The sequence below is a fragment of the Delphinapterus leucas genome, chromosome 2 (assembly GCF_059928025.1).
Source record: "Delphinapterus leucas isolate spDelLeu-1000000601 "Yukka" chromosome 2, BTC_Dleu_Yukka2, whole genome shotgun sequence".
In the NCBI taxonomy this organism is placed as follows: domain Eukaryota; kingdom Metazoa; phylum Chordata; class Mammalia; order Artiodactyla; family Monodontidae; genus Delphinapterus; species Delphinapterus leucas.
The window spans coordinates 149,509,973-149,581,660 of NC_143130.1; the positions used below are offsets into that span (position 1 = coordinate 149,509,973).

Sequence of the window (71,688 nt, forward strand, 5' to 3'; positions counted from 1 at the left end):
GGGTCCTTTGAGACAATTCCTAGGGGCTGAGAGCCCACATTTGGCTGCTGGGAATGGGCCCTGAGCTACCCCCTTTCACACCAGCTTCCTGCCGCAGGGCTGGCCAGATGCCTCCTGAGCTCTGCTTCCAGCCTGAGTCACAGCTTGGGGAGGCCGGGGGCAGGGAGGGGAGTGAGCTTGACTCTGCGGCCCGTAGCACCACAGCCTTCTGCCTTGGTCACTCCATCGTGGGTGAGATCTTGCAGGCTTGGGGGGAGAAGGAGTGGCCTGAACAGCCCCTCGCATCTCACACAGTGTGCCTGGACTTTCCCAGGTCACGAGGCTCACAGCCAGCCCTGTTTTCCATTTCTGCTTACTCACCGCAAAATTTAGAGTGATGCGTTCTTCTCTGTTCTGGGCCAAGTTTCCCAGTAGAGCAGAAGAAGACATCAATTCATTCAACAAACATTTATTGCACACCCCTGATGCGTCATGTTCCGGGTCTCTGGGCTCTGGGTCCCGGGGCCTCAGAGGTGAACAGGCTCCACCCTCTGTCCTCTGGGGCTCCCATCCTGGTGACAGTGCAACCTCCCCCTCTCTGGACTTGTCTGCGAGGTGGGTGAATGAAATCCCATGTCTGTCCAGGGCTTTGTATTCTGGGAAGGGAGACGGCTGACATAAATCCCAGGAGAATCTTATTAGTTTTCTGTTTCCAACGAAAGAGCATTCCCAGGGGCTGGGCTGGGGCCCTAACTTGGGTGGTCTCACTGCGTCGTCTAGCTGGAAAATGAACCAACGCTTCTCATGTGTTTCTTTCCTTTTATAAAACGCTCCGTCAGTCTTGAAGCCTCCAGTACTTTGTGGTGAAAACCAGAAACATCAGGCTAGGCATCAGAATGGGGAAAAATGGGGGCCGAGGGAAGAAGGCCTCCTCTCTCCCTCAGGATCCCTGAAGTGCCCCTGGTGAATTTGGCTGGTCGTGGTCATGGGATGCCCCACCAGGCATACTGCTCCTATCTGCCCCACCCTCTCCCTCCCGGGACCCAGTGCTCTGTTGCAGAATCAGGCAGTGCCCAGCGCAGAGCAACTCCATTAGCTCATCAGATGTCAGGACACAGAGTGCAGGCTTCCGGGTGGGACTCCCTTTGTACCGGCTGTGCTGTCCTGGATGAGTAATTTAACCTCTGCAGCTTTCTCGTTCGTAAGATATAAGGGCAAATACGACAAGCTGTACAAATAGACTGAAAAAGGCACTTCATGTCCTTCGCACGGGCCTGGCATAAAGTCAGCGAACTCGATTAACAGAGGTGGATGTGGCTACCTGCTTCTTTTACTCTTCCTATCATGCTTCAGGCTGTCAAGGTTCTGCGCATCACTATGTGTTCAGGCACTGTACGTGCTGTTGCTGGAAATGCTGGAGTAGGGCCCGGGGTTAGCTGAGCCCTGCCTGCTGCAGGAACAGGCTTTTCTGGGGGAAATCATGGCTCAGGTTGACCTCCTGCTGTTGCCTTGGATCCTTGCTGTTGGGTGTAATGTGTTCTCTACACCCTTGATGCGCAAAGCGTGGTCCCCAGCCAGCATCACTGACATCCCCTAGAGGCTTATTAGAAATGCAGCATTCTGGGTCCCCTCCAGACCCGCTCAATGAGAATCTGCATGTTTATTAGTTCCCAGGTGATGCATATACCTTAAAGGTTGAGAAGCACTGCTCGACATTGTTTCAGCTCATGGGCATAGAGGCCTCCTCACTCTGTTTTTGGTGTGTGGAGAGGGTTCCTCTGAGAAGAGGAGGGGAGTGGAATGAGCAGATGAGATAACTGAAAGCCAACAGAACTTGACCCATGACTTTCTGCATCCCATCAGTTGTCACACTGAACCTCACTTACTTGCTGACTCTCTCCTCCCCTAGGTGAGCTCCCGGGGCAGGGTGTGTAGTCTTTTTTTTTTTTTTTTTTTTTTTGCAGTACGCGGGCCTCTCACTGTTGTGGCCTCTCCCGTTGCGGAGCACAGGCTCTGGACGCGCAGGCTCAGCGGCCATGGCTCACGGGCCCAGCCAGTCCGCGGCACGTGGGATTCTCGCGGACCGGGGTACGAACCCGCGTCCCATGCATCGGCAGGCGGACTCTCCACCACTGTGCCACCAGGGAAGCCCAGGGTTTGTAGTCTTTACACCCGCCACACTGGCTCACTGCCTGGCTCACTGTGGGATCCAATAATGTTTGAGTGAACACAGCAATTCTATTTCCGCGGAAATGTAGTTTCCTCTCCTTGGTTCTGAAACCTGGGTGCAGATGGTGGGTGTGGTGGAAGCGTATGGGGACTTAGTGTGTACTAGAAGGAGCGAGAGACTTGCTGGCCCTCCTGTGATCTCGCTGGGTTTTCCTTGTCAGTCTCCGTGGCTGCCTCCTCCCACTCTGCCCCTTCTCGGTGTGGGGTTGCCCCAGGCCTTGGTCCTGGACCCTCTGTCTCCAGCTATATTCTTTCCCCCGATGATCTCATCGAAGCCCATGGCTTTACATCTGTGCCCTGATGACTCTCAAGTTTACATCTCTAGCCCTCACCCCCAGACTCCTATGGGACATCTTTGTTTAGGCCTTATCTTAGTTTGTGTTCCCTGGTTTCAGACAGAGCCTGAGACAGGGATTCTGGTGCAGGATTTATTGAGAACATGCTCTCCGAGGAAAGGGAGTAAGGGAAGCAGGATAGGGCGGGGAAGAGGCTAAGCAAGGATGTGGTGCCACTCCCTTACATGTGGAATCTGAGAAAGTCAAACTCATAGGAACAGAGAGAAGAATGGTGGTGGGGTTGGGGGAGGTGGGGGAGATGGGGAGATGTTGATCAAAGGGTACAGACTTCCAGCTATAGGAGGAATAAATTCTAGGGATCTAGTGTACAGCATGGTGACTATAGTTAATAATAATGTACTGCATACTCGAAAGCTGTTGGGAGAGTAGATCTTAAATGTTCTCACCACACAAAAAAGGTAACTATGTGAGGTGATGGATGTGTTAATTACCTTGATTGTAGTAATCATTCCACAATATATATCTTTTTCAAAACATCATGTAGTATACCTTAAATATATACAATTTTTGTCAATAATACTTCAATAAAGCTGGGAAAAAATGATATGGTGCCAGGAGATATCTGGCTTTGGCCTGAACTACTGGATGGGGGTGTGGGGACAGGCACATAACTTCCCTGGTGTCCCCGGGGGGAGTGGCTGCCTTCATTGAGGCAGTTCTGTAGAGAAGTTCTGCAGTACTTTGAGCAATTGAGGGATGGACACACCGGCCTGAAAGGGGATCTAACACTGATGTCCAATAAGCATCTATAAGTTCATAAGTCCCAAATTGCTCTTCCCTTGCAAACTTAATCCTTTCCAGACTGTCTGGTCTTAGTAAATGGCACCACCACTCACGCGTTTGCTCAAGCTAGAAGTCTAGAGATCACTCTTGGTCCTTCTTTTTTTTTTTTTCTTAACCACCCACATCTGGTTCATCAGTAAATCCTGTTGCACTACATCCCATCTGCAGTGACTACTTGCTCTCTCCACTGACACCATCCTGCTCTGAACTGATGTCCCCATCTCTTGGGCCTGGACACCCTCAATAACCTCACTATTTTTTTTGTGTGTGCGTGGTACACGGGCCTCTCACTGTTGTGGCCTCTCCCGTTGTGGAGCACAGGCTCCGGACGCGTAGGCTCAGTGGCCATGGCTCACGGGCCCAGCCGCTCCGCAGCACGTGGGGTCTTCCCGGACCGGGGCACAAACCCGTGTCCCCTGCATCGGCAGGTGGACTCTTAGCCACTGTGCCACCAGGGAAGCCCAATAACCTCACTATTGATCCCCTTGCTTCTTATCCTTCTTCACGTAGCAGCTGGGGTGAATCTTTTTAAAATTTTTTTAAAGACTATTTTTTAGAGCAGTTTTAGGTTTTCAGCAAAATTAAAAGGAAGATACAGAGATTTCCCATATACTCCCTGCCCTGACGTATGCACAGCCTCCCCTATTATCAGTTTCCCCCACCAGAGTGAGACATTTATTACAATTGATGAATGGACATTGATGCATCATTACTACCCAAGGTCTGTTGTCTATATCAAGGTTCACTCTTGGTGTTGTACTTTGGGTTTGGACAAATGTTTAATGGCATGTGTCCATTATCATATTCTGATACGAAGTATTTTCACTGCCCCAAAAATCCTCTCTCCTCTGCCCATTCATCCCTGTTCTGCAACTCCTGGCAACCACTGATCCTTTTTCTGTCTCCATCGTTTTGCCTTTTCCAGAATGTCCTGTAGTTGGAATCCTACAGTGTGTGGCCTTTTCAGATCGGCTTCTTTTACTCAGTAACATGCATTTATGTCTCTTCCATGTCTTTTCATGATGCCTCATTTCTCTTTAATGGTGAATAATATTCCATTCTCTGGATGTACCACAGTTTATTTGCCCATTCACCTACTGTTTCCAAGTTTGGGCAATGATGAATATAGCCGCTACAAACATCCATGTGCAGGTTTTTGTGTGGACATAAGTTTTCATCTCCTGTGGGTAAATACCAAGGAGCATGATTGCTGTATTGTATAGTAAGAATATACTTAGTTTTGTTAGAAATCACCAGAGTGTCTTCCAAAGTAACTGTACCATTTTGCATTCTCACCAGCAGCCAACAAGGGTTCCTGTTGCTCCACATCCTCACCAGCATTTGATGTCAGCGTTCCAAGTTTTGGCCATTCTAATGGCATATAGTGGTATCTCATTGTCGTTTTAATTTGCATTTTCCTGATGATGTGGAGCATCTTTTCATGTACATATTTGCCATCTGTATATCTTCTTTGGTGAGATGTCTGTTAAGGTCTTTGGTCTACTTTTTTTTTTCTTTTTTGCGGTACGCGGGCCTCTCACCGCTGTGGCCTCTCCTGTCGCGGAGCACAGGCTCAGGACGCGCAGGCTCAGCGGCCATGGCTCACGGGCCCAGCCGCTCCGCGGCATGTGGGATCTTCCCGGACCGGGGCACAGAACCCGTGTCCCCTGCATCGGCAGGCGGACTCTCAACCACTGCGCCACCAGGGAAAACCCTGGTCTACTTTTTAATTGGATTGCTTTCTTTTCTTATTAGGGGTGAATCTTTTGAAAAAAAGTTTATCAAATCACATCATCTCCTTGCGTAAAGCCTTTCAATGCCTTTCTACGGCACTTGGGATGAAATTCAAACTCCTCAACCTGGGCTGCGTTGAGTCCTACATAATCTGACTGTTGCCCCCCTCTCTCCTCCCCCACCATCTCCCACCTCCTGCATCAGCTAGGATATGGTAAGGTAGGTAAGGTGGGATGTGTCTCTTGTGTTTGTGCATCTTTTCTCCTCTACTAGATGGGGAGGCTCTTGAGGGGAGGAGCCATGATCTTCCCCGGATTTTGTGTGGGCAGCACATTCTTGACATATACATGTGCTCAATGTCTGTGCTCAAATGTCATCCACCCTCCAGTCTTGCCTTGACCACATGACCCAGACACTTGCTGTGCCATCAACTGTTTTATTTTCTTCAGAGAACAAATTCCTGGCTGAAAGAGTATGTCCGTTGCTTAGTGTATGTGTCTGTCTGTCTCAGCCCCCTAAGATGTGAAGCCCATGAGAGCAGGGGCCTGGTGTGTATTTTGCCCACCACCGTATCCTCAGCACTAACAACGGTGCTGGGCACACACTAGGTTCAAGTATGTGTTGACTGAATGACTGAACACTGGGAGGAGTGAACAAAGAGACATGAGGGCTGCGAGCTCTCTGGGAATCTATCTCCAGGGGCCCATTTAAGGTCAGGCAGCTCTATCCAGAAAGTTCATTGTAGGTTAGAAGCTGTTCTTTTTCCAGCTTTCTTCTTATCAAAATAAGCAGAGAAGGGAACGCAACCCAGTTTCCTGCTTATACCTCAGACCACCAGGAAAGACAGATGGATCTGGAAAGAATCTGAGCACACACAGAAAGGGTGTCCTGGCTCCTCCCAAGTGAAGACACACCTCCCCAGGGATGGCTCAAAGGGGCTTGTCTCAGGGACCCTCTGGCACCGAGGCCTAGGAGGTGGTTAACATCACAGCCTTTTTGAATTTTTTTTCCATCTCCCGACTTGATATTACCAAAACCCTGACAGAGTCTGGAAGTCGCACGTCCAGAGAACAAACACAAATGAACTACGTTCTCCAAATGCCAGCTTTGTTTGAAGAGCAAGAAACAGGACTTTTCTGATGGGAGAGCCTTAGGGTAGTAATGAAGCTAAGCCGGCCAGGCCTCTGAATTGTATCCTGAGGAGAAGTTCCAGAAGGAGAGGCCTCGGTCCTAGGACCAGTCAAGCCCCTGCAGACTAGGTTGGATTTCAGTATTGGATTTTGTGCCAGGGGGTCAGGGAGGACTGAGCCAGCCTCCCTGCTTCAAGCTGCGGGTCAGGCCATGGGGCAGGAAAGGTCCTTTTTCCTCTGAGAGCATGGGGAAGGGGAAGTGGAAAAAATAGGGCTCCAGTGGCCAGGCAGCGGACGCAGGAGAGATTTGGAGTCCTTCTCTTGCTGTATCTCTCTCTCGTGACCTCCAATCCTAGAGGCTCTGCCGAGGACAAATGGCTTTCTTTTGAGGCAGCTGAGCCCTGCTCTGTCCCACAGCCAGCACCTCTGACCAAGCCTGTCCAACTGCCCCCAAACCAGCTTGCTCTCTTCACACGTTCTGCTCCTCCAGGGGGCGTAGTCGGGGACCACGTTTGCCTTGCTAACTATTGTAGCTCCTTGAGCAGAATGGCGCATAGGCGTCAAGCATTCCTGGATGTTGAATGGTGGGAAATATGTTGGAGGAAGAAGACCTCACTGAAAGCTCTGTTCTAGCCCTTCTTTCCGTGGTGACCTTGAGGAAGTTGCTTGACCTCTCTGAACCTCCGTTAATCTCTGCCAGGTTGCTGTGAGAGCCTAAAGGTGGTTATGGTGGTGACAAGAACAATGGTGAACTTTTACTGAGAGCTGTCTGACGCCAGGCGTGATTTTACATGTCCTCACTCGCATTTTATTTTGCTTAAGAAGTATCCTGATGTGGTGGTTCTATTATCACGTGCATTTTACAGATGTGGACTACGGCACAGGTACCTTAAACACCATGTCCAAGGCCACAGACCAGAGCTAGGGATTGAACCCACGCCTGTATTTCACACGACCAGTTGAGGTAGTACGTGTAGGATGTGCTTTGGCAAGTGCTGGCCAACTTCCGGTTGCTTTGGTATTACATATCCGAGGAGGCCTCGCAGGGTCCAGGCCTTGGGTTCGGTCTTGGAGGTCATTGACAGCTGAGCATGTGCCGTGTGTGTGCTGGGCCTGATAAACGCCAGGCAGGAAGGGCTCTGCAATCACTTGAGAGTGAGAGGGGGCCGGCAGGATAAGGAGCTGGACTCAGTAAGGTGATAAGAGGAGGCCTCTTCCCCGTGCCAGGGAACCTCAGGGGAGGTACAGGATTGCTCGGGGCCAGGCTGCTTCTCCAGCCATTGCTCTGGTTTTCTGGACGGAGGCTGGAAGGGCCTGGTCCTTCTTCCCTGCTCACAGCTGAACCAAGCAGTTGGCAGGACTGCTCAGCCAGCAGGACCTCCAAGCCACCTCGGCCAGGGGGAGTGGAGCAGAGTTCCTTTCTGTCCTGTAACATGAGGTTAAGAGAGAGCCCTTGATGAAATGAGAAGGGGATTAAACAGAGGCAGGGGTGAGTGTGGGGAAGAGAAGGTGACCGGGAACTGGGCAATGAAGTCAAGGAGGGCTGCTGGGCTTGGTGCAGTGGGATTCCTGCCAAAGAGGAGAGATGCCTTGAGTAAATGCAGGAGGCTTCAGACCTGAGACCCAGATGGGAGAAGAGACTTACCCAGGGCCAGGCCTGGGGAAATGTCTGTGGCTGGCACCCAGGTTGGGAAGCAGGAGGTCAGGTTGACCTCGAATAGGCCTCCTCTCCGGGAAGCAGGCTTTGTCGTGCCCGTGTGCAGCCAGCGCTGATTCTTTTCGAGATTTTCCTCGTCTGTATCATCAAGAGATGATTTTTCTTGGCAAGCTGCAACTTTTTCAGAAAGCAAGACTGCAGTCTCCTCATAGCCTGGGTCAGGGTAATCCCCTGTTTGTTTCTGCAGGCTCAGTGTGTTTGAGGCCAGAGCCAGAGCCAGCCAGGGGTGAGGGTCCAGCCCAGGCCAGACAGCTTTGTAGCTGGATTTACAAACTCCAGGGCGGCTCCAGCTCTGGATCCTTCTGATCCTTGGTGCACGTAGTCTGGCTGGGTCTTGGGTTTTCTATGTGCCCTACTTTGTGGTGCTCCTTGGTGGGCCCTTTTTCTGCTTCCTGGGACCTTTATTTCAGAGTGCAAGTGAAATAAGAACCTGCCTCACGTAACACCTTGGGAGGAAAATCTAGATTAATTCATTTTGCCCAATTCAGGTGTGCATCTGGGTAGACTGATTTACATTACATATATTCAGAGCCCAAATAGTTAAACCACGCATATACATGCATCCTATGCTTGCATTTATTCTTGTTTTGCACCTTTATCATAAACTCTCCAAGAGCGAGTCAGGAAACATAGCTCTTGAACCAACAAGTGGTAGATGGTGTGAGTGCTGGGATACTTGACGAGGACAGAAGCGTTTCTGGACAGGGAACCATCCTCTGGAAGTCCCTCTATGCTGGAGCAACAACCCTCTGGAGGGTCTGGATCTCTCAGGAAGACCTCTTTCAGGGACGGGAGTCTCTTCAGGAGAGACAGGTTCTCAATGATCACAGGAAGAGACCTTTTTGGGGCCAGCATCTGCCACATCTGAGGTTCCTGGAGGCTCTATGCTGACCCTTAGCAGAGGAAGAGGAAGGAGCCAGCTGGAGCCACCCATGTGCTGAAGTCTTTCTTTTCCATTCCCTACTCCCTATGCCTCCCCGGTCCTGTTTTGGTCTGAGGGCAGTGGAGTGGTCCTAATAGACATAGCTACTGTTTATCAAGTGTCTACAGTGTGCCAGGCATGTGCTGAGTGCTTTATACGCATCATTTCACTGGTCCTTGTGACAAATCCATGGAAGGGTGTTATTCTTATTTTACAGATGAAGCAGCTGAGGCTCAGAGAGGTTAAGTGACTGTCCCAAGGTCACACAGCGAGTGAGTGGTGGAGCTGGGTTTTGAAATTCTGCTCTGCCTGATTCTAAAGGCCATGCTCTTAAATATTGTGCTGCACTGGCCACAGAAATGCCTGAGAAACTGAGTGCCTTCTGGGATGTTGGGGTGAGTGTCTTAGAGAGATGTTCTGGAAGCCATTTGAGAGTTAAGTCTGGGACACAGGGTACTGAATCTTGGAGGCTTCTTTAGGAACCTGAGCTCCCAGAGAGGGAGGGCTGAGAGAAGTGGTCTCCAGGGGAAACTACAAGCCAATCAAGAGCTTCTTGGGCCTGGATTAAACACAGGTGGGACTTCTTAGTAGTACTAATTGGGAATTTGGCTAGACTCTGTGGGGCTTGTTTCTCAGTGTGGACACGGAAGGCGACAGGCCCAGGGGTGCTGGGCGGGTGAAGGAGGAGAAAAGTCTTTTTACAAGGAAACCTCTTTGTGGTATCTGGACCGAGCTGGACACAGTCTGTCTTTTGGAGGTTCGACCAGGGTCTGGTGCAGAACTTGACAAGGGCCCACTCAGCTCCGCACCCACAGTGATCCTCCTCTAAGGAGGTCAGCGGGCGTGGGGTGGGTGGCCAGGGGATGTCACAGGCCCTGAGAGAGGAGCCCGACTCCCAAGTCCACCTCGGAGACTGGGCTGCAACATCCACACATGCTTCTGCTGCCCTTGCTTCTGGATCGTTCCTGGCTCTGTTCTATCTTCTCCCTCCCACCTCCCCTTGGCCCCTGGCGACCGACACCCCTGACGGAACCCTTCCCACCTCTGCAAGTCTCCAGTGGGTCCCGAGAGGCAGCTGCTGGGCCGCCTCACTCAAGAAGCGCGTGTCGCACTGGCCTTGTACCGAGGACATTTCTGAGGGCAGACGGATGTGTCCTTGGGGCGAGGGTCAGGGGATACCCAGTCGTCTTTTGTGGGACATTAAATTGCCTGAACCAAACTGTGGCTTTGGGGAAGGTGTCTTTTTCCCTTTGGTGGCCGACAGGGTGCAGAGTAACACCACCCAGCCACTTCCAAAGACTTTGGGGTGGGAGCCAGCAGCTGGGTCCCCGGGCTAGCGTTTGGAGGGCCTGAGGTCTGAAGAGGGTCCCCCAGGACACTAGAGAATGAGTCAAGGGCCGGAGTTGCTGGCCTCCGGGGTTGGGCTTTGGAACGGTAACTCTGGAGTTACCGTTCTGCGGTTTGGAGGAGGGGGTTAGGGTTTTTTTTTTGTTTCTTTTCTTTTCTTTTTTTTCTTTGCTTTGCGTTAGGATGCTCTGATCTGACTTTTTTTTTGTTTTTGTTTTTTTTGTTTTTTTTGCGATACGCGGGCCTCTCACTGTTGTGGCCTCTCCCATTGCGGGGCACAGGCTCCGGACGCGCAGGCTCAGCGGCCATGGCTCATGGGCCCAGCCGCTCTGCAGCATGCGGGATCTTCCCGGACCGGGGCACGAACCCGTGTCCCCATCGGCAGGCGGACTCTCAACCACTGCGCCACCAGGGAAGCCCTGATCTGACTTTTTTGATATGAACACAAAAGTGCTAGATGCTCTTGTTGAGTTCCAGCAAATGGGATGGGGGAAATATAGCAGTTCTTGGTAAATTCCTTTATAATAATGGTTTGATTTTTTTTATTTCGAGAGAATCTTCTTTTCCAATGTATGCTTTTTTCCTTTTTGCCCGGGAGGCCCTGGAGGGACCGTTCCAAGAGGAGCCTGGCTGGAGAGAGGGCACTCGTGAAGCTTGCTCCTGACAAGCTTACACATCCTCCAGCGCCTGAAGCAGCTCTTGGCCTGGAGCAGGGAAGGCAGGAGGTGACCCAGTTGCATCGCATTTACTGAAGCGGGCTGGAAGCAACAGATGGTGATAGCCATTTCCAGAATCTTGCTCTACACAATCTCCCGAACTGATTCTTTCTTTCCATCCCCCTTGCCACTGGGTAGCCCAGATCCCTGTCAGCACCTCGGGTCTGGTTTTCTGCCAGTGCCTCTTAACGGTCCATTTTGCATTTATTCTCTTTCCTCTTAAGTCTCTGCTACCCACAGTGGCCAGAATGACTAGCTGAAAATACCATTTTTATGAAGTGACTTTCCTGCCCAAGCCTCCCAGGGTTCCTTCTGGCCCGTAGGACCGAGGGACCCCACCCCGTCCTCACACAGACACTCTGCTGCAACCACTTTGGTCTCTCCTCTGTCCCCTGCACATGCCTGGTCATTTTGCTCAAGGCGCTCTGCCTTCCTTCTCTCAGCCGTGAGCACAAATCACATCTGCCCTCCAAGGAGGTGCCCACGTCCTCTGTTCTGTGTGCAGTCCCCTCAGCTGCCCCAGCTTGTACTTCTCCTCACCCTGTAGCCCGCTTGCCATCACTGGTCTTGGCAGTTAGGGGATGAGGCAGGCGGTGTCTGGTGCCTTCCTGTTTGTCCATCTTTTCTCCTCAACCAGAGCATTGGCTTCTGGAAGGAAGGAGCCAGATCAGGTTCTCTTGTAGCCTGGGGTGGCCCTGGGTCAGGCCTCTAAGGGGGTACTCGAGAAATAATTGTTGGATTAATCAATAAGAAATATTAACCAATAAGAAATATTGCAGTTTAAAAAGCTTAAACTGCAGTGTGAGGGATTTATTTATTTATTTTTAATATTTGTTTTTTAAAATTTATTTATCTATTTGGTTGCGCCAGGTCTTAGGTGCGACCGCGGGCTTCATAGTTGCGGCATGCATGCGGAATCTACTTCCCTGACCAGGGATCGAACCCAGGCCCCCTGCGTCAGGAGCGCAGAGTCTTAACCACTGTGCAACCAGGGGAGTCCTGTGAGGGATTTAGATTAGACTTAAGGAAGGCTTTCTAGACGGCAGTTAGATGTTTCAGATGTTTCGAAACGATGACTGGGGAAGGCTGTAGCAGTACTAGGTCTTATAACGTTTACGAAAAATAAGAGAAAATTCTCCTGCGAAATGTCGTCAGGGTATGTGGTGGCAGCAGTGGCAGCAGCAAAAGGGGATGAAGAAGAAAACGGCCATGTCCGGTCGTAGCCTCCTGTTTACAGAGGCTCTCTGCCTCTTCACTGCCGCTTCTTGTCATTGGCTCAGGGCTTTCTTGGCTTTTCCCTCTTGTTACCCAGCCTTGCTGTGGCCGTAAGTGAACTGGATTCAAGGGGTGGGGAGAGAAGGGGAGAGGAGGCCGGTGGGGGGCAAAGCCTGGCCAGGGCCAAAGCCTCAGAGCCATTTGCACGTTCTGGGCGTCCCCAACCAAACAGTGGCTTTGCCATCCTGTCCCCTGAAACGTGAGCTGTTCATCAGCCAGCAGCCAGGTGTGCGGCCGTTGGAAGGTGCTGGAAGGTGCTGGCATGCTCAAAGGAATGGAAACACCACTCTTCACCACTATCCCCGCATTTCCCCAAACTCAAGTTGGCCACCAGGGAAGTGGGAGGGCTTTGGTTTGCCAGAGATGTGTGGAACCACGGGTTTAGCTCCTCAACAGTCAAAGCCTCTCAAAGGGCCTATTTGAGGAGTAGGTGGGACGTATTTTGCAGTAGAATGCATGCCTGCCAAGCTAGAATAGGCTGTGCCCCAGGGGTGACCTTCCTCTGCTGTTCGGGCTGCTTTCGGAGCACACTTTCAGACTACTGCCTGCTCCCCCTGTCCCCAACCCCGTGCTCCCCTATCTCCCCACGGGTGGGCTGGGGGGCACTGAGGGAAGGGAGTGGGAGACGGGAAAAACAAAGGAGTCAGGAGGAAAGGGGTAGTGGGAGCCAGAGGAGCCTTTCGGTACCCATTTGGGTTATAGATGTAGCATTGTTCACATGGGTGCAGCCCTTTTTCCCTGCTCGCAATGGCCAGATTAGGTGCATCCAGTGGGCCTCTGCTGCTCTGTTCATTCAAGGGCCGTTCTGTAGGTCTGGGGACTGATCCTTCTGCTTTGGGAACCCCTGGGCCTGAAGATGAGAGATGCTGGCTGGCAGGGCCGTGTCGGTTGTCTCCTGGTGACCGCAGGAGCTGGGATGGGGAGGATGAAGGGAGGGGGCAAAGGTGCTCTGTCAGGTGGGGCTGAAAGATTTGGGGAGATGGGGATATTGGTTCTCCTACTGTCACCTTCTGTTCACCCCACAAGGAGTTCTGAGCGATTGTGAGATGAGCCACATAAGACCAGACCAGCCTAGGGCAGCAGTTCTGAGACTTCTTGAATACATGGCACTCTTACATTAAGTCAAACCATATTTTAGTGTGTGTAGGGGGACACACATATTATGATGTACAAAGCGAAACTTTAAAAGTGATATGCTTCTCTGACATTCATGTTGCAACAAAGCTGTACCCTCTGCGCAAGCAAAAAAGGGTACAGTTTTGTTGCAACATGAATGTTTAAGTTTTTATCGTACTCTTCAAGCCAGTGACCCTTACTGGAAAGAATGAGGTCTAAATAGAGTGTTTGGAGGAGGAGTATTTACTTATTGTGGGAGTCAGATGGCAATTGTGGGTTTGTAGTAATATTATTCTCCCATTGAAAAATATTCATTGTTGCCCTCTCCATAAAGACGTTTTGATTATAGTTATTAATTGTGGCACTGTTCTTTAATTTGAAACTTTTTGGAACTTAAATATTTTCCACTTCTTTTTGCCATGGCTCTGGATGATACTGCTGTGAGTTGAAAATCACTGTACTATAAAATTAGAAAGAAATGCACTCACACAAATGGAAAATACAAAGAAAATGGCCAATTTCACAAAATATCCAAAGTTTACCTTTTTTTGCCAAACAGTCCCCAAGGGTCTTTAGTGAGAACATGTGAAACTCAGAATGCAGTTTGAACAACCCTGATTTAGTTGATAATAGAAGTAATAATATAGTAGTAGCTAAGATTTATCAAGAACTTTTAAGATACCGACCTACTCTTTTATTCTCAGTTTTACTTTTGATAGTAGGACTGCTACATTTCCAGTCTTAACAGATGAGGAAACTGAGACTCATAGAGTATCTTGACCGAAGTCCACAGTCCAGGGACTGGATCCCAGGACTCAAAGTCTCTGCCTTTAACACCTGCATTTTCTGCCGGGTACAGAGCACTTTCCAGATAGAACCTTCTTTGCTGTGTCCTGTGAAAGGCTCAGATCTGGTTCCTATTACAAATGTCACAGCTGCCTGACAGTTGGGGTATTGAGTTAGTTTGTCATCCATCTTCCCCCGGACTCATAAAGAAGGACAACCCCCTTTCCCCACATCAGAAATAGAATGGCATTGACTCTGAACTTTACCCCCGTTATTTTCACCTGACTCTGTCAGAGAGCAGCTCCCCGAGAGAGACAGAGCAGCCCCCAATCCAGCTGGAGGAGCTGGGAAGATGGGACTGAGCTAGACCACAGGGGTGGGAAGTGTGGGGTACTGGGAAAAGTGCCTCTGGGGACCAGCTGTTGCGGCCTGTGAAGGATCCAGAGTCTTTGTTTAGTCCTACTCTTCCTCACTGCCCTCCTGTCCCATCCTTTTATAAGGGGGTGGGTGGGACGCAGTGAGACTGTGGTGACAGGGTATTAGAAGTCTACATCTTCTTTACTCAGTTATGTGTGAGGACATAGCCACGTCAGATTGCATTTTTCGGATTGCTGAGCATTTATGTAGGCCAAGGCTAGATCAGGTAACTCTTGTGGGTCCTCAAACGGTTCTCTGGTCCTTGCTGGCTGTGATATTATGCAGTCATAGCTCTGGGCTTGGATTCTGACTGTGTAACCTTGAGCAGTTGCTTAACTTCTCCGAGCCTCAGTTTCCTCACCTGCCAAGCAGGATGCGAAGTATTATCTCTTGGGTTGTCAGGGTCACTGAAAATAATTTATGCAAGACGCCTGGCACTGTACCTCGCACATAGAAGTCAATACAACAAATGAGAACCCCCTCTCTCTTTTTCCCTGCAATTTATTTCTGTTATGGCCCCATCCCCTCCAACTTTCCCTTAGAGTGCTTTGAAATTTTAGCTGTGCAATTAGGTGTTTTATAGCCTAGGTTAGATAAATATAGTCTTCTTTCTTGGAACTTCCACACTAAAATATAGGGTTTTTAGGCAGTTTTCTGGTGGATACTGAGACCCCAACAGATTTAGATCTGGCATGGAGAATCTATTTAAAGTAAAGATGCTTCTTCTTCAGAAATGTTTTTTAAATGCGTTAAGACTTGGGAGGACACACTCTATTCAGGTAAAAAGGGGCAGTTGGGAAATTGTCTTTTTCTGCTTTCCCTACGAAGAACAGTTTCCTCAAGCGCTCCAGCACATTACCTTAGCCCTGTCTTTTTGGAGGCCAGGCTGGGAGGCAGTCTCCCTGGATCTTGACACTGTCTGATCTTGACACTGAGCAACGTCAGGACTTGGTCTGGGGGCCTCATGAATCCCTCTAATAGCCAGTTTTCTGGGCTCTCTTTAGGCCCGATCTGTTTCTCTGGATAAGCTCAGGAATGGCACTGTCTTCTGTGTGTGGGATCAGCCGTGTTAGGGTTCAGACCAAGAAGAACCTTCCCCGAGGAGTCTGTTACGTATGGGTGGCATGTCCTACTTTGACTTATTCCGACTCTGAGATCTGTGCCTGGGTCTCGACTCTGTAGGGCTTGGGGGTACCTAGGATCTAGAAGAACATTATCTGTATGTGAAATATGAGCAGGAGGGTTGTAGAGACTCAGCACAGCCCTCGAGGGCAGGGACCATATCACTGTGGCCCTCACTGCGCCCAGTGCCCAGCACCAAGCCTGGTCCATAGGAAGGTTAGTAAATATTTATCCCATGAATGAATGCGGCAATTTGTGGAGCCAGGATACAGAACTACTTTGCAAGTTTTGATTCATTTTGCAAGGAAGGAAATGCAAGGACATTTTTGTTCTAAAAGGCATCTTGCAGGAATGATGGGAGAGCAGATGGCCCTCTCTTTCCCTCCCATACCTGAAGCCACAGCTGCTTGTCCCCCCAAGGCCTCATTTTTAGCCATGGATTTTCACTCCTCCCGCATCCCCACAGATGACAGCATACTCACCACCCGTCATCACCCTGCAGTGTGATGGTTGATGCCAGCTACATGTGTGCCTTTGGAAGGCTGCTGAAGGCTGTTGGAAAACCCTGTCACTGCATCGCTTTGGACTGGAAGATTAGAGTTCATTCCGATGGGTGAGATTCAGAGTTCCTTCAGTCGGGAAGGCTGGAGACTGGCTGGGCCACCTGAGCTGAAGCAGGAGATGACATGGTGACAAGGCTGTTGCCTGGATGGATGCTGCTCTGGGATCATCCGGCCCAGCATGACACCCCGTGGAAAGGATGCTGAGTTGTTCTGTGTCTTCTTTACGAGAGCTGTGTGTGTGGTGCAGAACAGGAAATCTGATCAGACGCCAGGAGATAAAGAAGCCCAGAGGAAGGCACCCTGCCCTCCCACTCCCAGCTAGAGCAAGTTCCTCCCAGTGCCTGGCCTGGGTGGACCTCTGGCTCTCAGGCTTTGATGATCCTGAGGTGACATCAGAGCTTGGGCTAGAGTTTTGAAGGCAACTTTGCTTAAGAGGCAGGTCTGGGTCAGTGGAGTTTTGTGTGTGCTTCCCTTTCAAACTCCCTTGAAGCAAGCATATTGTAGGAACCTTGGAAAATAAAGAAAAGTGAAAAGGAAAATACCAATCAAAGACATCTATATTCCCAGCATTCGGAGATAGCCACTGTTAACATTTTGGTGTATTTCCTTCTATCTTTTGTCCTCTCTCTCTGGAGTGGAAGGAAGATATACCTAAGTAAACATGTGTACATGTATGTATTATGTATATGCATGTATGTATGTGTGTGTATATATACGTGCACATTTATCTATCTCTCTAGTATTATCTATCTATCTGCACACACATATATATGTTTGATATTCTACTTTGGTTTTATTTCGCTTTATATTGTGAGCATTTCCTTGGCCTTGAGACCGCCCTTGAGGCCTGGATTAACAGTCTTTAGTGCGCAGTCTTTGTGGGCACTGCACCTCACAGCACAAAGGAGGAGTCCCCTTCCCTGGGAGTGGGCGGGCTTGCTCTGTGGGCCCTGCAGGCTCTGCTGAGTAAATCTAGCCTGCCCCTTGCTGCCTCGTTTCCACAGGATTGCTTACCTGATGGGATCTGCTAAGTGCAAAGGTAGATGTCCTCTCAATCAGGTCACCTCATCCAACATTTGAGGGAGATCTGAACTTAAGGGTTATAAATGTCTGGACTAAAAGAAAAAGGTCCTCACAAGTCAAATACAAGTTTTTATCCTTAAAAGAAAGACTTTCTCTGTGCCCGGGACCTAAAAGGGTTGGAAAACGGAAGAACCATTCTTTCGGTCTCTCTCTCTCAGGAATGGGCTTGTTCTGGGTTTCCACTCAAGACCATCCCTGCCTGTAGAATTTGACATGGTTTTATTGACTTTTCCTTGGCCCAGTTTGGGCAGGATTTCTCTCCTGCCCGGAACAGCCTCAGACTTGTGTGAAGTAAGATGTGAGCCCAGGCTCTGGACAGCAGTAATTAATCCTTGTCTGAGCTACGCAGTGGGGATTTTCAGCCCGAGACAATGTGACAGCATCAGGTTTCACGTGGCACATGGCAGTCCCACATGGGCCCACCTCTTTCTTCTCTTTTGTCTGTAAGTGACTTTAAAGGCATTGGGTGTATGTGTCTATGCTTGTGTGTTTGGTGTTTGGTGATCTGGAGCCCAGCATACTGCAGCAGGATCTCAAGATGACAGTGGAAAGAGCAATAAAAGGAAACACACAGTTTAAGCACACATAGCCCCGACATAATTCGATGACATAGCAAGACTGGGATTTCCTCTTCTGTTTGTTTTAGTCTGTACTTGCTCAGCTCTCATCCCCAGGGCTTAGTGCTGTAAGGGAGTGGATTTCCTCAAGTGCTGTGGATAAAACGTTTCTTCCTCTGTTATCTCCCTTGTCAATATAAATTGCTCCACTGTGTAAGTAGAGACGAAGATGCGCCTGTGTGTATATGCCATAGTATCTGGCCCAAGCGAAATGGGCATTAAAATGACATTTTCCTCCGCGATAATCCCGTGACATTGAAAGTATACCAGTTTCTCCATTTAGTTATCGTGGAGCCATGGAATAATTCCCAGGGGCTGGGAGTAATACTCCTGCCTCTCCTTCCCGTTATGTTTATACTTTGTGTGGAAGCCTTTTATCTTGGGTGGGCTGTGGTGAGGCTCTTTGGGGCCCTTTTGTGGTGATAAGGGGAGCAGTAAGTGGAAAAGGCTGGAGGGCTCACTGCAGAATAGGCAAGTGGACAAATATCTTCTAAGGGCAGAAAACTAACAGCAGCAGCATCAAGAATCCCAAGTGGCGGATGGTGAGGGCTAAAGGTGGCCCTCTAGCAAGATGAGGAAGGGGACGCGGCCAAGACGAGGGTCTGTTTTTCAGGTTAAGGGGTTCAGTCCCGAAGGGGGCTTTGGGGCCTCTCCACCACACAGGATGCTGCGGGCTCTCGGTGTGAGGGGTGTGGACAGGAAGCTGGTTGGGGATCTCACCTGCACAACTCACCCATTGTCAGGGGGAGGGGACCAGGAGTGTCTGATCGTGACCTCTCTGGGTACAGGAGTGTCTGATCGTGACCTCTCTAGGTGCTGTGGGGTTTACTAAACAGTGTCCATTCCCCTCCTATGGGGAACATTTGGTGGTGTTGAAGGACTTACAGCTGACAGCACAGAGCAAATCCACAAGGAGAGGAAAACAAAGACTTCCAGAGTCATTGTTTTTGCACGTAACTTAGCTAGCAGCTTTCTCCCCTAATGTTCTTCACTCTGCACTCTCGAACCAGAGGTGATAATTGCGCCCCGCAAAAGATTACTTGCTAAGGGCTCTTAGTAAGTGTGCGAATGTGTGCACACACATGTGCGTGTGTCCGTACAGTGGACACACTCAGGTCTCAGCTCACGAACAGGTTCAGCTGCCCAGCCCTTTCATTTGGGGGACTACCTGACTCCCACCCCTCTGTTCTGGGCTGCGTGTTAGTTGCTTTATTTTAGCCACATAATGAGGTACTGAGGCATTTTGTTGACCAGCCTGGGAGCCTGACAACCATATCAAGTGTGGCCATTTTGGAAAATGGATTTCTGGATGCTCAGTTGGCCTTTGCAAATTCTCCTTAAGTTCAGGCTGCTTCTTTTGACTTCTGCAGCCTGCTAAGTGGGCCTGCACTCCTTCTAGCGTCTTTCTTAGAACTGGTATTTCCAGGTCTCTTCTGTCTGTTGAGGACAAAATGGTGACACGTTGAGCTTTACTCCCAAATTGCAATGACTACAAGACCCTCATCTACTCAAACGGCAATTCCTCTCAGTCCCTTCTTTGGGGTGCTTTACATATTTCCACAAACTAGTCATAATTTTACCCTTTGCCCAGAGGAACCTCATTGCTGGCAGTGCCCATAATGAGAACATCCGAGTCTGTGCCAGTGCAGCTATCTCCAGCTGCTGCCAAAGCTGTTGATTCAGTTGCCAGAGCAGGGCTGGGTTTCAGGCAGAGATGGGGAAAGGTCCTGCCTCATTTCTGTGTCTCTTTGTCACCTAGGCCCTGAAATAGCTCTGTGTATGCCTAGAATCTCTCAAAGTGGTCTGGAACCTCTTGAACACACCCTTTTCAGATTCTGCATCTCCTACTTTTCCCAGAATCTCACCAAGCCTCCTGTGAAAACAGTTCTGTTTGGGGACCTTGTCCTTCCAGCCAGAGGGTCTCAGTCACTGCCCAGCACCCAGCTGGATCAGGACCAAGCCCAGTCATCTCTCACCGTAGTCATTACCCCCAATCCTGACCAGTCTCCTTACTCATTCCCCTGGTTATAAACCAAATGTCACACATCACAAGGCATAAAATGCTACTAGTGAGGGTGGGACTGAGTATGGTGGGGCAGGGCCAGGATGTGCAGGAGTCGTGTCTGGGCCCCATCGCCACTAGCCAGGATGCTCAGTGATGTGTGAGATAGTTCCGTTCTTAGTAATACCCACTGGAAACTTGAAGCATGTCCCTGGGCAGAGCCTGTGGGAGTGTCCAAGGATAACCTTGTAAGGAACCACTAGCCTTGGTGGAATAAATTGCTCTTGCCAGGTAGAGAGGTAGTGCTAATTTAGCAAACGCTGACTGCCAGACGTGTGTGTCATTGAGATGAATTGGCACTTAGAGCAAAACAGGTACTTAAGAACACCTTCACTGTCTTCTTTGCTTTGCATCCCAAGTCTGAGTTCTCTTGTAATCCACCATCTCTTGGATGCACCCTGAGTACAAGACCACTTTGTTGTTCCTTGTTAATATCATCAACATAACCTTTATTTTTTTCCGGGGCTAATGGGCTGAGAGAACTGAAAAAAAAAAAATCTGGGTCCTGCAGAGCACTCTGTTTATTTGATTTGGAGAACAAGGTGTTTTTATTTACACTGGTGGCAGAGTTTGAGGGATGCGGGGTGGGGGGATGGGCGAGTGACTTTCTCTATGCCCTCGCTTCCTGAGTTCCATTGGCTAGAATTTAGTGACTGGGGTCTTGCAAGCGGGAAACAAAAATAAATGCTTTGTGCCTCTGATCAGAAGGCTTGTCTCCCTGTCGGTGATCGAGGAGGGCTAAAACCTAAACGGTTTTTAAGCTAAGGGATTCCGCTCGTTCAAAGAAATATTTTCATCTCTACCTGTTCTCCGTGTCTCCTTCTTCCTTGCCGACACGCGTGCTTGTGGCATCCCCCTGCCCCGCGCCCCCGGCCTTTCCCTTCCTAGCCTCGCGGAAGTCCCTCCGGGCTGTGATGGAGAACACAGAGCATCTCCACCGGGCCGCAATCCCACTCCCCACAGACAGCAATTTGGTTCTTGGTGCTTTTATCTCACCCAGTTGTCTCACTCAGCCACTTCCTTGGCTCATGTATGCCCCCTCTTCTCGAAATTCCTCCTGCCTTTATGTTCAGCTATAGTAACCCCCTAATCAGTCTCTCTGTTGTCTTTCACATCCCTGCCAGAGGTTTCTAAAGCTCACGTCTGATCTTGTCTTTTACTTTTTTCACTGGCTTCCAATTCTTTAAGGAAACAAAAGGTAAATGGGAGTTTTAAGACCCTCCATGATCTCACCCCAAACCTGGCCGTAAAGCCTTATGTCTTCCATAAATGGTCATTTCAAAACTATCTTTCGAATTTGCTTCTATACTTTTGTGTACCTGTTGCTGTTGCTTAGAATGCCCTTAACAACCCTTCCTGCTTGTCAAAATCCTTTACCACCCAGTCACGGCCCCTTTTCTGAGAAATCCTCCTGCACCCTTGCAGCCTGCATTAACCTCTCGCTCTGACCCCTCAGAACATGGGGCCAGCTGCTCTGTCCCCAACACTCAGCATAGGTGCTCAGTTATTCTTTGCTGAATGGATGCCTCTTTTTCCTTCCTCTCCTCTCCTCTCCTCTCTCTCTTAAAGAGTTAGCCATCTCACATCTTGGACTTCCTGGCGTCCCGTTTTCAAATAGTCTGTCCTTTTGTCTGTTTGTGACTTAGGCTTTGATTCCTGGTTGCTGGTTTTGAAAATGATGTCCTGATGGAGTTAGCTGTACACATGTCCGTCTTGGCAACCGGATCCACTTTTGGGGGCAGGGCCTTTGTTCTTGTTTATTTTCATAACCCCCAATGCACCTAGCCTGACTCCTGATCATTGAAGGGTGTGGGAGGAGAAATCTCCAGAAACCTCTTTGTGTACCTATGGGAGGTCTGATGTTTTTCTTTAGTTTTGTGCTTTTCTCTTTTTTGTTTATTGAGATAGGATTTATACACAGTACACTTCACCTTTTTTTTTTTTTTTTTTTGCGGTACGTGGGCCTCTCACGGTTGTGGCCTCTCCCATTGCAGAGCACAGGCTCTGGACACGCAGGCTCAGCGGCCATGGCTCACGGACTCAGCTGCTCCGCGGCATGTGGGATCTTCCTGGACCGGGGCACGAGCCCGTGTCCCCTGCATCGGCAGGCGGACTCTCAACCACTGCGCCACCAGGGAAGACCAACTTCACCTTTTTAAGGTGTACACTTTGATGGTTTTTAACAAATTTATGTAGTTCCATCACCACCACCATAATCAAGATAGAGACTACTTCCACCTCTCCCATTCTCTCATACTTCTCCCCCTACCTCCAATCCCCGGCAATCACAGATCTGATTTCTATCCGTATAGTTTTGCCTTTTCCAGAATGTCACATAAATGGACCCAGACAGTATGTAGCTTTTTGAGTCTGGCTCCTTTCACTTGGAAGAATGCTTCATATTTTGGAAATCTGATGACCTGGGCCCTAACCCACACTTGATCTATGCCCACCTTTCTAATAGACTGACATGGGGCATGGTTTGGGGGCGTGGACAGGGTCTGTGTGAGTTAGAAGCTTTACCTTTGCAACCTTGTTAGTGCCTCTTTCCATCCAGGGTCCCAGCTGCTATGTCAAACCCACTGACCCTCCCCCACCCCTCCCCCACAACGGCACCTGGTGTAAGACAGCCTTGTCCCCTGGGTCCTGCTCCATCATCCCTGTACTGTGGGGGGCGCAGTGGAGGAGGGAAACTGGGTGGACAGGCTGGGGTGACCACGAAATTCCTCCCTTGGGGAGGGGGTGGGGCTGGGGTGACAGGGGTCAGGCCTCTCCTGGCTAAAGCAACAGAAGTGGTTCCAGCTGCCAAACAGCTGGAGGGGGACGTCTGCTTTCCCTCACCAGCGTGAAAAGCCCTTTAATCGGGCGTGCTGTTGTCAGGCCTCGCTCGTGGAGGTGTGGAGAAGAAGAGCAGACGCCGCTGACACTGCAGACCTCCCCTTCCCTTTGACCTCCCTTATCTCCCCTCCTCCATCTCCGGGAGCCGCACTCTGAGGCCGGCCCTGATCGAGGCCCTCCTTTGCACCTGTGTGAATGCCGTGGCTCTGGGGTCAGGGAAGGGTGAGAGCGAGCTGGCAGAGATGGGGATGTGGATTTTCAGGGCAGATGGTGGGTTAGGTAGAGGGTGGGTGAGTGATGGTCTCTCGTGAAACGGCTCCTTGTTCCCAAAGACGCGGTCCTCGGAGAAAAAGGCCAAAGTCTGGTTGTGAGGATGGTGAATCCGGTGACGGGAGGCGGACAGTGCCTGACTGGAGAGTGAGTGGCCGAGCTGCATGCAGCTAGACGTCCGGAACGTGGTTCTCGACTCTTTTTTTTCTTTTTTTTTTTTTGCGGTACGCGGGCCTCTCACTGTTGTGGCCTCTCCCGTTGCGGAGCACAGGCTCCGGACGCGCAGGCTCAGCGGCCATGGCTCACGGGCCCAGCCGCTCCGCGGCATGTGGGATCTTCCCGGACCGGGGCACGAACCCGTGTCCCCTGCATCGGCAGGCGGACTCTCAACCACTGCACCACCAGGGAAGCCCCTGGTTCTCGACTTTTTGTTCCAGGCACTGCTATTCCCCCTTTCAAGAGCAGACATACCTCCCAGAAATGCTCTTTAGTGCCTGAGGTCTAAAAACTTGAGCTGGACTTGGACTTACAAACATAACGGGGAAAAAAAAAATCCCTCCTTGCGGAAAGCTCCCTTTGCTTGCCGAGTCCTCCTCCTCTGCTGTCCACCAGAGGGGCCGCCGCCAAGACCCCAAGCCACTGATGCCAGAGCTAACAACAGACCGCCCCCAGCTCCACCCTCCGGGGCTCAGCGCTCGCCATCCTGCCTTGAAGGAGGCAGTGAGGTGTAGCAGAAAGAATCTGGGCCACTGAGTCAGACTGAGAGGCGTGGTCTACCACTTACTAGCTCAACCTGGCCGAGCCTCAGTTTACTCTTCATTCATTCACTCAATAGATATTTATTGCATCTATTGGGCGAGGCCCCTGCTGGGCACTGGGGATCCAGCAGGGTGACACCCAGCAGAGTGTGGTTCCTGCCTGCAGGGAGCTTTCAGCTTAGTGGGGAGGAGGGGCAAGGAACATATAATTAAATAGTTGGTTATTTAATTACAGTCGTGACCCAGGCCACAGTGGAGAGTGCAGGGTGTGTGGAGGCTTATCACAGGGTCCTGGCTTAGCAGAGAAGTCAGATGCCCTGAGGAGGCAGCAACTGCACTGAGACTGAAGGATGAACAGGAGTTTATGAGGTGGAAGCACAGTCCAGGGAAAAGGGCCCACACGCGCCAAATCCCGAGGCAGGAAGGAACAGCACAAGGGGGCCAAGGATTTCCGCCCAGTTCGGGGGGCTGGCACTGGGGGCCTTGACCGTGCCCGTTACCTACTCAGCAGGCACACGGGGTAGGGCTCCTCCTTCTCTTCCTTCCAAGTAGACATTAGCAGATTGGGTTGGGACGCTCACCATTATTTATAACATTGATTCTATGGAAAAAATACATTCAGGGTGTCAAAAATATGATTAATAAATGAATCTGGCTGTTGTTCTTACTCAAGTACGTGCATATGGTAGCTCAGAAAAACCAGAGTGCTAATCACATTGGCTGTTAAATTGTCAGAGTTTCCTGCCTTAACATAACTCACTTCAGGCTTAGCAACCTTGGGCATCTCAGATGACTGCCAGACTTATGGGTGACATGACTTATCTGCAGGGTGGTGGAAAGCCTTCCAAGGCCTTGTGAGGAAAATTCTCAGGCTAAGGCCAGTTTCACTGGGAATGAATTCTAGGGACAATTACTGATGATATCTTATTATGACACTGTGGGTATATGGATACTGTCTCAGCCGCTCAGCTACATTCTCTTCAGTGACTCAGGGATGTTTTTTTCCTTTCCTTAAATTCAAGGGGAAAATCCAATGGTTAATGTATGGCTTCCTTTATCTGATAGATTTTTCTTAAAAGAAAAAAAAAGGGACCCAACAGCTTCCATTATTCTATGCATTTGAGAGTGTTAAGCTTTTGGTGGTGGCTGGACAAAGAATATCTCTTTTTATAGTAAGTGATAGAAAAAGGGTATCTTTTAGGTAAGGTTTGATATTCACCCATTCATTCTTCAAACATGTATTGAACAACTGCATTGGATCAGGCACCGGGTTAGGCCCTGTGTATATAAAGAAGAATAAGACACAGTCTTTTCTAGACATGTACCTACATAAATGATAATGAAGTATATCAAGGGTTTTGATAGACATACGAACACAAGGCAGCAGGAGCTCCAAGGAAGTTAACAGTAGTGTTTAAAACATGAAAGCATTTGCTTCTTAGGATGGTGACTTCAGTGGCGGTGTGGAATTGGAACTTGGGAGAAAGTTTGGTGGCAAAAAGTCAAACATCTATACGTGAGATTTAGGATTGAAAGAAGTCATCATGGATAAAAGAAAACCTGCTGGAGAGAGAGGCCCAGCCAGGCTCCCTGCCACTTCAGGCACTCCAACTAGGCACCAGTGCCTGAAGTCACAGTGTATGCTCCAGGCCCCAGCCATGCTCCCAGATGAATGCAGCCTGCCTGTTATCTCAGCTGAAACCATGTGGATCAGAAGAACCTCCCAGCTGAGCCCAGCCAACGCATAGAATTGGGAGAAACGATGAATAGTTTGAAGCCACTAAGTATGGGAGTGGTTTGTTTTCCAGCAATTGATGAGTGAAACAAAAAAGTTAAAAGTGAGTAGCCGAAGCTGTGTTACGAATGAATTTATTTTAAAAAAACCCTCAAATTATTTGAGTTTGGCCTGTGATTTTTAGTCTGATATCATAAAGGGAATGCCACTTGCTCCTCCAACTTGTGGACCTCACACTTCCAAACCATTGCCCTGGTTGTAGAGTACAGTTCCTGCCCCCTCTTCTATACCTGGGAAAAATATAGATATAGGCATGTTTCCAGCAAGATGCCTTTTTAGAATTTTAGATGCTGGTGAAATCAGCATGGTACAGGTGGAAGTTAAGGCTGTGAAACCAACTCCGTATTATAAAGAATTGAACATCTCCTCCCAGATGGAACCTTAGGCTGCCTCTGTTGTTCCCTCTATTGTCATGGAAACTTGGCAGTCTGTCAAACCTAACACAGCTTGTGGTACTGGAGTGGTCTCCCTGAGCAAAAGCTGTGGCAGGGTTTACATTCTACTCTTCTGGAACCTGAGGGCAAGGATCAACGTGTGCGCATTTCAGACAGAAGGGACTGTAGGTCTAACATTGATTTCATTTATCCCCATCTCTTCTCTGGTGAACACAGCCCCCATCGGCAGCTTACTTTTCCAGTAGGAAGGATGGATTGTTTTTATGTATTTCAAGTGCTTGTCCTACTTTACAAATGTGAGCAGAACACAAAATGCTGTGTGTTTGCTTTGGAATCGCTCACTCCCCAAGGAGAGAGGGAGGGAATAGGAACCGTTTGCAAATACACAATTGTCCCGGCCCCTTTTGTTTGGTTTCTGTATTACACAATCATACTTAACATAATTATTTTGTTTTTGTTGTCTTTTGGTGAGGAAGAAGGAAGGGAATGGATGTGAGGATTTTTATGAAAATACTATTTCCTCCCCAGAGGGAAATGGTTTAGCGTCTGCCTCGTCGGGGAGACAGCTTGCCTCTGCCCAGCACCAAAAATTTCCACCAACTCTGATTGCTCTTGAGCCCACAACAGACTTCTGTGGCCCGGGGGTTCAGTTCCAGCAGGGTGACTCAGACTCTTCAAGCTTTGTCTGTGGGCCGAGAGAAATGACCCAGTCATGGGAGGTCCTGGGGACTTGCAGCCTGTCCCTCTTGTCTTCAGAAGAGAAGAAAAATCTGTCTTTGTGACTGCAGGTGGACTGTGTTGAACTACTGGGATGTTCTGCTGTTGAAACCCATAATAATGAATTCATGATTTCATGTCCAGTTTCCAAATGCAGATATTATCGCAGGATCTGCTTCTTGGTCCAGTCTGTCGTAGCTTGGCTCAACTAGGAGAAACTCCAGTGAGGGGGAGCCATTCTCTCCCCACCCCCCCGCCCTTCCCCACAATAGCTGTGCTCTTCAATCTGGCAGCCACTAGCCACATATGGCCATGCAAAGTTAAGTTAACTAAATGCAAATAAAGATTTAGTTCTTCAGTTGCCTCAGCTACGATTTAGTGCTTCATAGCCACACGTGGCTTGTGGCTTCCACACTGGATGGCACAGATATAGAACATGTCCATCACTGCAGAAAGTTCTTTTGGAGTCTGTGGCTTTGTAGCATTGCCGAGTCCCAAGAATGAAATCTTCTCTTGGTCCTGTGGTATCCTGTTCCCTTGCTGCACGATCAGTGTCATTGTTCTCTCCACCCTAGAGTGCAAGCTCGTTGAGGGCAGGACTATGCTGGCTGTGTTCTGCTTCCCATGTCTCGCATGCAGGGGGCATCATAGTGCTTGCTTGTTAAGTGTAAAAGTGGATCAGTGGATGGCTGAACAAGCAGTGTTTGTGGACCCAAGTAATGCCCTAGGGTCCCTGGAGGTTTGGGTGAACCTATTAGGGCATAGTCATTAATGGACAAAGAAGATGTGGGGTATATATATATATATATATATATATATATATAAATATAATGGAATACTACTCAGCCATAGAAAAGAATGAGATGTTGCCACTTGCAACAGCATGGATGGACTTGGAGGGTATTACACTTAGTGAAATAAGTCAGGCAGAGAAAGACAAATACTGTATGACATCACTTATATGTGGAATCTAAAAAATACAACAGACTAGTGAATATAACAAAAAAGAAACAGACTCACAGATATAGAGAACAAACTAGTGGTTTCCAGTGGGGAGAGGGTAAGATAGGGGTAAAGGATTAAGAGGTAAAGACAGCTATGTATAAAATAAATAAGCTGCACAATATAGCCTTATAAATAAGGCTATATTGTACAGCACAGGGAATATAGACAATATTTTATAATAACTATAAATGGAGTATAATCTTTAAAAATTGTGTATCACTGATTGTACACCAGAAGCTTATTCAAAATGGTAAATCAACTATACCTCAATAAAAAAAAAAAAACCTCCACTTTATAGAACTCATTGTCTTTTTTGGTTCCTAAAATAGATAAAAATTAGTCACCACAGATGATTGGAGATGGTCTTTAGCAATGGTCCTGGACTGTTTCAGAACTTTTTCCCTTGGCCTTGGGGGCAGTCATTTCTAGATGGACCGTTTTGGGAATGGTCCCAAAGCCCGGAAGGATCCCCGTGTGTGGAGACAGGTGGGGCTTCGTCTGAAGCTGCCTTTAACCTGTCTTTCTCCAGGCAGTGTTTCCCTAGTTATGAAGCTGGTCTCTGGCAGAGCTGCCATGGCATCTCTGTTGGCCCAGGGCAAACCATTTCCAAACCAAATTTATGGCCTGTTCTTCAACACCACAGGGATGCCTGCAGCTCCCCTCTCCCGTGAGCTGTGAAGAGACAACAGGGCAACCTCTTTGAGTTTGAAAAGAAACTGTGTCTTCCTCAATTCCTCTATTTTGAAGGTGAACAAAGCTGTATGAGGAGCTTCTCACAGTAGGTTTAAAGTGCCTGGAGGGCAGGGCTGTCTTATCTGGATCTTCAGCAGTTGGTGTCTCACATGGAGTAGGCTCTTGGTAAACAGTTTTTGACTTGGGAATCCAGTTGTTTGTTTGTTTGTTGTTTTTCCATTATAGTTTATTACAAGATATTGAATATAGTTCCCTGTGCTATACAGTAGGACCTTGTTTTTTTACTTTTTATATAGTAGTTTGTATCTGCTAATCCCAAACTGAATCCAATTTTGCAATTGGGTCAGAGTTTCTGTTTGCAGTGTTACTCTGTAATAATTCAAGGCAGTTCGGTGTAGTGGTTAGAAGCGTGGCTCTGGAGCCAGGCCCTGGGTGTCAAGTTCAGCACTGACGCACACTTAGCGTACCCTGCCTCATAGGGCTATTGGGAAGGTTAAATTAATTAACGTACCGTAAGTGATGTATAATTATCAGCACTTATTATTATCACTCTTCAGACTTAAGGTCTGGCAACCAGATCCCTCTGTGACCAAGGATGAGTTCCTTGATTTTCCCAGGTGTTAGAAGATACGGATATTTCTCTCCTTGTGTGATCATGAGAACAAAGGGCATGCTGTTCCCTGGCTCCTGGGGATTGACATGGCAAAATAACTAACAAATAGGTCTTAAAAGCAGGCTCTGACTTCATGTAAGTAGCCCTGACTTCCACGGACCAGGAGAGAGTAGCGTGACAGCAGTGTCTTGATCTGTTCTTGGACAGCTTTGAGGCTACTGGTTGGCCTGCAAGCCAGAGTGTGAGAGCACTGATCCCAGCCTCTGGCCGGCGCCTGCTGCTCACCAGGCAGAACTACAGAGCCAAGTCTGGCTGCATTTCCAGGCTGCAGACACATGAGGAATGAGTCTGAGGGAAAAAGAGAGACTTCTAGTCCAGCTTTGCTGGTTGCAGCCACCTGGGTCCTGTGCACATCCAGGTGCCCACAGCCAGGGCTTCCAAGCCTGCGTCATTCAGCTGGACCTTTGGGTCCCAAGTTTTCCCCGGTGCCCACTGGGTCGGAGGCTTAGAGGGCTGTAGTGGCAGAGGGGCCTGGCTTGGGGATGGAGAGAGAAGAGACCCACCTCTCAGCCTCGGAGATAACTTATGTTCTGAAGTGGAGCTAGGGCAAGAAGCTGTGGCCCACCTCTGCCCACCATGTAATGTGGGAGGGAGGGGGAAAGCTTAGAAAGGGAGATGGGGGGTGGGGTAGGGGAGTGGCCCAGTGATCCTCGGGGGTGGCAGGAGCCTGGGAGACCAGGCCTGTCACGTCACACCAGCTGGTTTGGAGGTAAATGCTGTGTGGGAAAGGCTGCTTCAGGGATGCGTTCATCCCACAAATAATCAAGTGCCCCAGCATTGTGCTGGATGCTGGAGGTGTATTCACAGACAGAAGAGACAGAATCCTTGTCTTCTTGGAGCTCAGAGTGGGGGATTCCATTGCTAATCAAATCACACAAATCAGTTCATCATCAAACTGTGTCAAGAGCCCTGAAGGAAAAGTGTGGGGTGAGAGGTTATTAGAGGGGGACCTGTCCTCACCTGTGAGAGTCAGGGAGAACCTCCCAGATGAACCCAAATCTGAGTAGGGGTGGGAGGAAAGGGAGAAGGAGCAGTGTGTCTAAAGGCCCAGGGGTAGGAGCAAATGTAGCCCATTTGGGAACTGGAAAGTAGGCCAGTGTGCCCGACCAGCAGCGAGCAAGGTGGGGACAGAACAGGAAGAGCTGAGGCCAGAGAAGGGGCCCCAGCGTCAGATCTGCCAGACCAGGAGACCATGGGAAGGTCCCCAGGGACAGAGGGGCATCACTCAAGGGTTTTAAGCAGGGGCAGCCTGAGGGAAGTTGATCCTGTGCAGGGGTGAGTTGTGGATTGTATTGTCCAGTTATTGTTTTCCAGCTGTATTCTGCAGTTGTTAACAGGGGTCCACTGGGAAAGGGGTTCATGGTCAAATAAGTTTGGGAGATACATAATCATATATGCTCTTGATCTGGTTATCTATTGCTGTGTAACAAACCACTCGAAACTTAATGGCTTGCTGTACGCCTGAAACATTATAAATCAACTGTACTTCAATAGGAAAAAATTTTTTTAACTTATTGGCTTAAAACAACAACTTATTAACTCTCACGGTTCTGGCGAGTTGACTGGGCTCAGCTGGGTGGGTCTTGCTCAGGGTCTCTCAAGCAGTTACTCCTTCTCATCTCTGTCGGTTGCAGTCAGATGATTGCTGAGGTTAGACTCATCTGAAGGCTTCCTCACTCACATGTCTCCATGCCCGTGTTGGTCGGGCATTTCTCTCTCCACTTGGTTTCGCCTCATGTTAGCTTGGGCTTCCTCCTAGCATGGCAGTCTCAGTGTTGTTGGGCTTCTTACGTGGTGGCTGGTTTCCCCCAGAGTGAGTGTTGCAAGAGGCCCGGGAAGAAACTGCAAGGCTTCATGTAACCTTGCTCAAAAGTCCCAGAACATCACTGCCACAGCATTTTATTGGTCAAGCAAGTTACTGAGGCTGGCCTAGATTCAAAGGAGGGGAATTAGACTCCACAGCTCAACAGGAAGAGTGGCAAATACTTTGCAGCTACGTATCTTTAATCTGCTGTACCTCTTGGAGATTCATAATGCGTACGAATGTACCAAAGGTGTCTGGGAAGTCCTGCAGTGAAGAAAACTGTTTAACTCAGCATTTCACAATCTGATGATGGTGATATATTGAATCAGGAAATTCCTTTCTCATAGAAAATTGCTTAACTTGTATTCTGCTAGAGAGCAGTGGGCAGAATGGAAAGGTGATAGATTTGGGGACTCAGTACTACTTTCTAATCAATAAAACTTTCCAAAGATGGAAAGTAGAGATTGCTAGTGAGTTCTTGGTTTGGGGAGGTACCCAAATAGAGCCAAGTACGGAGACCATCAGCGTGGACCAGGAGACCAACTGTCCCGATGGTGAAAGCTTGGATTTGACCTCTGACCAATCTAGGTTCAAATTCACCACTTAGAGCTGTGTAAAACCGGGCAAGTTACCTCTCTCTAGCCTTCAGTTTCCTTATCTACAAAATAGGTAGTTCCTATTCCATAGGGTTGTGAGGATTAATGAGATCCTGTAGGTGAATTACTGAGCACAGGATGCCTTCCTTGGTTAGAGTTTGTGGCTGCTTAGTTTCCTACCACTTCTAGGGTTTAATAACTTTGGGTTTATTCTGGACTTGCTTCCCAAGAGCAAACTAGTATTGTAAGTCATGGACTCATCCTTACTTTTCTTGCAAAAGTAACCTCTGTACCCTTTCACTTTTTTTCCAACCTAGTTTCTTATAAGTGACCGTGACCCCCAGTGCAACCTCCACTGCTCCAGGACTCAACCCAAACCTATCTGTGCCTCTGACGGCAGGTCCTACGAGTCCATGTGTGAGTACCAGAGAGCCAAGTGCCGAGACCCAACCCTGGGTGTGGTACATCGAGGTAGATGCAAAGGTGAGTGTGCACGTGCCCAGCAGAGGAGAGATACCTGAGCATCGCGCTCCCTGCGTGGGGCACTCCCCATAGGGAGAGCTCAGAATGAATCTGTTCATTTCACTTGCCAACCTCTCCCCATGTCCTTTCTACCGGGCAATGTGGGAAGGAGGACTGGCCCAGTGAAGGATGAGTACTTTTCTGGCTTTTAAACACTGCCACCAGGGCTTAGAGAGATATGCTATTTGGCTAGTGCTTTTATTTTTTATTATTATTATTTTTTTTGTAGAGGTGCTTAAAATGGCAAGACATTGTGGCTGGCTCCTAAATAGGAATTCCACATTGTTGGCCAACAGATGTATTTTGTTTGGTCTGCTCGCATGTTTAAAAATATTTAAAACATTTGAGACAGCATTTAAAAGTTGGGAAATTCAACCTAAAAGTCTGGATTTTTGTACTTCCCATAAAAAATTGGAAGCTCTGGTGATGTTACGTCTGAGTTCCCTCCTTCAAGGCAAACATGTGGCTGGAGCTGAGTAGTAGCTACGTCCTCCCGTTTTCCAGTTTGCCACAGTCCTCAGCACTCCCTATGGTGTTGCCAAGCTGAATGCCATTCTTCACACGCCCAGCCCCTTCTCTAATTTATATCACTTTCCTACGCCCTGTAGGTATTTGAGTTTGTGACCCCTGGACTGATCAGAGCTATTATAGGAATTGTGGGAGGCTAAGCCAGCTGCTCTGGAATTCTGATTTCCCAAAGAAAGTGCTTGCAGTTCTTGAACTACAAAACATCTTTGAGGCTCCTTGGGCTTGCGTGTTTTTGAATAAACCCAGTGAAAAATAATAGAAGTAGAACATTTTTTTCCCTAGGAGGGCCCGGGGATACTTGGGAGAAAAAGAATAAACAGACCTTCGTATAAATATGACCAGCCCCCACCCAACTTTTCTGAGTACCACGAAGAGGAAGGTGAGGCCACGTGGCACTCACCAGCCCCTGCCCTTGTGCCCTTGGGACAGCCAGCTGGCTGTGTGTGGGCCCCCTGCACGGCAGAGTGCTTTTCCCCGGCATTTCTAGAACCAGCAACTGCTTTGTCCATGGCTCCTGTGTGGGATCCAAGTGAATCTCAAATGCACTCCTCCCTCTTTTAGACGCTGGCCAGAGCAAGTGTCGCCTGGAGCGGGCTCAGGCCCTCGAGCAAGCCAAGAAGCCCCAGGAGGCGGTGTTTGTCCCAGAGTGCAACGAGGATGGCTCCTTTACCCAGGTAGGCCTTGGCCACGTCTCTCAGGCCTGGGTCCTGGGCTGAGGCTGGGGGGAAGGGCCTGGGAGCAGGAGGGCCCTGAGTGCCTCGCTTTCTGGAAACAGCTGAGGACTCTCTGACACCCTCCATGTTGCTTTCTGGGGCCGGCCTCCCCCTCCTGGGCCCCATGCCACCCCTTGCCAGCTGGCAGTGGGTCCTGAAAGGCTCATGCAGGTACGAGCCAGGAAACTGGCATTGCTTGGTCCCCATCCTCCCTGCTGGCCGTCTTCATTTTTCTCTTCTGTCAAATGTAGGCTGATTATTTTTTCTTATCCTCGCCAGTTTCCATGGGCAACCCCCATATTCCCTTCACTGTTTATTACTACCCATTTTATATGCCCCTCCTTCCCGCCCCCAAACCTCTAACAAAGCTCTGCTCCCTTTGAGTGTAAAGTGTCTGGGGGTTGTGGAGTGTGAGTGCATGTGTGGGTGTGTGGTATCTGTGTGTGTGTGTGGGGGGGTTGTCTGTGTGTGTGGGTATCTGTGTGTGCGTATGGTGTATGTTGTGTGGTGTGTGATATTGTGTGCATGTGTTGTGTGGTTTGTGTGTGTGTGTGAGGGTTGTCTGTGTGTGTGTGTCTGTGTGCGGTGTATGTGTGTGTTGTGTGGTATCTGTGCGTGTGTGTCTGTGTTGTGTGGTTTCCGTGTGTGGGCGGGGTTGTCTGTGTATGTGGGTGCCTGTGTATGTGTTTGTGGTATATGCGTGTGATGTGTGGTATGTGGTATCTGTGTGCGTGTGTGGTGTCTGCATGTGCGTGCATGTACATTCGTGTGTGTTTATACACTCAGATTCTAAAATTTCCTTTCAGGCAGTCCTACCTCTGATCCTGTATGATCTGCTGGCTAGAGCTTGTGTAAAAGTAATGCTGGCTATGTTGAAGTTGGCACAGACTGAAACACGGGCAGCATGGGACAACGGGGTGGTAAAGCTTTCAGGCTGCAGGTGGGGACACAGTCTAGAGGTGGAGGTGGCTCTAAGAAAGTGGGGAGGACCACTGGACAAGGGTGGGTCAGCACTTGCTTGGGACGGGCCTGGTGCCCAGACTCCCTCTGTGGAGTGGAGTAGCGTCCGGGGACTACTACCTGAGGGCTGGAAGCAGAGGCCTCAGGACTTACACAGCTTCCCAGTAATCCTGAGTCTTGGGGCAAAGGCTGTAGGCTGGCCTCTGGTCCACTGGGTTTCAGGTTTCATTTTGGGGCTGGGCCCAGGGGATTGCTGATTTCAGACCGACGGCAGGTGGAAGTGGAAATGGGAGGGGTGGTGAGGTCGGGACTCCGTGTTTTTTAAAGTTTCCCCGCTGATTCAAGTGTTCAGCCAGTTAGCCATAAAAAGAAACGAAACTGAGTTATTTGTAGTGAGGTGGATGGACCTAGAGTCTGTCATACAGAGTGAAGTAAGTCAGAAAGAGAAAAACAAATACCGTATGCTAACACATATATATGGAATCTAAAAAAGAAGTCATGAAGAACCTAGGGGCAGGATGGGAATAAAGACGCAGACCTACTGGGGAATGGACTTGAGGATATGGGGAGGGGGAAGGTGTAAGCTGGCACAAAGTGAGAGAGTGGCATGGACATATATACACTACCAAACGTAAAATAGATAGCTAGTGGGAAGCAGCCGCATAGCACAGGGAGATCAGCTCCGTGCTTTGTGACCACCTGGAGGGGTGGGATAGGGAGGGTGGGAGGGAGGGAGACGCAAGAGGGAAGAGATATGAAAACATATGTATGTGTATAACTGATTCACTTTGTTATAAAGCAGAAACTAACACACCATTGTAAAGCAATTATGCTCCAATAAAGATGTTTAAAAATAATAATAATCCATAAATAAAATTAAAAGACAACCAATAAAGTAGAGTTTTAAAAAAGAAAAAAAAAAAAAGTGTTCAGCCAGGATCGAGAACCACAGGGTTAAGCTGACCTTGGCTGCCCACCCTGTGAGAGGTGCTTTTATTCATTCTCTTGCTTAAGTCTCACCACAAGCCTGCCAGGTAGGTGTTAGTGTCCTCATTTACAGGAGATGCAACCACAGCGGGTCGCAGAGTGGCCAGGGAGCTGGGAGTCCAACTCAGATCCCTCCACCTCCAAAGCCCTCAAAGCTGAACTGGCAGCTTTAAAGGAGGCTCTGAGTGCTCGCTTCGGCCACACGTGTACTAAAATTGGAACGATACAGAGAAGATGAGCATGGCCAGGGGTGACATGCAAATTCGTGAAGCGTCCCATGTTTTATCGTGACTTCACCCCGTCTCAAAATTCTCCCAGAAATGTGACTCTTTAATGTGTCGCTATCATAATACATAAAATAAACGTATGGTGCAAAATTTTAGATGAAATGTATAGAAATATTAAAATTCATATCTATATAAAAAACAAATATGTACTAAAATTCCATTCTGAGAGGTTTAATCAGGTTCTCTCCTTTAACTTGAATATTATACTGTTTTGTTTCTTTTCTATAGAAATAAAAATGCCTATTAAAAAAAAAAACAAAGGAGGCTCTGAGGTGGAGACTGGAGGAAGGCAGTCTAGTGCGGTAGTTAGCACACTGCTCCTGGAGCTAGATGGCCTGGGCATGAATGCACGCACCACCTCAGGCGCGTCGCTGAACTTCCCTGGGTCACAGTACCCTTATGTGAAAAATGGAGACTGCGATCTCCATTATCGTGCTATGTGGTAATAATTATTATTATATTATACGTGTTCCATGTTACTATTATTATTACTGTTATTGAGTATTACCGTAGCTTACCTCATAGGGTTGGGATGAGGATTAAATGAGTTAACACATAAAATCTTTGGAACACATAACTGCTATATGGATGTCTGTCATTATCGTCATCATTGTCCCCATCTCTACTCTGGTTCTACTGCTCAAATCTTCCCAAATGATGTCACCTAAGGAAAAGAAAGTCTTTTGTCGAACCTTCCCCCCCATCAATTCTTCATCATTTTTTCTAGTGAAAAGAGTGCAGGTGATCTTTGTGCTGAGAATTCATGTATGCGGGAGAAAATCAAACCCCTCACAGCTGAGTTTGGGGCTGAGACGGGGCTAATAAGGAGGAGGCGGGATCCTTTTTTCCCCCTTTCTCTAGACCTCTGTAATTCTGAGTGTGTTACTTATGAGAACGGTTGACCCCTGCCCCCTTGGTTCTGAAGCGTTTGCTGCCTCGTGACAGACAGCCGCTGGCCAGCTTTTGTTTCGGTGAGGCCAGGCTGGACCAGGTGGTGTTTGCCGGGGAGGGGAACTTCCAGATTAGTCCAGGCAGAATTGCTAAGTGAGGGGGCCCCTGAAGTGCAGCAAAGGGTGGATAGACAGTCAAGAGCCCCCTCATTTGTTTGACACACTAAGCACTGCCATGTGTCTGCAGGCTCGAGGCTGGATCACCCCGGTGGGCAGCCAGGAAGCCAGACAGCTGGTCAGTCCCCGTTACAGGGACTGAAATGGATGTGCCTTTTCCCTTGATCAAAGACACTGCAATAACTTCACAAAATGAGTCTGCCTCTTTGAGTGTGCTTCAGTTGTACTGACAGGCTGCCAAAAGGCTAGGAGAAAAAAATGCTTTTCTCCCTCCTCCAGCCTCCACTGTCTCTTAGCTGGACTTCTTTGTTTTTGTTTCTTTTTTAAGACCAAAACCCAGAGAGCAGATACATTGTTTTAATATTGTTTAGAATATTGACATGCATGCATCCTGGTGTTAATAACATATTTTAGTCCTGTGAATTATTACTCAGTAACATGCTCTTGAAGTTTATGGAGGGAGTGAGAGGACCCTAATGGGACTGGGTTTGTCTGGCATGGGACACAGCTTGGGACCACATGACTGGGTTGCCTTTAATGGGGTTCATGTGGGATGCAATGGTCTCTGTTCTCTAATTTGTTTCCCCTTGACTGCTTCCCTCGATACCCTCCAGCCCAACTCACACAGCAGAGTGGTAAACATTACAACATTAGGTTTTTAAAAACCTTGGTATCTAGTCCACATCTCAGACCATTAAGTCAAATTCTGGGAGAGGCACCCAGACATTGTTATTATTTCAAGCTCCCAGGTGATGCCAGGGTTCGGTCCAAGTTGTGAATGACCTGCTGTTGTAAGGGCTTCATCACTCCTGTTCTTGGTTGCGTCACTGGAATGTGGAGTTAAGGCTTTTTGCTGACCTGTTGAGTAAGGTTGGGAGCTACTGGTTTTGTCCTTTGGTGTGGTCCTATCTGTTTTCCCTTCTGGGTATCAGGAATGTAACTCCTGACATCTGGTCTACCGAGTCCTCTGCCAAGCTGTTTTCTGCTGCCCAATATAACTGAAGTCAGAGCCGTAGTAGCGATTTCAGCAGTGAAGGGTATGGGATCACCACCACCAGGATGTTGGCTAGAGCTTGTCAAGCTTACGCAGCACTGAATAATAATGATGGCAACTCTTTATTGAGTGCTATTTGGTACCAGGCACTGAGTTTTACACCCATTAATCTTTACTAGGACCTTTTGAGGTAGTTATTAATACCCTTATTTATACTGGAAAACTGAGTTTCAGAGGGGTTGAATAACATGTTCAAGGTCACTAAGGATTTGTGCCTAATTTCAAGGCCTGTGCTCTTGACTTTTTTATGCTACAGAAGTGTCCTTGATGCATATGTAATTCATTTTCATTACCATTGTTATTCCAGAAGTCCCCTCTCTGATGCTGTTGACCAATCAATCAAGCAAACATAAAAAAAAACTCCTTTTGCTTATGGAAATGTTCAAACATACAAAAAAGTAGAAATAATAGTATAATGAACTCCATGTACCTACCTGTCACCCAGATTCAACAATGATTAACATGTGGCTGATTCTGTTTCATCTTTACCCTATTTTCATCTCCCAACCCAAACTGGATTGCTTCAAAGCAGGTCCCAGACACAATATTTTTTCATCTCAGACATTTTGGAGCTCTGCTACGTTCTGGGTTGTGAGCTGGTTGGCTATGGTGGAGTCAAGAAATGTCACGGTCTGTGCCTTCAAGGAGCTTACATGCAGAAAAGATATGAGAACATACATTGAAGTAGCTAGTTACTATACAAGACCCTATATGTACAACGGGGTATATTTCAAATGCCCACTTACAGGTCAGTAATTTGGAATTCGGAGTGATTTTATTGCTGAGAAAATATATACAAATTAAAAATTTCTGAACATAAAAAATGCCTTAAACAAAGCAAAAAGGCAAGTGATGTATATTAGCCTTAATGACAAAAGGCTAATATTAGACAAAAAACTCTTACAAACCAGGAAGAAAGAGATCCTAGTAGAAAAGTGGGCAAGAGATATCAATAAGCAGGTCACACAATAATAACAAATAGACAATAAGTGACTATGAATGATATTTTCCTTAGTAATTAAAGAAATACAAATAAAAATAACGATGTGTCATTTTGCTTACCAAATTGTTCACACTTGGAAAAGAGATAGTAATATTCAGGCCTGGGTGAAGGGAAAAGGCTACCTCCACACTGTACTTGAAAAGGTAAATTGGCACTGACATTTTATGAGATAATTTTGCAATATGGGTCAAAAGTCCTTAATTGTGCCCACATCTTGAGCCTGAAATTTCACTTCTAGGAATATATTCTAAAGAAATAATTAAAGATACGTGCAAATATTTAGCCACAAGGATTTCCATCTAAGTTCTGCTTATAGTTGCAAAAATTTGGAAACAATCTAAGTATCCACAATAGAGAAGCGCTTAAACAAATCATGGCATAGCCATACTTTGTAGCTAGTAGAATGACGTGTTGTAGTTGCTTATTTTACACAGTGTGTGTATATATATGTATATTAGATACTTAAATAATCAAAAGAGAAATATTTTCATTTTTTTCTAAATAGAAAAGCTATATACACTTTGTAAAAAAAATTCTGACAATACAGAAGTACGTAGGTAGAAAGGTAAAGTCAGTGATTTCATCTCTTTGAAGTAATAACAATTAAGTCTATAACCCACTAGTTTTTTTTTCTTTATGTACTTATCATTATTTAGGACAAAAATGATAAAATGTCATATATCATTTTCTAATGCTTTCTTATACTAATTATATTGTGGACTTATTTCCAGGTTAATTACACATAACTCTACCTCATTTTTTTAAATGGCTGCTTTATATTCCATTGTATGAATGTACCATGAATTCTGGAAATTTGGGAATTAAATTTATGGAAGTTGAGTACGGGGTCAAAAGGACATGCACTTTTTAAGGCATTTGATACATACTCCCAAATTGCCTTCTAGTGTTGAGCAATAATGTGGTCGATTAGCGGTTGTTACCAAATACATTCCCAATCCATTTTAATTTTTTTGTGTAGATGGATTGTAGTTCTAATAATACTATACAATATAAAACACCATTCATAATGTTACTGCTACATGAAAAAATGTACTATGTTTCCCACTTTGAGCCCCATGTTCCAGGAACAGCCTTTCTTGATATAGCTCTGTTTGGCACCCACGCTTTCCCCATTTTTCCTCATTCTTTTTTTTTTTTTTAAACATCTTTATTGGAGTATAATTGCTTTACAGTGGTGTGTTAGTTTCTGCTTTATAACAAAGTGAATCATTTATACATATACATATGTTTCCATATCTCTTCCCTCTTGCGTCTCCCTCCCTCCCACCCTCCCTATCCCACTCCTCCAGGCAGTCACAAAGCACCGAGCTGATCTCCCTGTGCTATGCGGCTGCTTCCCACTAGCTATCTATTTTACGTTTGGTAGTGTATATATGTCCATGCCTCTCTCTCGCTTTGTCACAGCTTACCCTTCCTTCTCCCCATGTCCTCAAGTCCATTCTCTAGTAGGTCTGTGTCTTTTTTCTTGTCTTACCCCTAGGTTCTTCATGACATTTTTTTTTTTCCATATATATGTGTTAGCATATGGTATTTGTCTTTCTCTTTCTGACTTACTTCACTCTGTATGACAGACTCTAGGTCTATCCACCTCATTACAAATAGCTCAATTTCGTTTCTTTTTATGGCTGAGTAATATTCCATTGTATATATGTGCCACATCTTCTTTATCCATTCATCCGATGATGGACACTTAGGTTGTTTCCATCTCCGGGCTATTGTAAATAGAGCTGCAATGAACATTTTGGTACATGACTCTTTTTGAATTATGGTTTTCTCAGGGTATATGCCCAGTAGTGGGATTGCTGGGTCATATGGTCGTTCTATTTGTAGTTTTTAAGGAACCTCCATACTGTTCTCCATAGTGGCTGTACCAATTCACATTCCCACCAGCAGTGCAAGAGTGTTCCCTTTTCTCCACACCCTCTCCAGCATTTATTGTTTCTAGATTTTTTGACGATGGCCATTCTGACTGGTGTGAGATGATATCTCATTGTAGGTTTGATTTGCATTTCTCTAATGATTAATGATGTTGAGCATCCTTTCATGTGTTTGTTGGCAGTCTGTATATCTTCTTTGGAGAAATGTCTATTTAGGTCTTCTGCCCATTTTTGGATTGGGTTGTTTGTTTTTTTGTTATTGAGCTGCATGAGCTGCTTATAAATTTTGGAGATTAATCCTTTGTCAGTTGCTTCATTTGCAAATATTTTCTCCCATTCTGAGGGTTGTCTTTTGGTCTTGTTTATGGTTTCCTTTGCTGTGCAAAAGCTTTGAAGTTTCATTAGGTCCCATTTGTTTATTTTTTTTTTTTATTTCCATTTCTCTAGGAGGTGGGTCAAAAAGGATCTTGCTGTGATTTATGTCATAGAGTGTTCTGCCTATGTTTTCCTCTAAGAGTTTGATAGTTTCTGGCCTTACATTTAGGTCATTAATCCATTTTGAGCTTATTTTTGTGTATGGTGTTAGGGAGTGATCTAATCTCATACTTTTACATGTAACTGTCCAGTGTTCCCAGAACCACTTATTGAAGAGGCTGTCCTTTCTCCACTGTACATTCCTGCCTCCTTTATCAAAGATAAGGTGACCATATGTGCGTGGGTTTATCTCTGGGCTTTCTATCCTGTTCCATTTATCTATCTTTCTGTTTTTGTGCCAGTACCATACTGTCTTGATTACTGTAACTTTGTAGTATAGTCTAAAGTCAGGGAGCATGATTCCTCCAGCTCCGTTTTTCATTCTCAAGATTGCTTTGGCTATTCGGGGTCTGATCATCTCAATAGATGCAGAGAAAGCTTTCGACAAAATTCAACACCCATTTATGATAAAAACCCTGCAGAAAGTAGGTATAGAGGGAACTTTCCTCAACATAATAAAGGCCATATAGGACAAACCCACAGCCAACATCGTTCTCAATGGTGAAAAACTGAAACCATTTCCACTAAGATCAGGAACAAGACAAGGTTGCCCACTCTCACCAATCTTATTCAACATAGTTTTGGAATTTTTAGCCACAGCAATCAGAGAAGGAAAGGAAATAAAAGGAATCCAAATCGGAAAAGAAGAAGTAAAGCTGTCACTGTTTGCAGATGACATGATACTATACATAGAGAATCCTAAAGATGCTACTAGAAAACTACTAGAGCTAATCAATGAATTTGGTAAAGTAGCAGGATACAAAATTAATGCACAGAAATCTCTGGCATTTCTATACACTAATGATGAAAAATCTGAAAGTGAAATCAAGAAAACACTCCCATTTACCATTGCAACAAAAAGAATAAAATATCTAGGAATAAACCTACCTAAGGAGACAAAAGACCTGTATGCAGAAAATTATAAGACACTGATGAAAGAAATTAAAGATGATACAAATAGATGGAGAGATATGCCATGTTCTTGGGTTGGAAGAATCAACATTGTGAAAATGACTATACTACCCAAAGCAATCTACAGATTCAATGCAATCCCTATCAAACTACCACTGGCACTTTTCACAGAACTAGAACAAAAAATTTCACAATTTGTATGGAAACACAGTTTTCCTCATTCTAATCACTCTTCCCCACACCAACACACATGTATATAGGCCTTTTCATTTCCCGAGGTCTTTTTTTTTTTTTTTTTGCCATAGGGATCTGGGGAGCTGTATTTTCTTCTTGATGATGCTTTGTTCAGAAGTTGGAAGTGCAAAGAGAAAGTTCTGTGGTTTTTTGGCAAAGACAGTGGGTCCCCCTCGTCAGCATTTTTATAGCTCTTACTGTTGCATTTTCTAAAACCTGGGGAACTGCAGCTTGTTTCCTAAGTGCTGGTGCCTGAGCTGTGAAGCAGGTCTTGAGGTTCCTTTTTAGCGCTTCTCCCCACCCCCATAGTACAGAATTGCACGTCCTGAAATCACCCCCGCGGGCTGAGTTGTGTGATTAGCTTGCCTTGGAAACACCTGGGTTTACCATCTGGGTCTCCCTCTTCCAGGTTCTCAGCGAGTACTGAAGGTAGGGATGTTTTTCATCAATAGTGAACCTTTGCTGACCTCAGCTGATGAAACGTTGGTAGGCTGGAGCGCTGAGCATCGTCTTAGGGGAAAGGATTTGTCCTATCTTTGATGAGTCCAAGGGCTACGTCTTTTTGTCACGTGGAACTATCTTACCTAGAGCAATAGTGTGGATGTCTCTTCAGACAGTGCAGAGGGCTCTCTAGGTAAAGTACTAAGAGCCTGCCTGTGTCCGTAGCTGGAATGTTCTGAGCTTCTCCAGCCATAACCAGTTCCTTTGGATGTCTCCAAACACAGCCAGTTCTGTATGTCTTAGTGGACTGTGCCAACTTTTTTTTTTCTTTTTTTCAAAGGAGTCACACTGTTAAATATTTAAGTCCATCCTTTATGTACAGATGGCATAATGGCCAAGAGACCCACTGTTGGGTCAGCTGTTGCTTTTCTTTGTCCTTTTCTGTTAAAGGACAATTTGAACATCTACTGTGCCCAGGGCATCTTACTACTTGTTTTACATGTGTTTTTCATTGCATTGCTTTTGTTCCAAACAACCAGATGTTGCGTATGATAATTTACATGAAAATGCCCATAACACAGCACATACTTGCTGTTCAGCAAGTGTTAGTTTTCTTCCTCTTTGGTCTCATTTTGCTCAACCGTAAAATGGGAGAGCTAGTTGGGCTCTGCCAGAGGTCGGCAAACGGTGGCCTGTGGGCTGGCCACCTGGTTTTGTTATTTAAAATAGCAACTCTATTAAGATAGAATTCACGTGCCATAAAATTTATCCCTTTAAATGTATGATTCAGTGGTTTTTAGTGTATTTACAGAGTTGTGTAACCATCACCACTGTCTAATGACAGAATATTTTCATCACCCAAGAACAAATCCTTGTACCCACTGGGAGTCATATGAAAGTAAATGTTTAATTTTGTAAATGAGGGCAGGGACAGGGCCTGATGCCTCCACGTGCAGGAAGGACTTGTCTAGTAAGTGACTCATCTGATCTCTCACACATGGTGAGAGCCACCACTGTCAACTTTTCAGTGAGAGAACTGGCACCCCCTGGGTCACCCACAGGTGCAGAGGAGGGCAAGATGAGGGTGGATGGAGCTCCAACACTGTACCCATTGTGTTCTGTGGTGACTTGCCTACCCTAACCACTGCTCCAATGGCCTATGGCCACTGAGCATCTTCTCCCAGATTGGCTGGCATCATTTGCTTTGGAGCAAGTTGCAGGATCTGGGTGCTCCCAGCTGAGCATCGGACCTCTGCGTAGCCTCTGGTGAGTCTGTCCCTGCAGTCTATTGTGGAAATGAAAGGAGCAAGCTCTGGATGGTATCTGCAGCTGCTCTTCTGCAGAGGGTTGTACTTGGGAGGGAGGGAGGGAAGGATGGAGGCCTGCTTCTCTGGCCTTCCTGCTGCTTATGGAAAAGGGGAGACTCAGTGAAGGAGGTTTCAATCACCCTCTCTGCTGTTCTTTTCTTTTTCAGATAATAACACCACCACCTGTATAGCACTTACTATGTGCAAAGGTGTTTTATAAGTGGCTGACACACATTAACTTATTCAATCCTCACTATGACCTATGAGTAGACACTATTATATTCTTATTTTATAGCTAAGGAATCTGAGCCACAGAGAAGTTGAGTAGCTTGCCCGGGGTCATGCAGCTTGCAAGTGGCAGAGTCAGGATTCAAACCCAAGCAGCCTGGCACCAGGGTTCTTGGTCCTAACCACTACTCTATACTGCCTCTTAAAGGAGATTGCCATAAAGGAGATTGCCAACTTTCATAATGATATTGCCAAACTGGAGCATATCCAGGAGGATAACTAAGGTGAGAAGGTTAGGAAATTATGTCACATGAGGAATATTCAAAGGAGCCAGAGGTTGGTTTCAAGATAAGAAGAACCAAAGGGTGAATGGGAAAGAGGTGACCACAGGGCTGCATGAGAGTTGTTTCAAACTTTGTCTGTGGATGACAATAGCTTTTTCTTGAACAGTCCCACAGAGCCAACCCAGGATCACTGAGTAAAATATTTGATGACTCAGATTCTGACTCAAACTACGGAACTATTTTCAAGAGGAGGAAACCATAGATGGACTATTTTACTCAAACAGAACTTAACTTTCCATCCCAGGAAGACGGCAGGCAGGACTGAATGGGCATCCAGCAGGGCTGCTGTGGGGCGAGGGGGTTAAACTGATGACCTCTGGGAATAACCTCCACACTTTTTAGAGTTTATGTTATGAGACTAATGTTCAACCCGGTGGTTAGGCACATAGTAGGCCCACAGCAAACACTTATTCGGGAACCTTTTCAGGCAGAGCCATGAATACACACATTCAGGGATATTGCCACTCCGCTATGGATGCATATGACATGCTAGGAGGTGACCCTGCAGGTCAGTCTACTAAACTCTTCTCAAAAATGAACAGGATCAGAATTTTTTTTTTTCCCTATCAAAGTAGGGAAAAGTAAAAGGAACATGGAAGGGAGGTATGAAGGCAGAAAATTTTAACTAAAAGTGAAGTCAGATATGGGAAACAAGAAAGAACCCCCACTCCTGTAGGCCACTTTTGTCCCACCACTGGCCAGATTGTCACAGTTCTGATGTGAACAAAGCTCCTACACAAGAGGGACTTTTTAATTGGATATATTTTTAAACATCTTTATTGGAGTATAATTGCTTTACAATGGCGTGTTAGTTTCTGCTGTATAACAAAGTGAATCAGCTATACATATACACATATCCCCATATCTCCTCCCTCTTGCGTCTCCCTCCCACCCTCCCTATCCCACCCCTCTAGGTGGTCACAAAGCACCGAGCTGATCTCCCTGTGCTATGCGGCTGCTTCCCACTAGCTATCTATTTTACGTTTGGTAGTGTATATATGTCCATGCCACTCTCTCACTTTGTCACAGCTTACCCTTCCCCCTCCCTGTGTCCTCAAGTCCATTGTCTAGTAGGTCTGTGCCTTTATTCCTGTCTTACCCCTAGGTTCTTCATGACATTTTTTTCCCTTAGATTCCATATATATGTATTAGCATATGGTATTTGTTTTTCTCCTTCTGACTTACTTCACTCTGTATGACAGACTCTAGGTCTATCCACCTCACTACAAATAACTCCATTTCATTTCTTTTTATGGCCGAGTAATATTCCATTGTATATATGTGCCACATGTTCTTTATCCATTCATCTGTTGATGGACACTTAGGTTGTTTCCATGTCCTGGCTATTGTAGATAGAGCTGCAATGAACATTTTGGTACATGACTCTTTTTGAATTATGGTTTTCTCAGTGTATGTGCCCAGTAGTGGGATTGCTGGGTCATATGGTAGTTCTATTTGTAGTTTTCTAAGGAAGCTCCATACTGTTTTCCATAGTGGCTGTATCAATTTACATTCCCACCAGCAGTGCAAGAGTGTTCCGTTTTCTCCACACCCTCTCCAGCATTTATTATTTGTAGATTTTTTTTGATGGTGGCCATTCTGACTGGTGTGAAATGATATCTCATTGTAGGTTTGTTTGCATTTCTCTAATGATTAATGATGTTGAGCATTCTTTCATGTGTTTGTTGGCAATCTGTATATCTTCTTTGGAGAAATGTCTATTTAGGTCTTCTGCCCATTTTTGGATTGGGTTGTTTGTTTTTTTGATATTGAGCTGCCTGAACTGCTTGTAAATTTTGGAGATTTATCCTTTGTCAGTTGCTTCGTTTGCAAATATTTTCTCCCATTCTGAGGGTTGTCCTTTCGTCTTGTTTATGGTTTCCTTTGCTGTGCAAAAGCTTTTAAGTGACATTAGGTCCCATTTGTTTATTTTTATTTCCATTTCTCTAGGAGGTGGGTCAAAAAGGATCTTGCTGTGATTTATGTTATAGAGTGTTCTTCCTATGTTTTCCTCTAAGAGTTTTATGGTGTCTGACCTTACATTTAGGTCTTTAATCCATTTTGAGTTTATTTTTGTGTATGGTGTTAGGGAGTGTTCTAACTTCATTCTTTTACATGTAGCTGTCCAGCTTTCCTAGCACCACTTATTGAAGAGGCTGTCTTTTCTCCATTGTATATTCTTGCCCCCTTTATCAAAGGTAAGGTGACCATATGTGCGTGGGTTTATATCTGGGCTTTCTATCCTCTTCCATTTATCTATCTTTCTGTTTTTGTGCCAGTACTATACTGTCTTGATTACTGTAGCTTTGTAATACAATCTGAAGTCAGGGAGCATGATTCCTCCAGCTCCGTTTTTCTTTCTCAAGATTGCTTTGGCTATTCGGGTTTTTTTGTGTTTCCATACAAATTGTGAAATTTTTTGTTCCAGTTCTGTGAAAAATGCCATTGGTAGTTTGATAGGGATTGCATTGAATCTGTAGTTTGCTTTGGGTAGTATAGTCGTTTTCACAATGTTCATCCTTTCAACCCAAGAACATGGTATATCTCTCCATCTGTTTGTATCATCTTTAATTTCTTTCATCAGTGTCTTTTAATTTTCTGCATACAGGTCTTTTGTCTTCTTAGGTAGGTTTATTCCTAGGTATTTTATTCCCTTTGTTGCAGTGGTAAATGGGAGTGTTTCCTTAATTCCACTTTCATATTTTTCATCATTAGTGTATAGGAATGCAAGAGATTTCTGTGCATTAATTTTGTATCCTGCTACTACTTTACCAAATTCATTCATTAGCTCTAGTAGTTTTCTGGTGGCATCTTTAGGATTCTTTATGTATAGTATCATATCATCTGCAAACAGTGACAGTTTACCTCTTCTTCTGGTTTGGATTCATTTTATTTCTTTTTCATCTGTAATTGCTGTAGCTAAAACTTCCAAAACTATGTTGAATAATAGTGGTGAGAGTGGGCAACCTTGTCTTGTTCCTGATCTTAGTGGAAATGGTTTCAGTTTTTCACCATTGAGAATGATGTTGGCTGTGGGTTTGTCATATATGGCCTTTATTATGTTGAGGTAAGTTCCCTTTATGCCCACTTCTGGAGGGTTTTTATCATAAATGGGTGTTGAATTTTGTCAAAACCTTTTTCTGCATCTATTGAGATGATCATATGGTTTTTATCATTCAATTTGTTAATATGGTGTATCACACTGATTGATTTGCATATATTGCAGAATCCCTGCATTCCTGGAATAAACCCCACTTGATCATGGTGTATGATCCTTTTAATGTGCTGTTGGATTCTGTTTGCTAGTATTTTCTTGAGGATTTTGCATAGATGTTCATCAGTGATAATGGCCTGTAGTTTTCTTTTTTTCTGACATCTTTGTCTTCTTTTGGTATCAGGGTGATGGTGGCCTCATAGAATGAATTTGGGAGTGTTAACCCCTCTGCTATATTTTGGAAGAGTTTGACAAGGATAGGTGTTAGCTCTTCTCTAAATGTTTGATAGAAGTCGCTTGTGAAGCCATCTGGTCCTGGGCTTTTGTTTGTTGGAAGATTTTTAATCATAGTTTCAATTTCAGTGCTTGTGATTGGTCTGTTTATATTTTCTATTTCTTCCTGGTTCAGTCTCAGAAGGTTGTGCTTTTTTAAGAATTTGTCCATCTCCTCCAGGTTGTCCATTTTATTGGCATATAGTTGCTTATAGTATAATCTCTCATGACCCTTTGTATTTCTGCAGTGTCAGTTGTTACTTCTCCTTTTTCATTTCTAATTCTATTGATTTGAGCCTTCTCCCTTTTTTTCTTGATGAGTCTGGCTAATGGTCTATCAATTTTGTTTATCTTCTCAAAGAACCAACTTTTAGTTTTATTGATCTTTGCTATCATTTCCTGCATTTCTTTTCCATTTATTTGTTGTTTTTTTTTTGTGTGTGTGGTACGCGGGCCTCTCACTGCCGTGGCCCCTCCCATTGTCAAGCACAGGCTCCGGACGCGCAGGCTCAGCAGCCATGGCCCACTGGCCCAGCCGCTCCGCGGCACGTGGAATCCCCCCGGACCGGGGCACGAACCCACTTCCCCCACATCGTCAGGCGGACTCTCAACCACTGCGCCACCAGGGAAGCCCTCCATTTATTTCTGATCTGATCTTTATGGTGTCTTTCCTTCTGCTACCTTTGGGTTTTTTTGTTCTTCTTTCTCTAATTGCTTTAGGTGTAAGGTTAGGTTGTTTATTTGAGATGTTTCTTGTTTCATAAGGAAGGGTTGTATTGCTATAAACTTACCTCTTAGAGCTACTTGTGTTGCATCCCATAGGTTTTGGGTCATCGTCTTTTCATTGTCATTTGTTTCTAGGTATTTTTTGATTTCCTCTTTGATTTCTTCAGTGATCTCTTGGTTATTTAGTAGTGTATTGTTTAGTTTCTATGTGTTTGTATTTTTTTACAGATTTTTTCCTGTAACTGATATCTAGTCTCATAGCGATATCTAGTCTCATAGCATTGTGGTCAGAAAAGATACTTGATACGATTTCAATTTTCTTAAATTTACCAAGGCTTGATTTGTGACCCAGGATATGATCTATCCTGGAGAATGTTCCATGAATGAGCACTTGAGAATGTTCCTGGAGAACGTTCCAAGAATGAGCACTTGAGAAGAAAGTGTATTCTGTTGTTTTTGGATGGAATGTCCTACAAATATCAATTAAGTCTATCTCGTTTAATGTATCATTTAAAGCTTGTGTTTCCTTATTTATTTTCATTTTGGATGATCTGTCCATTGGTGAAAGTGTGGTGTTAAAGTCCCCTACTATGATTGTGTTACTGTCGATTTCCCCTTTTATGGCTGTTAGTATTTGCCTTATGTATTGAGGTGCTCCTATGTTGGGTGCATCAATATTTACAATTGTTATATCTTCTTCTTGGATTGATCCCTTGATCATTATGTAGTGTTCTTCTTTATCTCTTGTAATAGTCTTTGTTTTAAAATCTATTTTGTCTGATACAAGAATTTCTACTCCAGCATTATTTTGATTTCCATTTGCATGGAATATCTTTTTCCATCCCCTCACTTTCAGTTTGTATGTGTCCCGAGGTGTGAGGTGGGTCTCTTGTAGACAGCATACATACGGGTCTTGTTTTTGTATCCATTCAGCCAGTCTATGTCTTTTGGTTGGAGCATTTAATCCATTTACATTCAAGGTAGTTATCGATATGTATGTTCCTATTACCATTTTGTTAATTGTTTTGGGATTGTTATTGTAGGTGTTTTCCTTTTCTTGTGTTTCCTGCCTAGAGAAGTTCCTTTAGCATTTGTTGTAAAGCTGGTTTGGTGGTGCTGAATTCTCTTAGCTTTCGCTTGTCTGTAAAGGTTTTAACTTCTCTGTCGAATCTGAATGAGGTTCTTGCTGGGTAGAGTAATCTTGGTTGTAGGTTTTTCCCTTTCATCACTTTAAATATGTCCTGCCACTGCCTTCTGGCTCGTAGAGTTTCTGCTGAAAGATCAGCTGTTAACCTTATGGGGATTCCCTTGTGTGTTATTTGTTGTTTTTCCCTTGCTGCTTTTAATATGTTTTCTTTGTATTTAATTTTTGATAGTTTGATTAAAATGTGTCTTGGTTTGTTTCTCCTTGGATTTATCCTGTATGGGACTCTCTGCGCTTCCTAGACTTGATTGACTATTTCCTTTCCCATATTAGGGAAGTTTTCAAGTATAATCACTTCAAATATTTTCTCAGTCCCTTTCTCTTTCTCTTCTTCTTCTGCTACCCCTATAATTCAAATATTGGTGTGTTTAATGCTGTCCTAGAGGTCTCTGAGACGGTTCTCAATTCTTTTCATTCTTTTTTGTTGTTGTTTTTTGCCATTTAATATAATGTGTTTTATTTAATATAATGTGTTTTATTTATTTTATTTTATAATAAAAAGTTTGGTTTTTCTTTTTAAACCACCATAAGCAAAGTTAAAAGAGAAACTGGGAAAAACAATTTACATCTCGTATTATGAACAGAAAACTAACATCCACCAAATGTAACAATTAGCTCCTAGAAACTGCTAAAATTATCAAGAAGCCAGTAGGAAAATGAATTGCCACAGAGTTCCTGGCCCTTCAACAAATTAAAAGACTCACTCTTGGAAAGATAATGGCAGGTTTTATAAACCTGAATGGTCTCTTGAAAGATTTCCCTTGAAAATCTAGGTCCTATCCTTTTTACTTTCTGGCTTAAAACCTGCCAAGTGCTGCCCATCTACTCAGGTGTGTGTGTGTGTTTTATCGATGAGTTATCATTCTGTCCTGATCTGTTAGCGGTGTATGGTTTTTTCCTCCATCAAAATCACTTGTAAGGATACAGTGAAACTGAAGCACCTACCTCTTGTCCTTCCCTGCCACTAGCTGTGCAATATTTCATCCTTTAATGAAAAACCGCAGCTGATTTATGCATCAGGTTGTTACAGTTGTTCAGTGATATGAGCTAACCTAACAGGTTTGTGCCTGCCTGACATGAATACATCCTGAGACAACACAACTCTAGAAGTGGTTTCATAGTAGTGACTTTCAACATTACTCACTTTGCCTCTTCAAACTTCCCCACCTAACAAAGTTGGAAACATGCAGACCAGAGAAGTATTAAGGAGGGAGGAACAGCTTGGGTGGGGGGCAATCTGTGAAGGAAGAAGGCCTGAGATAATGCAGCCACATCAAAGAACAGCTGTGCTCACTGCCTTGCTTCTGTGGTGGCAGGTCAGGGAGCCCCGGGCTCCACTGCTTGAGTTTCTCCTGCAGCCCCTGGAGCTGGCTTCGACCCCAGTCGATGCGGATCTGAAGGCTGGCCATGTCTGCAGCCAGCTGCAGACCCTCCCGGAAGCTGGCTTGAGCTTGCTGTAGACTGTGAGGAGCCAGGATTCTAAACCAGTTCAGAGGGTCCTGGGGAGCTGGGGAGCGGTCTGGCTCTGGGGCCCTCGTGAGGCCCTTACGCCTGTGCAGAACTGCCTTGTGGGGTCCCACGTCCTCTGGAGTCTGGGTGCCGGCTCTCATATTCAGAACCTCTGGAGTCCGTCCTGGGCCTCGCTGGTGCAGACGTGGAGCTGGGGCTCCATGTGGGAGGCATACTGCAGAGGCCCTACCGACTTGGCACCCATGGCGCAGCGAGCTTTGGAGAGTGAGAGCCAGCCCTCCACCCGGGCATTCAGCGCCGCCCGCTTTGCCTCCAGTTCCTCCAGGTCCCTGAGCAGCTGCAGGAGAAGCGAGTCCAGCTCGGCTCTCAGATACCGCGCCACCATGGGCTCCGCACACGTTCCTCTTTTCATTCTTTTTTCTTTATTCTGCTCTGTGGTAGTTATTTCCACTATTTTATCTTCCAGGTCACTTATCTGTTCTTCTGTCTCAGTTATTCTGCTATTAATTCCTTCTAGAGAATTTTTAATTTCATTTATTGTGTTGTTCATCATTTTTTGTTTCCTCTTTAGTTCTTCTAGGTCCTTATTAAACGTTTCTTGTTTTTTCTCCATTCTATTTCTGAGATTTTGGATCATCTTGACTATCATTACTCTGAATTCTTTTTCAGGTAAACTGCCTATTTCCCCCTCATTTGTTTGGTCTGATGGGTTTTACCTTGCTCCTTCATCTGCTGTGTGTTTCTGTCTTTGTATTTTGCTTAACTTACTGTGTTTGGGGTCTCCTTTTCACAGACTGCAGGTTCGTTGTTCCTGTTGTTTTTGGTGTCTGCCCCCAGTGGGTAAGATTGGTTCAGTGGATTATGTAGGCTTCCTGGTGGAGGGGACTGCTGCCTGTGTTCTGGTGGATGAGGCTGGATTTTGTCTTTCTGGTGGGCAGGACCGAGTCCAGTGGTGTATTTTGGGGTGTCTGTGACCTTACTATGATTTTAGGCAGCCTCTCTGCTAATGGGTGGGGTTGTGTTCCTGTCTTGCTAGTTGTTTGGCATAGGGTGTCCAGCACTATAGCCTGCTGGTTGTTGAGTCAAGCTGGGTCTTAGCGTTGAGATGGAGATCTCTGGGAAAGCTTTTGCCATTTGATATTACGTGGAGCTGGAAGGTCTCTGGTGGACCAATGTCCTGATCTCGGCTCTCCCACCTCAGAGGCTCAGGCCTGACACCCAGCTGGAGCACCAAGACCCTGTCAGCCACACGGCTCAGAAGAAAAGGGAGAAAAAGAAAAAGAAAGAAAGAAAGAAAAAATAAATACATAAATAAAATAAAGTTATTAAAATAAAAAATTATTATTAAAAATTAAAAAGTAATACAAAAAAAAAGAAAAAACAAAAAAGAAAGAAAACAATCAAACCAAAAAACCAATCCACCAATAATAACAAGCGCTAAAAACTATACTGAAAAAAAAGGAAGCTGCCGCTTCTTGGTGGCGGCAGCAGCAGCCTTAGCATTTCATGCCTGTCTCTGGGGTCTTTGCTGATAGCCGCAGCTCGCACTCGTCTCTGGAGCTTTTTAGGCGATGCTCTGAATCCCCTCTCCTCGCTCACCGCAAAACAAGGGTCTCTTGCCTCTTAGGCAGTTCCAGACTTTTTCCTGGACGCCCTCCCAGCTAGCTGTGGTGCACTAGCCCCCTTCAGGCTGTGTTCACGCAGCCAACCCCAGTCCTCTCCCTGGGATCCGACCAAAGCTCGAGCCTCAGCTCCCAGCCCCGACCTGTCCCGGCGGGTGAGCAGACAAGCCTCTCGGGCTGGTGAGTGCTGGTCGGCACCGATCCTCTGTGCGGGAATCTCTCCGCTTTGCCCTCCGCACCCCTGTTGCTGTGCTCTCCTCCGCGGCTCCGAGGCTCCCCGCCTCCGCCACCCGCAGTCTCCACCCGCGAAGGGGCTTCTAGTGTGTGGGAACCTTTCCTCCTTCACAGCTCCCTCCCAGAGGTGCAGGTCCCGTCCCTATTCTTCTGTCTCTGTTTATTCTTTTTTCTTTTGCCCTACCCAGGTACGTGGGGAGTTTCTTGCCTTTTGGGAAGTCTGAGGTCTTCTGCCAGCGTTCAGTAGGTGTTCTGTAGGAGTTGTTCTACGTGTAGATGTATTTCTGATGTATTTGTGGGGAGGAAGGTGATCTTCACATCTTACTCCTCCGCCATCTTGAGGGTACCCCCATTGGATATTTTTAAAAAGTAAAAACGTATTTGATATCTTTCCCCTGAAATGGAAATAGAAGTGAATGAACAAGAGGTGTCATATTTGCTGTTTACAAAACCTGGGCCATTTTAGGCACCAAATCGGAGGGCAGAAGTCAAGAAAGTAAAGTTTTTTGTGTCCCTGAAGCCCTAACACTAAGATTTAAAAAAATACCTTTATGTGTGTGGTGGAGGGGATGGTGTTCACACTTTTTGGAAAATACAAAAAATGTTTTTCATCGTGTATTTGGAAAAATGGTCCTAACACTGACAATTAGGTACCAGTTCTTAAATTTCCACCTTACTCTTAACCAGCGAAAGTTCAACTTAGGGCACAGTTGTAAAATCACAGAACTTTTGGGTCACAGGGGACCTCAGATGTATCTGGTTCATCTCCTTCCTCTCCCTGACCCACCACATCCAGGGACAATCTCTCACCAAGCAGTCAGCTATCTTCTGCTTGATTGCCACCAAAGACAGGAAACTTATTACCACCAATGACAACATAATGCATTTTGGGACAATTTAGTTGGAAATTCCTTCCCTACATTGACTTGAAAGTTGTAATTTCCAACAGATGACCCCCATTCTAGCTAAGGAACTTACAGATTCCATAGAAATCACACTTTCCACAGAAAGACCTGAAGACAGGCACCATTATGTCCTTGTGAAATCCTGTCTTATAGCCAACAAATATTTCTTTTCACCCTGGCAAAGATCTTTAGTTCTATCGCTCATTCCCATATCACAGGGTTTTATGTCTCTCTTTCCTCCTGGCCTCTTTCCTCTTAATTCAGTTTGCTAAGGTGCCCCTTATAGAGTGTCCTTCCCCAAACTGGACACAGTATTTCAGATGTGGTCATAAACAGCTTGGGGAAGAATGGGATTATCTCTTGTTCTAAACACACTACTGCTTGACTAATATCACGTTGGCAACCACATTATACCATCGACTCATAAAAAACATAGTCAACAAGGACTCCCACATTTAGGAGGATTTGAAATTGAGGGATTATCTTCCTTCCTTGCATCTTCTCCATTAAAATCTGGAGGACGAGGCAAATACTCTAAAAGGAAAATTCCTCATTCCCCAGCAGACAGTCCTCCCTAGACTTGGCATAGAGCAGGAGACAGTGTCTACAGCCAGCAAGAATAGCAGTGCTTTTAAGTTACAACCTACATCCTCTCTGTAAAACGGAAGGGGAAAGGGATGAAATCTGCTTGTGCTGAGTACATACTCTACACATGACACTATTTTAGATGCTTTATATATCTTGCCTCATTTTGTCTTCTCAGTAACCTTCAAGGTAGGCACCATTAGCCTTATTTCATAAATAGGCTCAGAGAGGTTAAGTGACTTTGCCCAAGTTACACAGAGATGGTATTTAAACCCAGCTAATTTTGACTCCAAAGCCATGTTTTTTTTCTTCTGCATCCTGTTGCTTCTCAGCCAGACCTGACTAAAGATGAGGGGGAAGTTTGTGGGATAACCTCTTCTAAACAGAGGGAGAAAGAGCTCATGCTAGCCAGACCAAAAGGATTACACCATCCCTCCTGTCTCCCCTGCTCATCTCACTGCAATCAAACTTTCTTCCATGTGTGAAATCACCCAGAAGATTTAATGCCACGAATCACTAGACCCATGAATTAAAAACCACATGTCATCAGAACAACGGGAACAGAAAAACTTTGGAGAGAAGTATTGTCCCAAGGCCCCTTGCTCCCAAATTCCCACCTAGAAAAGTATTTGTTTCTTGAGTAGTTCATGATAAATGCCAGAAAGGATAGAGTGACGAAGTATCTTTTAAAACACTGGTTCTTGGAGTGTGGTCCCCGAACCAGCAGCAGCATCACTTGGGGACTTCTTAGAAATGCATGTCACCCAGATGAACCCAGAACTAATGAATCCAGAAATTCTGTGGATGGGGCCCAGGAATCTGTTTTCATAAGCCCCCCAGGTAAATCTTACTGTGAATGCAATAAACAATGTTCTCCTGCAGCTTCTCGTGGAGAGAGAGGTTCTAGGGGGATGAGTGGCAACCTCAGATGGCCCAGGGACTCAGTCATCCAGCCAGGGTACATGGCACCCATGGAAAAACCATTTCTTAGAGGTCCTATAGAGTATGCAGACAAAAGGAAAATGTGCCTGCTAAAAATACTGCCCTGAAACAAAGTTATTGGGTGGATCTACTGCAAGATGCTTAACTATCACTGTGCATTAGCTTAATCCAAAAAACCTACTAACCGATTTGGAGCAACTGGAAGATTATAAAGAAAAAAAAAAAAAAGGTCTCATACTCCCACTGCCAAGGAGAGTTAGAGAAATAGCCACATGCCTTCTGCTTTTAGTTTAACTTTTTCCCACTAGGAGATGTTCTGGTACATGATAGTAGTCATTTCATTACAAGTTTGGTAGTTGCTAGAAGAATGCTGAATCAAGCCTGTCCCTTTGCATATGGTTCACATTTTTCTATTTTACAAAAGAAGTGCAAAGAAAAGGGGTGGGAATGGGGTGATGTAGCCACAGGGTAGAGGTGCCTTGGAGGGGATCTCAGTTGTCAATGAAGGTCTAAGGCAATTCAGGATGGATTTCTTAATAGATAGGGCATGAGAAAGCATTACAGAAAAGGAGGTGGGGATTTGCCAGAGGAAAATTGTTTCAAAAAAGAGTAAACTAAATGAAAGCCTGATACCTGGATAGTGAGAAAGTATGACTGGGAAAAGCAGAGAAATATAGCAAGGCCCTGCACGTCATTATACTGCTTTTTGTTTTCTTTTTCTTTCTTTCTTTTTTTTTTTTTGAAAAAAATCATGTTTCAGAAAACACTAGTACTACCATGGAATGCTCCCTGTGTTACCAAACCAAACTTGGGTCCATTTGCCCTCGCCCATGTGCAGCAAAGCCAATCCACTGACACCAGTTTATGGTGAAGGAAAGTAGAGCATTTATTGCAGGGTGCCAAGCAAAGAGAATGGGCAGCTCACGCTCAAAAGACCTGAACTCCCTGACAGCTTTCAAGGAAGGGTTTTTAAAGGCAACGTTTGGGGTGAGGCTTGCAGCTCATGGACTTTCTTCTCATTGGTTGGTGGTGAGGTAACAGGGTGATGTTTCAGGATCTTAATCAGCAACGTTCTGGTTCCAACCAGTCTGGGGTCCACATGCTTCTATTCAGCTTGTAGTCACCATCCTCCACCTGGGTGGAGGGGTCTTAGTTTCTGCAGAACAACTCAAAGACTTGTGTCAGATTGTTATGTATATCCCTTGAGGAGGAACTAGGACTCTGTTTTACTATCATTGAAGTATTGTTTAAGCTATCATTACTTTTCTTGCCTGACTGCTTTTCCCTTATTTCTGTACTCTCTCACTTCCCTAATTAGTAACTGCTTGAGTCTGCTCTTTGGAACTCAGGGAAGGCCTAGGAGACTAAAGCCTTTAGTTTAGTGTAGTTTTCTACAAATAAGAAATGGGGCTTTGGTACCTGGAAGGGCCCCGCAGGGTCCTGCTTGGTTTCCCCCTTTTCTTTGATACTCCTCAATCCTGAGGGGAACAAGGGTGGGACAAGAAAGGGAATAACGCTTTAGATAGAGAGGTTAAAAATAATAAACTCAGTGTTAGGGGGATTCGGTTTCACCCACACAAAGTTAAGGGAGGGTCCCACAGTTCATTGAGTTATGGATTGCTGCAAATGATATCTTCCTCTCAGAGCTGAATCATGAACTGATTTAAGGCTCTGAGAAGTTCTGCAGTCAAGAAATCTTTTAATTTTATTTGACCCAATATTCCAAAGTTATTTCGGTAGAGAACCCTTTCATCTCCAATAGTTCCTAGTCACACCCAACAGGACACCAATTGCATTCATCACTGTATCAAAGTGACAGACGTAAAGGTGGAGGAAGAGCAGCTTCACATTCCAGGAGAAGGGAAGGAAGTGGGCACACGCAAGGGAGACCGTTCTCCTAGGGAAGCTGGTAGGAAAACCAGCAAAAGTCCAACAACAAAGAAGCTACTTTAGGATGCAAGGTCCGACCCCTGTCTGAGAAGCCCCCCAAGAACAGCCAGAAGAAAGCAGGCTGGCCGGGGGGCACAGCAGAGACCCCCATGCTATTGTCCAAACTACTCCAGTTATGGCCTCTCACTCAAACTGGAGCAAAAGACTCTTGATTTGAATATTTATCTTACCTCCTCTCCCTCTCCCCCAAGAGAGTTCCATCTGCCAGAGAATTACAGGGCACAAAGACAGTTCCCTCAGACACCAGCACTGGGACCCAGGCCTTTCTTCATCTCCCTTCCAGGTCTGGGGGGTACTTCTGTCTGCCAGGACTAGGTCCTGGCCATGATGCTACCTCTCTTGTCTCTGGGTCTCAGTTTCCTCATTTGTAAAGCGTTTGGATGAGACTGGTGATCCCTAAGGCTTTTTCCAGCTCTGTCAGCTCTGAAATTTTATGAGAGCTTGGAGATCGGTATCTGAATTCCTGTGCTGTTACGAACTAGCTGTAACATTTGAACAAGTAACCTCTGCTCCCTGTACCTCTCCTAGGAAAGATTTGCACACTGGGTGACCTTGAGACCCAAAAGAGATAATGTGTCTGTCGTGGTGGTGATTGAAAAGTCATTGTAAATGTAGAAGGTGTTGTTTTCCATTTGGGGCGTGGCACCTGAGTGATCCTTGTCTCTCTACATGGTCCATTGTCTCCCTTTTTCCTCCAAAGCCCCATTGGCTTTGCCCTGTGAGCTGGTGTTTGCTCTGTCCTCCTCTGCTCACCAGTCACTCAACTGCACTCACTGGGAGTGCTGGCCTCCCACGTTCTCCCAGGTGTCTACACGCTGACCTAATGTAACAGGCTTAAAATAATTTCAGATTTGCCTTAATTTGGACAGAAAGGTTGACCTGAAGCACACCGCTGGGCTGTTTTTGCAAAGGGCTTCTTGCCCAAAATATTTAAGTATATGAGTCAGAGATGAAATTTACCTACCTAAGAACACACTGTTTTTAAAGCACCTTTAGGAGTACCAGATATATATGCACAGCTTAGTTACAGTATAACCAGAGAGTAACCTCACTTAGGTTGATGTAAAAACACTTTTTGTCTCTTAAGGAAGACCCATCAATTTACCTTTTAGCCTTCCCAGAATATTCCAGAGTGGGGTAGGAACAAATGCCGTGGTTTGTATCTGTACCTTTGTGGCTAGAACAACCCTGAGATTTGAAAGCTGCACTAGATGCTAGACACTAGAAATAGTCAGTTGACTTGTCAGTTCCTCTTGGTCCATAGATTAAGTCTGAGAGTTGATTAATTTGAGGCTGGTGTGTGGGCTGTGGGGCAGAGATAGAGCAAAGGGGATTACTTACTAATTTAAAAGAATAAATACATTTGCAAGGGAGAAGGTGAAACTAGGTAGGATTTACCTCTTGATCATGTATATATAAACCATCGATTCTATAGAATTTACATCCTGATTGCTTTTCTGCAAGAAACCTGACTTCTCTCATCTGACAGTAACAGAACTATTTCTATATGAAAACAAGCTTCCCCTTCCTTTACTCAAACTTGTTCACACTTTTTGCTGATTTCAGATCACCCCTTCCCTTGGGGCTGGTCAGAATAGAATGTTCTTTAGTTTCTACCAGAGAATCTAGCTGTGCTTTTTTTGAGTGTACAGAGAGTTGGCTGAAAAATAACATAATCATAATAAAAATAAATAGCTAAGTTTAACTGGGCACTTACCATGTGAACTGAGTGCTTTATTTACATTTTGTAGTTTAATCCTCCCAGCAACTGAGTGAGGTAGGTATTATTATCTCCCCCTTTTTAAATAGTCATGGACAGGCTGAAGCTTGGTTTGACCGCGAACCTTTCCAAAGCTGCAGAGGGCTGGAAAGTTCAGTGGTTCAGTTAAAATGAAGTGGCAGAGCTGGTCAGTTAAGGAAGGTAGGCTGCAGTCTGACTCCGTGACCATTGCTTTCCGTCTCCTTGTAACTTCTTTTTCTTCAAGAAGACATCTTGGAAACTCCCCAAGACAACTTACGAACAACCTCTCAGTTGAGAACCATGGTTGCATTCACTCGGTGCTCCTTCAGCAAAGGGAAGTGACCTTGCTGGGCACTCCCGGCACTTCCTGCAGGCAGAGACCCTGCCTGCATCCTCTGGGTCTTCTTTTGTTCACTGTTGTTCCTTCTCCTGCAGCACACCTGGGGCAGGTGTGCCCATAACGGTAGATTCCAAGCCTCAGAGGAACATGGCAGCAATTCCTCATTCAATTCCAGTTATAAAATGCTAAAGGACTTGGAGGCAGCTTTCAGCCTGAGGATTTTGTCATCTGGAGTCTGTTCCTTGGAGCCTGGCCTGAGGAAAATGCCGAGGGCCCTGGGGAGAAAGGGCCCGTGTTTGGGCCTGTGGGCCTGGCTGGGGGCTGGGAGGCAGTGGCCCCGAGCCCATACGGATGCAGTGGGCGCTCTCAGTGAGCATGTGGCCCTTGGGACCTTCTGAGCTGCGAGGTCACATTAAATCCGTCAAAACAAAGATTTGGTCTCAGTCTCTTCCTCAGGCATGTGCTTCCGTCCCCAGCAGCCTTGGCTGGGACTCTGCAGGCCCAGGAGGAGGGGCGCCCTGTGCAGCCTCGGAGCTGGACTTGGGTGGGGTACCTTCCTCACGGAAAGGGAGGCTGGCCTTGGCCGTGGGAGCCAAGGGGCCCGGGGGTGAGTCGGCGTGGCCACCTGGCCCCAGAGCCAGGCTTCCCCAGAGGTGATTATTGGCCAAGGAGGAAGAAGCAGCAAGCCAGGCCCCATTAAAATGCTGCCACTGGCAAGGAGTCATCCCTCGGAGGCATCCCCTGTGGGCTGGACAGAATCTGAAGGGGCGAACTCCAAGTTTCCAGCAGTACTTCCCACCTGAACCTCTGGGGGTTCCCAGGGGAGCTCTGGCCCGCTAGGAGGCCGGCTTGCCGGGTGTTTCTGACACAGCCGAGAGCAATCATTGCCACAGCCATCCTGCATCCGGCCACCGGCCCGTGCCAGGTGCTGGACTCACACCGTTTTCATTGCCAGAGCCCTTGAGGTTTGGCGCTGTTATCCCCATGTTATAGATGGGGCTCAGAGAGCTAAGTAACATGCCAGTTCGTAACTGGCTGGATCAGGATTCAAACCCAGGTCTGTCTGGGTTTCTTTCCATTCCACCCTTCCTCAGAAGGTAGCACTAACCTGCCTTAGGACATTGATCTTGGGTGAGAATCTGGGGCAGGAACCATGGCCACGGGGTTATGGATTGTCTCCACGAGAGGAAGCAGGAGTGAAACATGGTCCTGGGGTAAAGGCATTGACTACAGTTTCCCTGCATGGACAGCAGAGGTAAATAAAAATGCTCATTTTTTACTGGTAGGAACAAGATGCCCTACATCTTGTTCTTATCCTGATTTCTATGGGTAGGTCTCAATGAAGCAACTAGTTTTGGGGAAAGCTGCGATGTTTGGTACCCACACGAGAGCAGAAGCCTTTTCTGTAGCTTTTCTGTCTTGCTGATAACTTCTGGATTTTACCCAGGCTGTCAAATCTCTCCTTTACCCCTGTACCCCTTGTATCCCTCACCACTTGGTTTGTATGCTGTTATTGTCCATTCTCAATTCTAACGTGTCCTTGATCCCAAGAGGCACCTTTTCCGCACAATTTAATGCCTGTACAATTGGCACACATCTTGTAATTGAGGTCTACATTTAATGTGGCAGGGCTGTTTAAATTGTTGTTATATTTTTAGAATGGATGGAGACCAAGAATTTAGGAAATATGGTAATTCATGCATTTATTCAACTCATCAAATGCCCACAATAAACGTCAGGCATTGTGCTAGATGCTTGGAATATAGAAATAGCCAATATTCAGTCCCTTGCCTTAGGGAAGTCACAGTCTAATGGGGGAGATAGACTAGACAGATCAGCAGTTAAGCTCATTGTAATAAGGGCTCTGAATTTGGGGAACCAGGGTGTGTGGAGGGTCGGAGGAAGGAGGGAGAGGAGGTGGGGAGGCTGGGGGCACCTTAAGGAGAAGGTGTATCATGAATGGGGTGGGAAGACAGAGGGTTTGGGAGTGTGCTGGGATGGGTTGGGGAATGGTATTCTGGGCAGATTGACCAGTTGGAGCAAACAAAAGTTCAGAATCATGAGACACTAGGATGTGTTTGTGAGCCTCAAAGGCTCATTCCAGCTTGTGGCTGGAATGGTGGGTGTGGAGACCTGGGAGTAGAATGAGGCTGTGGGGATAGGCAGGGGGCAGATCATGGGGGCCCTCAAGCTCGTGCAAATCGGCATCATCTCCATCCTGAGTACAATGGCCAGTCGTCGAGGGGTTTTACGCAGGGGGATGATGCCCTGATTTGTGTAGAAAGTGGGTGGGAAAAGGATGGTGGGGCGGGGTGGAGGACGTGGACAGAATGACAGCTATTTAGGAGAAAGGAGAGTTACTCCGAATGAAGCCAAAAGCCTCATTCTTATTTACTATTCCCAGGCAGCGTGGACCTGATCCCGGAGACTTGAGGAAGATCACACAGTGGTGCCGCAGGGCATCTAGAGCTAGAATCTGCAGGCCCAAGTGGCCTTGTTTTTACCTTAACCCCATCACATGTGCCCTTTTCTCAAGAAAGCCATGTGATCAATAGGCAGGCTGACTATAGGAACGGATGCTGGGAAAAGCTAGAAAAAGAAGAAAAGCTTTTCCCTTGTCTCTGCTTCTTAAAGAAGGGTCATATCAACCTACAGTGGTGACATTCCAACTTGTACTTGCCAAATTAGTTCACCAGTCAATTTTTTACAAGTGGATGGAATACACAGCGGACGGATCCGAGTACGGTATAAGAGATTAAGCATTAAATGTCGTAAGGAAACAGTAAATTGCTATGGTTGCTCCCGGGGGTCGCACAGAAAATGTAATCAACGTTGTCTGGCCAGACTTCAAAGGACACTCGGGGGAGGGATGCTGGGTGAGAGGTAGAAGGAGTTCTCCGCTATGCTGGGGATGCTTTGAAGGAGGTGGGAGGTGATTGTGGAATACTGTGACCCAAGACTTACGGTTCTTTTCCCCTTCCCACTTCCCCGAACAGGTGCAGTGCCATACTTACACGGGGTACTGCTGGTGTGTCACCCCAGATGGGAAGCCCATCAGTGGCTCTTCTGTGCAGAATAAAACTCCTGTATGTTCAGGTACCGTAGGGAAGGGCGGGAAGAAAGAAAAGGGTGGGAGACGGACCCCTTGGCTGGTCTCCTGAATCTTGTGGGTACACTTTTGAAAGATTGGTGGTGGTTATGAGCCCTCTTCCAGGTCAGGGAGGAGTCTACCCAAACATGCTTGCTCTGTTGTCAGCTGGGTGATAGGGCCAGTGTATGTCTGTGTGTATGTATTTATTTTGAGTTTAAGTTTCTGGTTCAATGCTCTTTTCTCAAGCATCGGCCATAACCTCTAGAGAGCATGGCATATAAGTTTGTACCTTGTGTGCTCTTGGTTGGTAGTGGCCCTGGGTGCACACTTTATTGAGATAAATTTCAAGACTGCGTTGGAGTTCAACATCAAAGGCTGTGACAACCAATTAGCGATGTCTTTCACGGGTGCAGGAGAGGAGAGTGGTGGCCTACGTTGCCATATGTTTGCAACCCCTGAACAATGTAATGTACGGTGATGGAAAACATTCATAACCGCGGCCCTCAAATCTGGCTGTCATCAGCAGTGCCTAGGGAATTTAAAAAGAACCCAGGTGTGGAGGCTCCTCCTTCCGTGTTCGGATCCAGCGGTCATGGAGACTTGGAGTCCACATGTTTAGGAAGCTTCTCAGGTGGTTCTCATGATGAGACAAGTTAGGGAACCACTGCTTTATAACAACCCTCTGGGTGAGTCCATAGGAAAAATTAAGCCCTTTTTATTTCCAACTTTATAGGCATGGAGAAATTTTGTTCTTAGGTCAGTTTTGTGGGATTGTGCATTACGGATTTAGGCAAGCTTCGCACTTCCCACTTCCATTCAGATGGGAAGGGACTTCAAGACCCTCCTTTAATTCACTATGCAGCTCAGCCCACGTTAACAAAAAAAAGCCTATCCCATCCACCAGCTGCTTCCTATTTCTCTGTAATCTGTGTATATGAGATTTTATTTATTTACTTATTTTTAATTTTTAAGTGCAAGCAAAGTATAAAACATTATTCTAAAACCTCTGGGAAATTCCAAAGACAGTCCTGCTGTCCTAACGTTTTCCTTTTTTCCCCAAATTTATTCATTTTTCAACCAGCCCTGCTATATAAGGGGAAAAGTGAGTGGAAAGGGCAGTAAGTATCTACATTAGGAAACCAAAATGTGCAGGCCAAAAAGGAAAGTTTACTTTATTTGTGGTTTACATGGAAACTGGAAACCTTAATTGGGCTTGGTGTGGGGAGGGGGAGGAATGAGGCCTCCTTGCAAATGACCTGGAAAGTTTCATTTAAGGCAAACAAATGTGCTAGAAACAAGTCATGCAGGGAAATATAATTGAATTCGCACAAAGCTAGTATACGGAGAAGGGGTTGGATACGGATTGCGATGTGTTTCTCCTCTTTTGTCGCGGGGACTTCCACAGATTCCCTGGTGTGCCTCGGCTGGCTGTGCCCTGCATGTGCGGGGTTGGGTGTCATGGGAAAGGCAGGTGCAACAGGGTCAGGACCGTCGGATGGCGGCACAGGGCATCCAAGCACGTGCAGGGCGAAGCGTTTGGCCAACCCCCCAGACTGCCCCCTCCTTGAGGAACACGCTGCATCTAGAAAATTGTTTCCATGCTTCAGACTATTTTGGCCCATTCATTACAATTGGGCCAACAATTTTCTACTTAATGCAGATGGAAAATCGCCGATTTCCTGCCCTAACCAGCAAGGGATGTCAGTCATTGCATTTGCAGTGAGAGGGGTTTTCTTTGCAGTTGGCCCCCCTGGCTGGATAGGGCTCAGAACATGGAGTTGGTGGGAAGTGGAGGTGAGGGGCAGTCCGTGGAATGTTCAACAAAGGAGTTATGTGGTTGTGGAATTTTGTAAAAATCTGGTCAAGACTATTGCCAGGGAGCCTGGAAATCATTGTTCATCTCAACAGTGCTGTGATATCAGTGACATTGATGTTAAACAAACCCCAGTCGCATGTATGTATGTACTCACTTTGTATATAATGTTCCTAGATGTGTATACAATATATATATATACATAACCACATGCTCATAACATCAGGCTTTACCAACTCTTTGAAAGAAACCAACCGCGACGCATTCTGAATGTCTGTGTTTTTGTTTCCCCTCTCACCCAAGGTTCAGTCACCGATAAGCCCGTGAGCCAGGGTAACTCAGGAAGGAAAGGTGAGTGGAGTTTCATGCTTTATCTGAATGTTTGCTTCTAAAGCCAGTCCAAGCAGGCATTCTTAGACAAGATGGAAGGAGCCTGGGGTGAAAGCTAAAAGTGCCCTGCAGAAAATTCCCATTCTTATTCTGTGTTTCCTCCCAGAAGCCCAGAGGTAAGTAAGGCTCGTACGGTGGTGGGGACCAAGCTCCCAGAATTTCTGAGAGAGGTGAGCAAGTGCAGTGCACAGAGCTGGCAGGGACCCTGAGACTCTTGGTTCCTGGGAAGTTCAGTCAATAAGCTACCAGTGTAGCCAGCATTAAACAGAAAAGCACAACGAAGGCAGGGATGCCCAAGTCTGCCCTGACTCTTTTATTTTGGAAACCCATCTGAACATTTTCTCCTCCTTGATTTCCCTTGATAATTGTCCCAGCACATCCAGATTCTTTTCACTAAGACTAGATGCTTCATGGGCAGGTGACTTATGCAGCTGTTATCTTGAAATTCTTAATTATTTTCCTTTGAACTTGGGTTTTGTAAGTATAGTCCAGTGGGACAAAGAAGCGTGTGTGTGAGCAGAAGAGACACGTGTACTATACCTACCTGCTGCAGCCTCATTGGCAGAGGCTCTTGTGATGCAGGCTACAGGGCTTCCATGGTACGCTTAGAATTTTCACTTTTCATTACCTAGAACAACGCTAAATAACAAATTAAGAAACATCGTGACAAGTCAGGAGAGAGACTATGGAAGAGAGGATAAGCCTTGATATTTTAGTGTCTTTTGTGGCACCTTTTCCCCTGCTTTTCGAACAAAAGGCTTTGCATTTTCACTTGGCACTGGGCCCTACAAATTGTGCAGCTGGCCCGACTAGGGCATTTGTCTGAGCGCTGTTTAGCGGACCAGCCGACATGAGGAATAGGTCCTTGGGATGTGCTGACCATACCTTCCAGTGTGCTGACACTAGGCTTCACCGCTTCTTACTTCTAGGACAGCATACACACTGGTAGTTGCATGGAAAACAGGTATCGGTTTTATTGTACATGCAAGCACTTCAGAAGCCCCATTTTGTGTCCTCGGGTAAAACTCAGACCGGAGGTCTCGACTGAGTTGGAGCCCTCCCACCTGAATCTGGGCCTTGGGAACTTCAGGCTCATAAGAACCCATGTGGAGAGTTGGGCACGCAAGGATCAGTGTGGGGTGTACAGGCTTATCCTCCACCGTGGTCACAGGGAGACCAAGGCAAAGCCTTGGACCTTGCCCCAAGTGCTTATTCCTTGGGGACCAGAACAGGAGGCAGAGTCCCACTGCCTGAATGCAGGAGCCGAGAGTCTGGAGAACATGCTGTAGCTGCATGCTGTCCCTCCAAGAAGACGTGGAAGTGGAGCTTGGTGATTCCACCACCCAACAGAAACCATGGACCAAGCGACCCGATGGGCTGCTCCCCTTCCAGCGAGCAGGAACGAGTAAGTGGGTGAAAGAAGGGAGCAAGCACCTTTCCAGGTCCTTCCAAGCACAGGGGGAGACAGCCTCAAGTGTTGGTAGTTCCCTCCTAGGAGGGAAAGGAGGAGAGGGGATGAACGTTTCTTTCTGCAAAGATCTGAAATCATCAACACTGTGAGTGGCGTGTCTGCCTGTAATTTATTGGGGTTGGAAAAGGGAGCTGCCTTCAGTTTTGCTTGTTGCAACTGAAGTCTTCAGGAGCATAGCCTTTATTCCTGGGCATCAGGTCCTGGTGGTAGGGGAAAAAAAGAGCAATCGTGCAAAACGGACCACCCAGACTTTCCCCACCAAAGGGAACTGAGTACACGATGCTGAATGAAGCACCTGCAGCAAGAAAGGCCAACCAGAGGATTCTGGATCTTCAACTGCACAGAGAAGTACTTCCCCGCTTGTCCTTTCAAGTTTGTTGTGGCTTTGTACCCTGTGGATAACAGTAAGAACCAGACCTGTGGTCATGGCGGGCTCTTGCTGATCCAGTTGGAAGAAGGCGGGGGAATCCAATTCCTCCAAGGATGATGCAGGGAACAGGGGGGTAGAGTCTGAAGCCTCGTGTCAGGGGGATAAGTTTCCAGCAGTTTCTAGCTCTTTGCTCCCTTACCCCGGTGGGTTCCTCCCTCCTAGATGGTTGTGTGGAGGCTTCCTTTTTGGTGCAAAGGGCTGGCAGAGGGGTGGGGGAGATGCTAGGGCTGACTCGCCCCTGGACACTTGATTTCCGCCCAGTGGCCTCTCTTTCCTCCTACTTCAGAGGGTCCACAGAGGTGTTGAATCTCTTCTGTTTGTCTGCCACGGGCAGTGCAGTGAAAAGCAGGTTCGGGCCACCTGTAGGAAGGGCCACCTGAAGCCACACCTGTCCAGGAAGCTGGGGTTTGAATGGGAACAGGGTGCGAGAGGGCATTTATAATATCCTGTGTCAGCCCCGCCGAGGTCTCTTTTTCAGCTGCCGCTTAAGAATGGAATGTGCTCCGGAGGGCAGCAGGTGGGAGGACACAAAGGGCCGTTGTCTGAGCTCATGCCCACATGTGGGGTCTCCTAGAAGGCATCTCCCTGGAGCCGGAGCTTGCAGCCCAAGACCTGCCCAGAAGGATGCTAGGCCCAGAGGACGGCCAGAAAGGGGGCGAGGCCGGGGGTCTGGGTGTGTGTGTTGGGGGGTTGGTGGCGGGGGGTAGGAACGGACCCAGCTCCTTCTTTCCCCACCCTCTTGCCTTTTTGAACATGCTCCACGGATGGGGCTTGGAGGGATCAGTTCTCTCCACCGGGGAGGAATGAAAAGGCGTATTGTGCGATGGAGGGTCTGGTTGCCAGCCCGGAATCAGTCCTCCAAAGGAGAGGAGGAGAAAAAGGAGAAAGGCAGAGCGGGAGGAGGCTGGGGGAAGAGGCCCAGGGAGATAGCAGGAGGCAGGGGAGAGGGAGAGAGGCCAGGCGGTAGCAGGTCACAGCCGTCTGGCTCGCAAGGAGGTCTGGGTCGCTCCTGATCCTGGGTCCACAGGTGTGGGCCCGAGGGGAGAAGTGGGGGACGGAGGGAGGGAGGTCCGGTTATCTTACCCAGATGCATGTGCTCCGGGAGGGGAGGAGGGTCAGAACTTCAGACTATTTACTTAATCCCTTGGAATGTCCTTGCCTCGCTCTGTTCTTTGGGCCCCTTGTGTTTCACAGACTCCTTTATGGGCACATGTGTGGTAATTAACACATGCAGGGTAGGTCCCGGGCCATGTGTTTGAGTTTCAAATATCCATTGATCTGGGGCACTCCCATCCTGCTGCCCCTCCCTTCTCCGTCGATCCTCGCCCTTGGAGAGAGATGGAAGGAGTATGTGTGTGTTTTGGGGGGTGGAGGGCACACGTGCATCCACATGTGTTTTATTGACGCTACAGAGGAATATCAGAAGAGAGAAAAGGACCCCCAGCAGCCCCTTGAGCTCTGACGATCTGCTGCTAAAACAGTCGAAAGCTGCAGAAGTTGAGAGACAGAAAGGAATTTTGGGTTTCCACTGAAACAGGAAAGTGGATGGGAAGCAAAATATGTTTAGAGATGGTGGTTTTACCCTGAGAAGCTTTTCCTGGCCCCCCAAGGCTTGTGGATTTTCCTGAGGTGCCTCTTTTAGTAGGGGTCTTGATGCTAACAAATGTGGGTGAGTTGGGGGGTTTCCAGGATAACCAAACACAAAGTCAGGGACTGGTCCTGGGCTTCATTACTTATGAGATGTGGAAGGGAAGTTCTCAGCCTCCAGTGGGGTGTTGGTGGGGCAGGTGAAGAATGATTAAATGGGAGAATAGCGGGAGAGCACTTGGGCAATGATTTCTGGCAGTTCTCTGGGAACTTTTTCTCCCGAGCGCCCAGGACCTTACAGATCCCAGGGTGATGCTTCGATAGGGGGCAAATGAAAATTTAGGGTTATTGGGAGTTTTCTGCAATTTTCTCTTTTCCTGCTTCTTAGAGGCCTGGGAGTGAGCAGTGTAAGGAAAATGAGAGAAGAATAAAAACAATAGCAAACTGCTTACACTTTCTGCATGGGCTTCTGTGTTTGTGAAACCAATCTTGGAGAGAAGCGAAACTTCCAAAATCCAACCTACCTTTAATTTGCTGAAACTTCTTTTATTCCCCCACTGGCTACTCCGTAGTCTGTGTTCCAAGTCCAGAGTGAGTCACAGTTATTTCTCCAAGGTCCCTCTCTGGGTCTCAGTTTTTAGAATCTCTCCTGACGTCTGGTCTACAGGTTGGTGCCGACTTGGAGACCTTTGTCACTCAAGTGGCGGAGCTAACCTCGCTCTCACTCAGGGCTGAGGGAGGTGCTTAGGGCAGGGATGGTGGATGGCGGGCCTCCCAGATGAAGGGGACCAAGCAGCCTCTAGCCTCCACCCTCATGGTGGTTAAGCACACCTGAAGGAGGTTTACTTCATTGCCTCAAGCCTGGCTGAGGTGTGCAAGGCTGGCTATCTCAGGGCATTCTACACATGGAGCGTCACCCCTGTTCATGTGACTTTAACCTCTTCCCAGCTACCTCTTTTTTCTCTTCCCCAGCACAGAGGGGGAAGCTGGATCCATAACTGATCTTTCAGCCTTGCCATCAGATAGCTCAAGTCCGATTACCTACCAGGCTGGGCTGGATTTATTTTCTTTTATATATATATATATATTTTACATCTTTATTGGATATAATTGCTTTACAATGGTGTGTTGGTTTCTGCTGTATAACAAAGTGAATCAGCTATACATATACATAGATCCCTGTATCTCTTCCCTCTTGCATCTCCCTCCCTCCCACCCTCCCTATCCCACCCCTCTAGGTGGTCACAAAGCACCGAGCTGATCTCCCTGTGCTATGCGGCTGCTTCTGGGCTGGATTTGAATGGAGCTGGGCAGCTAATGACCTCTGTGGGTTGGCCTCGGCTCACACTGGAATTCCCTGTGGAGAAGCATTCATTCTGATACGTGCCTACTACAAACTGTCCCTAAGCAGCTCCAGGCCCATGAGAGGTGGCTCTTTTCCTCTCTGCATGCACGTTACTGCTGCTTTCTGGTGTCTGAGCCACCCTGGACCAAGCCTGGCTTATCACTATATCAGCTTTGAAGAGATGGGTTGTAGAAGGGGTGTGTGCGAGGGTGCTTGAGTGTTCATGCATGTACCATATCTCTCTCTACCCACGCTTAATTACTGCCCCAGCAGGGCTCCGTCTACTCATCCCCCGCCCTCCATCTCAGCCCCTATTCTGTGGTCTCCAAAAGAAAGTTTATGCATGGAGGATGCTAAACGAAGAGTGTGAATCCTTGCCGTATCCTGATATCCAAGGACTAGAGAGGAGATGGGGTTTAGTGATCTGGAAAAGCCTTCTAGCCATGGATTCTAATGAGTCCCTGGCGTTGTTAGTAACCATTAGTGTTTTTATACTTGGCTCTTTTGTTCTTTCATTCAACAAATTTTCATTGAGACCTTACTAAGTACCAGCTTTGGTAGTTGCTGAGGATCCAGTGACAAGTGAAACGATAAGAGCCCTCGCCCTGTGGAGCTCACGTTCTAATGGTTCTTAGCCTCTTCTTGTAGAGGGTATCGTCGGGTGGAGGTGAAGCCTCCCAGAGGGGCACAGACCTCTAGATGCTGGGATGCTTGGGAGCAGGGGAGGGAAGGCAGGTGGCGCCTGCAAACGCCCTGGTCGGCAGCTCCCACGGCCAGAGCCTCTAAGGAAAGACCCTTGGAGGAGGCTGCCTGGGATGAGCATGGCCCACCGGCAAGTTCTTGATTCCTATGCCTGATACCTTTGTGGTGCCCCCAGAGTCCAGGTGAGACAGCCCAGAGCTTGTCAGGCCGCCGAGAGTATGTCCATTTGCTCACTGTTCCTTGGATGAATGAGTTCAGTCCCAGCTGTGGCCCAGCAAGCTGGAGGGAGCCAGCGATTGCAGCCTGTGGGTGGACAGGCCTCAGGGCCACATCCGAACTACTTCTCCAGCTCTAAGCGCCACGTAGCTCCTGTGGTCAAGGCCGAGGAATTGTCACTCTCCGGTCCTGTTGCACCCGTTGAAAGAAAGCCATGAGTTTCAAGGGCTGTTTATTCTAAAATTGATGTGGAAAGGCAATGGAACTAGAGTAGCTAAAACAATTTTCAAAAAGAAAAACAAAGTGGGAGGAATCACTCTATGTGATTTTTTTTAAACCAAGAGATCTTTAGTGTTTTATTCCCTTCATGACCCTTTATGAATTTTCAATCCATGCTTCCGTTTGATCATCTGAACAAATGTGGTGACTCCACATCTTTTTCAATGTTTATTTTATTTCTTTTTGTTTTTTAATGACTTAGTTTTAAATTTAAGAAGAAGGTACAGAAATTTTCCATATACCCCCTGCCGCCACACATGTGCAGCATCCCTAACCATCAATATCCCCCCCCACCCGGAGTGAGTACATTTGTTACAACTGATCAACCTAAATTGACACATCATTATAACCCAAAGTTCACAGTTTATATTAGGATGCACTCTGGGTGTTGTACACTCTGTGGGAATGGACACATGTGTAGTGATATCCACCATTATAGTATCATACAGAGTATTTTCACTGTCCTATTGACCTAGAGATCAATGGAACAGAAAAGAGAACCCAGAAGTAGGCCTACACAAGCATGGCAAACAGATTTTTGACAAAGGTGCAAAAGCAATTCAGCAGAGGAAAGATAGTCCTTTCAACAAATGGTGCTGTAGCAATTGGGCATCCACAGACAAAAACAAAAACAACTCCCC

The 71,688-nt window shown here is 46.6% G+C and overlaps 2 pseudogenes; one reads left to right on the forward strand and one right to left on the reverse strand.

Moving 5' to 3' along the window:
• Window positions 1-35,393: 35,393 nt before the first annotated feature.
• LOC115803673 (U6 spliceosomal RNA) lies at window positions 35,394-35,493 on the forward strand (annotated as a pseudogene).
• Window positions 35,494-51,224: 15,731 nt separating this feature from the next.
• On the reverse strand, window positions 51,225-53,760 carry LOC149750320 (vacuolar ATPase assembly protein VMA22 pseudogene; annotated as a pseudogene).
• Between the last annotated feature and the right edge of the window lie 17,928 nt (window positions 53,761-71,688).